The following is a 68,336-nucleotide window of genomic DNA, read 5'->3' as shown; positions in this document are numbered from 1 at the left end:
AAAAAAAAGTTTTGGCTAAGTTTCTAAGCCGCCTAGACACCCACCTAGACAGCTGGCTAACTAGCAATCGCCTACACCCCTTTTCGCCTTGGATTAGGAGTGCGTCTAGTACCGATTTCTATAATACTGTTTACACCTATACAATTAATATAATGGACGTATTATTATTTTAAAAAAAAATAATGCTCTATTATAAACAAGAAACAAAGCATTAATAAGTTTTTTTTTTTTTTTTTTTTTTTTTTTGTGTAAACCACAATAGGGTAGTTCAAGTGGTAAATGAGCTTTTTTTGTGGGGAAGAATTTTGGAATAATCCGGGTTCAATTTTCACAAGTCACGATACCCTTTGGGTCAGTTCTTATGCCTCTTAGAACAAATCAGGTAGACCTGGACCGTCCGTTAAATGAATAGAGAAAAACCCATATTGTAATTTGCACCAAAGCATTAATAAGTTGACAAGACTCTTTATAAGATTGCAAATGTCAATCAGGAGAAGAAGATCACAACCTCCGGAGGTTGTTGTACTTGCCAGGCGGGTGGAAGACTGGAAGGCAGGTACATGTTGCACAGCTGTTAGGCACCCACCCTCAATTTATTCTATTCATAATTTAAAAAAAAAAAAAAAAAACAAACAAACAAAAAAAAACTACCACAGCTTCTTGTATTGAGTGGCACTCCATTAGTAAATTTGGTGTCAAGTCTTGAAGGCTAGTGTCGAACCACGTTGTTGGCGCTCTTTGAATAAAGAAATTTCATCTTTTGTGACCAAATATATATATATATATATATATATATATATATATATATATATATATATATATATAGGGAAGGGATCATGTGCATTTGTGGCTTCCGGTGCGGATGTGCGTGAGGTTTATACTTAGTGTGCGTGAAATTTGTACTCAATGTGCCTGAGATTTGTACTTGATGTGCGTCATGTTAATATGAGTGAATTTTGTACTTAATGTGCCTAAGTATTGTGTTTAATGTGCGTGAGATTTGTGCTTCATATGCGTGAGTATTTCAAAATTACGAGCTCAGAAGGAAGTAAAATAGAAACTCACGCACATTAACGCCCAAGCTTCCTGTTACTTCTTCCTTCAATTTGGCCATGGATTCTGAATTATTAGCTACCTTCAGTGCAGTTGAATGTTTATATAGATGATGCACGCACAGTAAAATTTGCACAGCAGCTAAATGTAAATTCCTGTTGTATTATTCCCATAATTCTTAACCACCATAACTCGCCTTCGCATCATCATCGGGGGGCAATGGCTACTGGGATGGGGAAGAAGTTGACATCAATATTTTCTACTGCATTTTACACATTCACGCACATTAAGTACAAATCTCAGGCACATTAATCACAACACTCACGCACATTGAGTACAAATCTCACGCACATAAATCCACTGCACGGAAAGCATTCATCCGCACGGGAACCTTTCAAAATATATATATATATATATATATATATATATATATATATATATATATATATATATATATATATATATATATATATAGCTTACTTTCTAAATTGGATGTCAAATCTTTTATATGGTAAAGTCAATTTTCATTGTTTTTTTTAAATATCATTGACATTGATATTCTTCTTGATTAAGATATCATGAACTAGCTTGGTTGGTGTGAGTGGTCGTGCACTTTTGTCCTGTAAGAAAGTTCGGGAGTTCGAATTTCTTCTCGTATAGAAAAATCAAACTGGCCAGCACATGCCTCCTACTAGGGTCTGCTCAGATACCTTGTACACCAGGGTGCACAATGCATTGTGCGCCCTGGCCTAAAACGACCCGTTAACTTCTAAAAAAATCCATGTTTCATATGTACAGAATTATATAATAGAATACACATAATCTTACATAATACATATAAACTCTTCGTCGTTTTGGACCAGGGCCCCTGATGCACGATATAACAATTGAAATAACTCGTGGTCTAACAAATAATAATAATAATATGTTCTTATGTATTGGAGAAACAGCAAGAGAAAAACAAAAGAGCATGCAGAAAATTGGGCATCTCGTGCTGTCTATATATGTTGGGGTATGAAGCCAAACTGGCCTGGGAGAAAAACTGACTGCCAATAAAAAATAATTAATGGCGACTTACTGCCGACAATGGCTGCCGCTGCTTCTTCTCCTCTTACCTCTCATGGAGTCATCAGCTTCTCGTTTTTTGGAGGACTCTTCTCCCTCGCCGTTTCCGCCCAACTTTTTCTTCGGCACTTCTTCCTCTTCTTACCAGGTTTCATTTAATTTCTCTCCTTTTCTTTTTCTTGCCAAACAGAAGGCGAAATTCTCTCGCCCCCAAAGCCCTACACCCCGACCTGACAAGATAATGAAGGTGACTCAGTGATCCGTCAGGTTGGAGGACCTGTGTCTAGGCTCACAAGGAACCCATCACGTTGAGTGTAACTTCTACACTGATACTATCAGGACTCGATCAATAATGCTGGCCCAGTTGAGGCTCGTCCATGCCCAATTCCGATGGACAAATCTTCGATTTGCCTCTAGCCCTCTTTAATTTCTTAACTCGAGTCTTAAGTTTAGCGACTTTCATTATTGATGAACACCTGCACTAATAAGACCTGTATTTAATCTATCACATGAGAACCAACTGATCGAGCTGCCACTAGTGTAGTCCGGGCTCCTTTTCTTTTTCTTCTTTCATATTTATGAGTATTCATGGAATATATGTGTTGGTGCAGTATGAAGGGGGTTATTTAAGTGATGGTAAAAGTCTAAGCAACTGGGATGTTTTCAGCCATCAACCAGGTCATGCTAGCTTCCACTGCACCCATATATAAAAATGCTTAGCTTATTGTTTGATAAAAATAAATTCCATAAATAAAAAAAAAAAAATTGTTGCAGGAAATATCTTGGATGGAAGCAATGGAGATGTTGCGGCTGATCAATACCACTTGTATCAGGTACTCATATTATCCACATTAGTGGAGTAATAATCTCCTCCATTTTAATTTCACTCTATGTACTTAAGTAGAATGTTATGATTTGTCAAGAAAAATAGAAAATTATGGTCTGTATTATTTTTAAAGAAAAGTGACACTTTTAATTCTCCAATTATAAGGTATAATGAATTCAGTTCTATAAGTATTAACGCCTCTAATTTTCGTCTTCTAATTATTAACATAGTGGTGTTTTTCTCTCCATCTAAACCGATACGGTACCGTTTGTTATAGGAAAGACAAAACTTTATTTCTTTATACTTTATATATAACAGTCAACGTCACATTTCAACGGTAGAATGTCGGACTCGACTTCCAAGCCGCCACCCAATACTCGTATTTTCCTCCAATATAAATAGGCTACTAAGACAAAACACATCATTTTCACCAGAATATGTGCTTTTAACCCAAATAATTTAAATGCATAATTTTTTTCTCCTCTTCTCAAAATGTTGAATCCCCATCCCGACCCGACGAAGCATTTGGGATGATGTAAATTACGGTGACTCAATACTCAGCAGACAAGGCTAATAAATGACGATGTGCACAAGAAATCTGTCCACTTTAAAAAAAATCCCACATTGCTGATGTCGAGATTTAAACATTGGTCTCTTTTCCTAAATATTGCCTATGAACTATTAAGCTAAGCTCGTGCAAACTTAAATGCATAATTTCTCTTAATAGGGAGAGAAGGGGAATAGGTGAGGGAATCAGAAAGTTAAGATAAATTTATAAGTTTTTTTTTTTTTTAAGGATGAATTTATAAGTTTAGTCCTAAAAAAAAAAATTGAAATTGAAATTAATTGCCACTGAGTGAGTGACACTGACCATTCTTTTTATATGGAGACAAAAATGTCACTGTTTTAATAAATGATGTCCAAAATTAGAAGCACATACATCAGGACCAAAAACATGCATCATTTTTTATTGAGTTTTACTAATTTAAAGTTACTGGCTCTATTACATTGTAGTATCTGTTCATATACTTTCTCAACCTACTGAAACACAAAGAACCAATAACGCCTCCACTAAGGCTCGAACTCATAATCTTCCAAATGAAAGTCCAATCCGGGTACCATTAGACCACATAGTCCTGGTCCTCAAATTACTCTCTAATGTAGTGGGTGTTAATATGTTACGGAGTATTTTCTTTATCATGTGGATCCTTGTAAATGTGCTTTTCTTCATGTGTGCCTCTATAAAAATGTCTACATCAAAATTTAAAGAGTGAGAATAAAAATTGCCAGTAAAGAGTGAAAGTACATATAATATTTTTATTTTTTATTTCTTTTTCTTCTTATCTAATCTTTAATTTACGGTGGTACTGAAAACAGAAAGATGCAAATCTATTAGCGTCTCTGGGAGTTAATAGTCACAAGTTATCAATATCATGGTCTCGAGTTTTGCCAAGTAAGGACCCAGACACACACACATATATATTGTTTGGGAAGAATATATATATATATATATATATATATATATATATATATATATATATATATATATATATATATATATATATATATATATAGGGATGCACTCAGGTGCGAAAAAGTGCCCAGAAAGGAATATGCGAACGAATCAGCACGCGATACGTGTCCAAATCTAATAGCTTAAAAAAATACGGTGGTATTTTCGTAAATAATTGAACATCGAAGTGCAAGTAAAATCACTTACAAGTGCACCTACTTTCACTTATAAGTGCATATAATTTTGTCGTGTTAACATTCATGCACCTAGGTGCACCTACTTATAACTATAGGTGCAACTATTTATAACTATAGGTGCAACTACTTATAACTATAGGTGCACCTATTTTCACCTATAAGTGCATGTAATTTTGCCTTGTTAACATTCATTGATCTGAGTTCAGCGGGTAGTAATACCCTTGAAAATCACCCACAAACATTCATGCACCTAGGTGCAACTACTTATAACTATATGTGCAATTGCTTAGAACTATAGGTGCAACTCCTTATAACTATAGGTGCAACTTCTTATAACTATAGGTGCAACTCCTTATAACTATAGGTGCACTTAGTATTGATGCTCAGTGTAAATTTTTACTTTCACCTATAATACATTTTACATGCACTTGTAATACATTTTACTTGCACTTCGATGTTTAATTATTTACGAAAATGCCACCGCGCTTTTTTAAAAAAATCAGTGTTTCTCATCCATTAGATCTGGACACGTGAACGGACAGAATCCATTCCTATTTCGCGCCTGGGCGAAGCATTCGCACCTGAGTGCGATTATATATATATATATATATATATATATATATATATATATATATATATATATATATATATATTGCATATTTCCTCTTTGATTTAACTCCTTAAAAACATCAAAAAGCCATTATCATATGACCTAAATCCTAATCATTAGTTGTTACATATATGGTGCAGAAGGAAGACATGGAAACATTAATTGGGAGGGGATCAACTACTATACAAATCTCATTGATTCTCTCCTGCTCAAAGGTTTTGTCCTAAATACAATTCCTCACAGTTGATTAATTGTTTTTCAAGAATTAATAACCCCTACCTTAATTTAAATGCATGCAACGAATGTAACAGGAATCGAGCCATTCGTGACTATAAATCATTATGATCTCCCTCAAGAACTCCAGGACCGATATCAAGGTTGGCTCAGCCCTGAAATGCAGTAAGTTGTTGTTCTAGTTTCTTAGGAGATCAAACAGTGCTTTTAATCCATTGTCCTGTTTTTGACCACCCAAAAGCCGTTGAGTTTTCCGTTAAAAATGACATTTTTCAACCATTTAAAAAAAAAAAAAATTTATGGGCTCCTGTTTGGTAAAATAGTTAGTCTATCAGTCAATTTTGGCTTATTTGACCACTATTAATTGTTTGATTTGGTTAAAAATTCAATATAAGTGTTTGGTTAATTAGCTTTTTATAGCTCTAAAATGCTAAAATTTAAAAAGCTGCTCAAAGCAACTTTTTCAATTAGCTTTTTGAGAAAAGAAATTATGTCAAACAGCTATCAGCTAACTATTTACCAAACATCTTCCTACAATCAGTTAATGTTATCAACTAGTTATACCCTCTAATTAACCAAATCAGCTATCAGCTAACAGCCATTTACCAAACAGGGCCATTTCTATTTGTAAGTTTTACCACCAACACATTTAAAAATATCAAAAGTTTTTTTGGTTTAAACATGGAACGTGTTGTCCTAATTTCTGACCACGAAAAGTAAAGACCAATCGAGAAATTAAAGTCGATCAGTTTTAAGAAAAGTGTGTTGACGAGCGACGTGACACAATATTATTTCACTTTCAGGGAAGAGTATGCATACTTTGCAGATGTGTGCTTCAAGCATCTTGGTGATAAAGTGAAGTACTGGATTACCTTCAATGAGCCCAACATGTGGACCATTGCTGCTTATAGGTGGGGGTTGTGGCCACCAAATGGTTGTTCATCACAACCCCATGGCAACTGCAGTGAAGGAGAGCCTTTAATTGTAGCCCACAACATCATCTTAGCCCATGCTGCTGCTGTCAATATTTACAGAAAAAATTACCAGAAACAACAAGGAGGAGGAGGTCAAATAGGAATTTCACTGCTCTTTTACTGGTTTGAACCCATGACCAACTCCACTGCAGACAAAGCAGCAGCTGAGAGAGGTCATTCCTTCATGTCAAACTGGTAAATTAAACTTTCCTTAACAGATAATTATATATTGGCCCTCTTGGGTAAATGGTTATTAGCTGTTAGCTGATTAGGTTAAGTAGAGGGTATAATTAGTTGATAATATTAGCTGATTGTGGAAAAGTGATTGATAAATTAGTTGTTAGCTGATAGCTGTTTGGTATAATTTCTTTCTTCAAAAAACTATTTGAAAAAGTTGTTTTGAGTAGCTTTTTTTATTTTAGCATTTTAGAGTACAAAAAACTAATTAACCAAACACTTATATTGATTTTTAAACCAAGTCAAACAACTAATAGTGGTTAAATAAGCCAAAATTGACCTATAGGCTAACTATTTTACCAAACAGGTCATTGTCCCAATGGCATATGCTTAGCTTGCATAAGGGAAAATGACATTTTTGGTTGAGTTATATATATATACCCAAATATAGATTCGACCGTGCTGCTATGGTTATGTTTAGTTTTGCTCAAGTTGTTGACTTGATAAACAAAATGTTATTCGACTCCCAGCTAGCATTAATTAGTGGTTTAATTACCTGGCCTTATTGTATTCCTTTTCCAGCTACAATCGAGGTTTACTCGTTGCATACTTTCTAATAGTGATTGTAGGTGCATCTTACGAATTTTGGCAATATTGAAAACATACAGGTTCTTGGACCCAATCATATATGGATCATATCCCAAAGATATGAAAGATCTTTTGGGGTCAAATTTACCAGAGTTTTCAAATACTGACCTGGAAAAGTTGAAAGCTGGAGGGTTGGATTTTATTGGAATCAACCATTACACAACCTATTATGCCCAAGATTGCTTGTATTCTACATGTGACCCTTCTATGTCAGGGAACACCAGAGAAGAAGGTTTTGTTGGGCAAAGTCTATCCAAGAATGGCAACTTTATTGGGGAACTGGTAAATATACTTGTATTATATTGTTGATTCACCATATATCTCTATTACACACTTCTTGGCTTTTGCAGACAGGGTTGCCATATCTAGCTGTTTATCCACCTGGAATGGAGAGAGTAGTAACTTACGCGAAAGAAAAATTTCCAGACATACCACTTTATGTAACAGAAACCGGTAAAATGACCATTTCCTTATCCATCATGATTTTCAAATTTAGATCAAACCATGTTGAGATTAACAAGAACAAGAAAAATAATAATGGCAAAAAGGGTAAAGAAGGTAAGATTTACGTGGTTCGGCAATGTGCCTACATCCACGGGAGTGAAACAATACTCTTATTCATAGTGATGGTGATAGTGTTGACATTACCCTTTAAGGATACAACCAATATATTTATAGGCATCCAATCCCTATACAATAGGTCTACCCGTTTCACTCCTAGTATGAGACAAACACTTATTCCTAATCCATGTATGAGACAAACTCAACAATCTCCACCTTGGCGAATATGTTCTTTAGGAGAAAAGATAACTCAACAAATCTCCACCTTGACGAATATGCTCTTTAGGAGAAAAGACTTATCTCACCATCTCCACCTTCACATATATGCCCTTTAGGAGAAAAGACTATCTCCACCTTCGCAAATATGTCCTTTAGGAGAAAAAAACTTATCTCACATATACACATGGGTAGGAACAACCATGCTCATCCCAACTAGCCAGCCACATGCATACGCAGCATCAGACGTTACCCAGTGCATGTACACAAACCGCTTTGTTCCAAGCCATTCGCCCCTCAGCCGTCGACCTGTTATACCGCTGCGACTCATGCTAACTGCCCCGTTCAGCTGACTTCCTGCATCCGGCCCATACCAGGTCCATATCCCCTCCTGGTATCCACGCTGCCCCAACACAACAGCGCCCCTGCAAAGTCACACTAAACCCGTGTGCCTTGCCCAATGCTCCACTAACCAGCAATTATCACTGGCCAGCAACACGCACAACGCAGCATCAAATGTTTCCCAGTGCATGTTCATGAACTTCTTCGTCGTCCCGAGAAGTCCTCCCATACCAGCCGTGACTCATGCCAAGCCTCGGCCCATACCAGGTCCTTGTCTCATGACAAGCCCAACCCGTACCAGCCGTGACTCATCTCAAATTCGGCCTATACCGAGCCAATATTGACCCATATTGATACCAGGTCCACGACCCCTCCTGGTATTCGCGCTACCCAACACCACAACGCCCCTCACCACCTTCTCATCTAGCATCTAGAAACGCCCAACAAGTCCAAACAATGTTCGAACTTGTTACTAGTTACCGCTAGAACATCACCTTCACTATAATAAGAGTCATCAGCATGTACCACGTCTGTAGCTTCCTGCTTCTTCAACTCCCCCAAATCAGCCTCTTCCAGATTTGCTGGCTTTTCTACATTCAAGGTTTTCAGAAGGCCCTGATATGCCAACAAATCCTTTACCCTAGACCGCCATAACCCAAAATTCCCTATACCATCAAACTTTGATACCTCAAATTTTGTACTTGAACTAGCCATCTCAACTATGCTCTGATACCAATTTGTTGAGATTAACAAGAACAAGAAAAATAATAATGGCAGAAAGGGTAAAGAGGGCAAAATTTACGTGGTTCGGCAATGTGTCTACATCCACGGGAGTGAAACAATACTCTTATCATAGTGATGGTGATAGTGTTTGACACTACCCTTTAGGGATACAACCAATATATTTATAGGCATCCAATCCCTATACAATAGTTCTACCCGTTTCACTCCTAGTATGAGACAAACACTTATTCCTAATCCATATATGAGACAAACTCAACAAACCATGTATCAAACAATAATGAAAATTGCAACATGTTACAGGTTATTGTGACACAACCACTCCAAATTCTAGCATTGAAGAAGTGTTGCATGATACTAAGCGGGTCAAATTCTTAGCTGATTATCTACATGCTGTTGGAACTGCCATCAGGTATTACAAATCTTATTTGCCTTAATTATTTGTGATTATTCGTTTCATCATCACTATTAAAAGTAAATTAAATAATATACCCTCATTTCTACACTGTACTATAGTGGCAGTTTTAATCGTTCAACAAACATAAACTTAAGGCAATAGTGCTAAGTTTTAGATTTTTTTCGTCAATATTTTAGTACTTTAGATATTTTATTTTGGGTTGTTGAACAATGTGTAGTCCAAACATGTAAAGGGACCTGTCAAAAAGTAACTAACTGATATACATGTGTATATATATAGTCCAACTATTAGTTTAAAGTTTTAGTTAAGATGAAACACATTATTCAATTTAGGTAAAATAACTAAATTTGAAAATTTTAATGCTTACGTTATGTTTATGGTTGATCAAATTGCTAATATGATAAAGTTGAAGATATATTTTGTAATTTGTTACACCAACAGACTAAAATGACCAATTTGAAGAACGTAACCAAAAACTTTTTTCTTTTCCTGGTACATGTTCAGGAAAGGAGCAGATGTGAGAGGCTATTTTATTTGGTCTTTGTTTGATAACTTCGAGTGGACGAGTGGATACACAAAGAGGATGGGGCTTTACCAGTTTGATCGTGCCACACAAAAGAGAACTCCAAAATTATCTGCAAAATGGTATAAACAGTTCATTGCAAAGAATCAGAAAGTTGATAGTAAAATGCAGTCGAGAAATATGATGCTTCATCAGAATCAATGAAATATGTAGTTTATGTGTAAAACTCTACAAGTCCACAGATCGAACTGTGTAGTAATAAATAATTGAGTAGAGTATCAATGCCATAAGGGCAAATTTATTGCTAAATATTAGAATTGTAATGTTTTATATTTTATTTTACCAAATGAAAATTCAAGAACTAGTTTGAAAATATTACAATACAAGTAGAGTATTGAGAGAAAATAATGTGTTTAGGTTGATTTATTATCTTTCTTATGATTTGGCTAAGGTTAGGCACGCCTTCCTTGCGGTGTTTTATGTGAGAGGGTCTCACATCTTCGGCGAGACATTTACTAAGAAATATTTATTAATTGCTAAAAATATTGTACTTTGTCCTATGGTATTGGCCTAGTGGATAGAAGATATGTCTCGTTTAAGGTTGCAGGGTGGGGGCTTGATTTCTACCACGAACAATAGGGTCAGGATTTGGTTTAGGTTCATTGTGTGCGTAAGTCTACAATATGATATTAAGCTTGAAAACTATATTAACTCGATTTACTTCATTATAGCGGGTCCTTGGTGTTTAAGATTAGGGATGTCAATTTCTCTTGTCTCCCATGAGGATCCTCGATACCCCCCCCCCCCCCCCTCCCCCTTAACGGGGATGGGAATGGAGAAAAAAAATTGGGGAACAAAGGCGGGGATGGGAATGGAGAAAAAAAATTGGAGAACAGAGGCGGGGATGGAGAATGTATGTTTTCAATTCCCCGTCGGGGGACGGGGAAGGGAATGGGGATATCCCTCCCCACCCTGCCCCGTCCCCGATAATAATAATAATAATAATAATAATAATAATAATAATAATAATAATAATAATAATAATAATAATAATAATAATAATAATAATAATAATAATAATAATAATAATAATAATAATAATATTATTATTATTATTATTATTATTATTATTATTATTATTATTATTATTATTAAGGACTGAAAATGGTTGATTTAAAATGTAAGGACTAAAAGTGAAAGTACCACCAAAGTCGGAGGATGTCCACTGGTATTTACTCAGAATAATAATACTTTGTGTTTCTCAATTATACTTGTGATCACTTTTTGTCACTCAATTATTTGCGACAAAAAATGTAAGTTCCTTATACGTTAGGGACTATAGGTACTATTTTCGAGATAAAAAATATTATGTGTACCCTTATTTTTTATTCTCAACTTCTAGCATTCTCACATTCTTACCAGTTTTTTTCTCTTCCTTTCTTTTCTTCTTTCAATGGTGGTTCATGTTAATATTGGGAAAATCACAAACCAAATCATTTTTATGACTCTTTGGTGCAGTATGAAGGGGCTTATTTAAGCCATGGCAAAGGCCTAAGCAACTGGGATGTTTTCACCCATCAACCAGGTTAATTTCTTCAAAGAAATGTTAGCAATATCTCTCTCATAATTGATATCTTTTTAGTTGTGTTGCCTCTCGAATTGCAGATTAGACGTTTTGTCTCAAAATTTGCAGAAGTGATATCTCTGTCATAATTGATACTCTGTATCTGTATCTTCTTAATTGTGTTGCCTCTGGAACTGTAGATTAGACGTTTTGTCTCAAAGCTATAAACTATATAATGATGCATTATATATTTGTATTTGATAAACCAACAACCATTAATCATTTAGTTTGACCAAAATTCGATAAGCATAGTTAACTTTGCATGCTAAGATCACAATTCACAAAGGCGAGATTTACACAGTGTTCTAATGGCATATGCATAATAAATTAATAATGAAGTCACATCGATCTTATGAACTTTGCCAGTATTCAAAACAGGTTCTTAGACCCAATCATATATGGATCATATCCTAAAGTAATGAGAGATCTGTTGGGGTCACTTTTACCAGAGTTTTCAAGTACTGACCTGAAAAAGCTTGAAGCTGGAGGGTTGGATTTTATAGGAATCAACCATTACACTTCCTATTATGTCCAAGATTGCTTGTCTTCTACATGTGACACTTCTATGGGAGGAAACACCAGAGAAGAAGGCTTTTTTGGGCTAAGTCATTCCAAGAATGGCAACCAAATAGAGTTGTATTCTCTTGATCTATTCACCATCTCCATTATGCATTAATTACACTTATCATGTTTTTGGAACATGTTAATTGGCTTTTCCAGACAGGATTGGATTATCTAGTCGTTTATCCACTTGGGATGGAGAAAGTAGTAACTTACGTGAAAGAAAGATTTCCAAACATACCAATTTATGTAACAGATCGAAAACGGTAAGGATCGCTTCATTGATCTCTTTTGGTTTTTCAATTTAGCTCGAACCAGGTATCAAACGTTGATGGATATGAAAAATGTAACATTTTACAGGTTATTGTGACATAACTACCTCAAACTCTAGCATTAAAGAAGTGTTGTATGATACCAAGCGAGTAAAATTCTTGACCGATTATCTACATGCTCTTGGAACTGGAATTAGGTATGATAAATAAATAATCAAATTTATATGACATATGACAAAATTCTCTGCCCATATCATTTGAATGATATATGACAACAATGTTAATTTTTTTCCTTCATACATGGGCAGGAAAGGAGCAGATGTCAGAGACTATTTTATTTGGTCGTTGTATGATAACTTTGAGTGGAATATGGATTCACAAAGCGACTGGGGCTTTACCATTTTGATCGTGTCACGTTAAAGAGAACTCCAAAACTATTTGCAAAATGGTACAAACAATTCATTGCAAAAAATCATAGAGTTGGAAGCAAAGCGCAAACAAGAAATATCATACTTCACCAAAATCAATAAAATATATAGGTGTGTAAAACTCTATATGTACACAACTCGAACTTGTATTTGAGCTTTAGAAGTTTTACCTTCTATTGAACTAGTTTTCGAGATTTGCTATTCTCGGGTTCAATACCTCATTGGGCATGTCTAGAGTAGTTGTTATGGACATTATCTTCTCAAGGTTTGGTTAATGATTCTATTTCATGTCGACTTTACAGATACTACATAAGAATTCAAGCATATTATATTGATTAGGGCAATTGATGATATGGATGATGGTGATGATTTTATCTATAGTTTGAACTTTAATATTCAATAGCCAGATGATGAAAGATAACCTTCTTGATTTATTATTGCTTCATGTCTACAACACTTAGCATTGAATGCGTAATATAAATTCATAGTTTATGAACATTCTAGAGATAAATTTGGATAAGCAATATAAATCTATTACTCCGTATATTTTTTATCACACCAAAAATTGTATATTTGTAGTTTTGTACTGCTAAACTCTATTGTTTTAAATAAGAGAGTCAATACTACACTTATAGAAAAACGTAATTGTTACATGCATGTCTAGAAGTATTTATTTGATCTTACAATAATTGTTATCACGTGTTATACTATGTTTAAAGAGACATTCCAACAAACTCCTCTAGTGAAGAACTGTTCAATTCCTATGTGTTCTTGATCCAACAATCTAGAAGTCTTATATCTAGTGATGATGGCATTTTAAGTTCATGTTACGTGACAACTAACATTTGAAAATTGAGCAAGTTTAAATGTGTGAATTTCCAGAAATGATAGAAAAAAGATACATTTCTTGTTGGCTACAATTAATGTGGTACATGTGTTGAGTATGCAAATGTCACCATAAGACCATCTCAAATTAATAAGACGGCAAATTGACAATTTGGCGTAAGTTTTGACACGACAGAGTTTCAACGAAAATGGTATCGTGGTACATATTTTGTCGTTGATAACTATTATAGCGCCATATATGGCGTTACATTGTTCATCTACGCCATATTTGGTGTAGTTTTTTTCCCATTTGTCTTTGTTTTTATTTGCTAATTCCTTTTATATCATTTATAAATATCTTGATTAAAACAAAACTAATATTGAATATAAATTAATTAAAAAATAAATTACATAAAACATAATTTTAACAAAATCCCAAAATTATAATTATATTTTGTATTAAAATATTTAAATTATTTTACAAGGCTGTGTGTGTGTCTCTCTCTCTTTTTTTTTTCCTGCTAAAAGATTTGTAAATTATGTATAAAATATTGTACATTGTATTTTTTTTTCTTCAAACAAAACTATTTTCATTTGGGGCACCCCAACTAAGTTGATCATGTTGAGATTTAGTAACCACAAAGTCACAAGTTCAATTTCTAGCAAGAGTGATCTATTTATCTTCTTGATTAGAGTCGTCCAATAGTTTACCTTAATTGTGGCCATTTACTAGCAAGATCAACAGAGTTTACCATGTACACACCCTCAGATACTAAATGTGAATTTTCCATATCACTCAACATTATCCTTATCCCATTAAGTTGGACCGTTAACCATGATTTTAGCATTGGATAAAATATTATGTATTTTTTTCTACACATACAAAAACTAGTTTAAATAATAAGGTTGAATTGGTTTGAAAAAATTCTTTATATATAAATCACACATTTCAATATTTTTTACTTTACCATATATAATTATTGTATTTTACCAGGATTATATGGTTTAATGGTACTCGGGTTGAACTTTCATTTAGAAGGTTGTGAGTTCAAGCTTTAGTGGAGGCGTTATTGATTCTTTGTGTTTTAGTAGGTTGAGAAAGTTATCTCTTACTTTGTCAGCCACATACTAAAAAAACAACTCACAACGGTCCTTATTTTCATTTTACTCAATAAAATAAACGCCTACAGTATTGTTTTGACAATAAGGGTACGATTGATTTAACTTTTACACTAATCTTATAATCTTATAATTAAATAAATGTACACTTTACCAATGACTTTATGGTCTAGTAGCACGAAATGGTTTTTCCAACTAAAGGTCATGAGTTCGAACAAAATATTCTATCCGTGAATCGCATGATAATTTACTAGTATACTAAGGAGTTAATTCCACTAGAGGTCTCTTGTCTTTGGTGGCAATTTCAAATTTAATCAGAGACTATTGTTTTTGCCATTTAACATCATAGACTACTATTTTTTGGAAACTTTTAGTCATTCTCATAACTTTTCCTATTTTTAGTAAGGGCATTTTTGTCTTTTCATATTTTTCTTTTGTTATTTTCCTGGTTTCAACCGGTTTATTATAACTTTAGGTAACCTCCGATTGTTAGTAACCATATTTTTTAACCGATTTTTAGTAAAGTCCTAAATCAATTAAACCGGTTGAAATTAGAAAACTAACAAAAGAAAAATATAAAAAGATAAAAATTCACTTACTAAAAATAGAAAAAAGTTATTAGAAGAATTAAAAGTGTTCAAAAAATAATAATCTGGTATGTTAAATGACAAAAACAATAATTTTTTAATATTAAATTTAAAATTATCACAAAAAAACAAAAGAACTCTAGTGAAATTAACTCTCTATTAAAAGAAATTGACTTCGTTAGAGTTTGGGGAAACGTGGAAAAGTCGTATTCAAGTGAAAGCTCCGTGGTTCAAACGACGTCGTAAAGGTGGGGCAGAAGTCAAATACGACTTTTTTCTACCGACCGACCGGCGTCCATTCCAATCAGAAACCGTCCGGTCCGTTCCGTTCCTTCGGAGAAAACAATAACTGAAAAAATGGACTCAACGCAGTAGAGAGAGAGAGATTTTCTCTCTAATTCTCTAGATTTCTCTGTACTGTTATATATACATACACTAATATATGCGGACACATCGAATCGATCAGGCTCTTGGTCTCCGTAAAATCCGCGGATCCGGGTCGCATCCAGCAATATCCATTGATCCGATTGCGGCCACTTCAGTATCTCTAGTCTAGTCTAGTCTAGGGAGATAAGGTCGTAATTCCGCAATGTCATGGGGTTTGGGGTGGAAGCGTTCATCGGACGTCTTTCACCTGACCCTGAGCTACGGCGCCGACGATTTCCTGGATGACGCTTCGCCGACGTCATCGCGATCGTCCTCGGCGGCTTCGCCGTTCGCTGCATCGGCATCGCCCACGGCGGCGTTTCAGGATGGGCAGCAGTTAGGGTTTAGGATTGAGCTGGATTGGAATGCCGGCGATGATGAGGATCAGGTGGCGCTGAAGCTTCAGTCGCAGGTGATGGTGGCGCTGCCTTCGCCGCAGGATACTGTGGAGGTGGAATTGATGGCGAGGGGGGAGGAGGGTGACGGTGAGGTGGGGGTGGAGATGAGGGTGATGAAGCGGAGAGAGCCGTTGCAAGGGGTGGTAATGTGGAGGGCTGGCGGTTCCGGCCAGCAGGGTGATGGAATGGGCGTGCTCTTGAAGTTGATGAGATCGAATTTCTCTAATGGAGTCGGGACGGGTGCTGATGGGGAACCTCTATCGAGCTGTGCTGAGCATTGGAGGAGTGTCACTGTTGTTAGCCTCGCCGGCCTTGGACTAACAGTGAGTTCCTTTTACCTACATTTGAGCATTGTACTAGGATGCCTTTAGCCTTTTTTTTCCTGAATGTACTTCACACTTTATCTTATGAGGGAACTATTATACTCTTGCTGAGATTTTAAAGTAACTGGATATTGGATACTGACTACTGAGAAATTGGAATGCTATATTAGTTTCCGAAGTCTGGCAATGAGGAGAATTTCATGAGGCATACAGTAGAAACCTGATGCTACTGTATCATTACTATGTAGTACAAACTGTAAATATCCAATCAGTCTATTTCTTAACCTGAAGGATTTTGCCTCTGGATTTAGTTTGATTATATCAGACAGTCTTTTATACCATACTATACCATCTGCAGGGGTTGCCTGTAGCGATAAGCCAATTGCCTCTTCTTGAAAGGCTTTACCTTGACAACAACAAGCTTGCAACTCTGCCACCTGAGCTTGGTGAGCTGAAGAGTTTGAAGGTTCTAGCTGCTGACTGCAACATGTTGGTCTCTGTCCCTGGTAAGCTTGGAACTGCATTGGGTAGTAATAGATTTGGACACATGTAGCTGTGTGAACTACTTCATTGCAAGCACACGTACATCATGTTTGTATTAAGCACTGAAATAAAAGAAAAGACAAATATTTAGTTCTTCTATAAATCTATAAAATTATGTGAATGACCTGACCTATTCATTGTTTTTCCATTAATGCCATTTCTTGTTGTGCTTTGAAATTCTGAATAGTTGAGTTGAGACAGTGTGTTGGACTGGTTGAATTGTCACTTGAACACAACAAGTTGGTTAGGCCGCTTCTTGATTTCAGGTCTTTCTATCAACTTTTTTAATACCTTCAATTCAATTCTCTGATAGACTTTACATCAATTTGTTCTTGAGGTTTATTGTTTTTCTTTGGCTCAATGATAGGGCAATGACTGAGTTACGTGTTCTGAGGCTATTTGGTAATCCCCTAGAATTTCTTCCTGATATATTACCATTGCACAAATTACGCCACTTATCTCTTGCCAATATTAGGATTGTGGCAGATGACCATTTAAGATCAGTTAATGTGCAGATAGAGGTAAAGATCATTCTTTCTGAAGTCCGTTTATTCTTTTTATGTTCCCCCTCTTTTCCCTTCATCGCTTTGGCTTTATGAACCGGCAATATAATTTTTTTGAATTCATTGCAGATGGAAAATACTTCTTACTTTGTTGCTTCTCGACATAAACTCAGTGCCTTCTTCTCTCTCATATTCCGCTTTTCTTCTTGTCACCATCCTCTGCTAGCATCTGCCCTAGCAAAGATAATTCAAGATGATGGAAATCGTATAGTTGTTGGAAAAGATGAGAATGCTGTAAGGCAGCTCATAAGTATGATAACTAGTGAGAATCAGCATGTGGTATGGTAGCTTGAATTGTTGGAGTGCCTTTTGTTTTAGTTTTTTCAGATTTGAGGTATAATTGATTATCATTTTTTCAGGTAGAACAGGCTTGCTCTGCTCTTACATCTCTTGCCTCAGATGTCTCTGTTGCAATGCAGTTAATGAAATCTGATATCATGCAACCTATAGAAAGAGTACTTAGATCTTCTAGACCTGAGGAAGTTATATCTGTTTTGCAAGTATTAGCAAAGTTGGCTTTGGCCTCTGATACTGTTTCTCAAAAAATGCTGACCAAGGATGTATTGAAGTCATTGAAATTATTATGTGCTCACAAAAATCCTGAGGCAAGCCTTAATGATTGTTGTTTTTGCTGTTTCATTCAAATAGACATATAGATATATTCTCTTTTTGCAAACCCTACTTTTTTGCCTTTTTATCTGAAAAATTTGTTATTGTTGGTTAGGTACAAAGGTTAGCTTTATTTGCAGTTGGAAATTTAGCTTTCTGCTCAGAAAACCGGTGTGTTCTTGTTGCGCCAGAAAGCTTAAGGGAACTTCTTCTACGCCTGACTGCTTCATCCGAGCCACGCGTGAGCAAGGCTGCAGCTCGAGCTCTAGCAATTCTAGGTTGATTTTCTGGAGACAATAGCTTGTTATATTTGGAATCTTATTTTGGATCTTGTGGGACTTACTTTTTGCCACATTAGGGGAGAATGAGGTTCTACGGCGTGCTATTCGAGTCAGACAGGTGCCCAAGCAGGGGTTACGCATACTTTCAATGGATGGTGGTGGAATGAAAGGTCTGGCAACTGTAAGAATTCTTAAGGAAATTGAGAAAGGTACTGGGAAACGGATACATGAGCTCTTTGACCTTATTTGTGGCACATCAACTGGTGGCATGCTTGCAGTCGCTCTTGGAATCAAGCTGATGTCTTTGGAAAAATGTGAAGAAGTATACAAGGATCTTGGTGTGTTTTCTCTGAAACAAACTTAATTTTTGCCTCTTCAGTATTTTTGTTTGTTTTATCATGGAAATTCCATAACCATATCTCTCCTCCATACATCCCCTTTGTGATGCTCTTTGCAGGAAAGCTCGTATTTGCTGAACCTGTTCCGAAGGACAATGAAGCAGCATCTTGGAGAGAAAAGCTGGATCAACTCTACAAGAGCTCATCTCAGAGTTTCCGAGTCGTTGTACATGGATCTAAAGTATGTGATGGCATTTAGTGTAGTTATTTGCTTTCTTTTAGTTTAAGTGCAATTACAATTTTAATTGTCTCTACTTCTTTAGTATGTTTAATATTGAAATAAAAATAAATAAAATAAAAAATAAAAAAAAGTTATCAGGGTGCCTGATATTTTCATGCTAAAGAAATAGAATTCTTTGAATGTGCTTTTATGTATTTGATAATGTTTTGAAATTATATTTTTAAAAGAAAAATTCAAAATGATTTTGGAATTTGTTATTTCATGGTGAAGTTTTGCTAAGAAGTAAGAAATGCGAATTAAATTATTTTTGGATGAATCTTTCATTATGTCATGAAATTTGGATAACATGTTATCTTCTTCCAGCACAGTGCTGATCAGTTTGAGAGATTGTTGAGGGAGCTATGCACTGATGAGGATGGAGATCTTCTTATAGAGTCAGCAGTGAAAGGCATTCCTAAAGTTTTTGTAGTGTCAACTCTGGTCAGCGTGTCACCAGCTCAACCCTTCATATTCCGAAATTATCAGGTCTAATATGAATTAGCATATGACCTAATGATCCAAAAGTCAGTTATGGAGTATTTATGAAATTTCCTCATTTTGATTGCAGTACCCTCCTGGTACGCCAGAGCCGGCAATAGGGGGTGTGGGAGCAGCAACTACTGGAGCTCAAGTTGGATTGAAGCGTAATGCCTTTATTGGAAGCTGCAAGCATCATGTTTGGCAAGCCATACGTGCATCATCTGCTGCACCATATTATCTTGATGATTTCTCTGATGGTACCTTCTTATGTTTGCATAAAATTGAACACCTTCTCTTTCTCCTGAAGTTGGTTGTTTATTAAGGTTTTTGTTGAGCATCTTCTGCTATTTTACACTCTGTTTCTTCTTTGAATATTAATTTCTGCAGGTGTATATCGCTGGCAAGATGGTGCTATTGTAGCAAATAATCCTACTGTTTTTGCCATGCGAGAAGCACAACTATTATGGCCAGACTCAAGAGTTGACTGCTTAGTTTCAATTGGATGTGGTTCTGTTCCAACAAAGGTAATTGGTTACATACGAGACCCCGTTTAAGGTCTTAAATCTGCTTTCTATCTCTCCCTTTCTAGGGAATTTTTATGGAACTTCTGAGCATGTTTCTGGTCATGAGTTGTGAGCAATAAAAGAGATACGAGTACATATAAATTTGGGCATTTTGAACATAGTGGAGTGAATTTTTAGTGAGTCGGGGTAAATTTAGTTTCCAATTGGATAAGTCCTAAAAGTTTGCTGCAAAGCAGTACAGATTGTCCAGTTCTTTGTTTAATGCTTTTCCTTGTATTTTCACTTGGATTCTTAGACTTGTGTAACTACTCATGTGGTTTTATGGACCAGGCTAGGGCTTACTTGCTGTTATTGGTGGAACTTTGGTTGAACATAGTACTAGTTGTTGATATTGCCTTTCTACTTTAAATCTACATTTATTTGTTTGCATCTATCTTCCTGCTATGTTAGGTAAGGAAAGGTGGATGGCGATATCTGGATACTGGTCAAGTGTTGATTGAGAGTGCATGCTCTGTTGATCGGGTGGATGAAGCATTGAGTACATTGCTTCCTTTGCTTCCTGATGTGCATTATTTTCGTTTCAATCCAGGTAAAATTAATAGTTTTATTTTCATTGAACTTTATGTTAAAGGCAGTTTTGCTTTGGCAATTACCTCTTGAAAATTTGGCAGTTATTAAAGATACCAGGAGTTGGTGACTTTTGAGTATTTCACCATATTATGCCTAGCAGACTAAATATTCTTCTTCTGCAGTTGATGAACGTTGCGATATGGAGCTTGATGAGACAGATCCTGCGGTTTGGTTGAAATTGGAGGCTGCAACAGATGATTACATTCACAATACATCTGCTGTTTTTAAAAATCTCATTGAAAGATTGTTAGCAAGCCCACATGATGAGAAACTATTCGATAGTTCAAAGTCTCAACATCTCCACAAAGGAATGAATTCAAAAGGTGGTACTATGTGCTGGATCCTTTTCTAATACTCTGTATTAGCTTTCTAGATTTTATTGATAAGATAAATTTTTGAACTTACTGTCTCACCTCTGATATTTATGGTTTCAGATGAGAGTAGCCCCTCCTTAGGTTGGAGGCGGAGTGTCCTCCTTGTGGAGGCTTCCAATAGCCCAGATTCTGGAAGAGTATTTCACCATGCTCGCTCGCTTGAATCGTTTTGTACCAGGAATGGGATAAGGCTATCTAGTTTTAATGGTATACCAGGAATTGTAAAAGCCACTGGATCAAGTTTCCCAACACCCTTTGCATCACCTTTATTCACTGGGAGCTTCCCATCAAGCCCTCTCGTATACAGTCCTGATTTTGGGCATCATAGGGCTGGTAGAATTGATTTAGTGCCGCCTTTAAGCTTGGATGAACTTCAATATGCAAAAACAGGTGTATCGCCTCCCGAGTCACCTGCTAAACGCCCACACTTTTCTATGCCCATCCGATCTTTGTATGAAAAATTACAGAATTCACCCCAGGTTGGAGTTGTGCACTTGGCACTGCAAAATGACATGTCTGGCTCCATAATGAGGTTAGAGGTGCCATCAATGTTTACCTGTTTGAAGTTTCCACTGCATCTCTAATCTTTTGTATTTTTATGCTGTAGTTGGCAGAATGATGTATTTGTAGTCGCCGAACCAGGAGAGCTTGCAGAGAAATTTCTTAAGAGCGTCAAATTTAGCTTGTTGTCAATGCTGCGAGGTCGGAGGAGGAAGTATGCATCAGTCATCAACGGTATCTCAAATGTTGCGGATCTGGTTTCATTTAGACCATTCTTCCAAATTGGAGGCGTTGTTCACCGTTATATAGGGCGACAAACTCAAGTATGCTTTGCTGACACCCACCTTTTATTTTTCGGCAAGTCATTTGTTTTTAGCCGCTTGCAAGTTAATACTTCTCTGATGTTTTCTGAAGGTCATGGAAGATGACCAAGAAATCGGTGCATACATGTTTCGTAGAACAGTCCCTTCGATACACTTAACCCCAGACGACATTCGGTGGATGGTATGTTATCTGATACTATATTTGTTTTATTTTTATTCACCCAAACACATACATTATATATATGCATAGGTTACAGAGTACTTATTAGTCACAGTTGTATGCTACTGCATTTTGCGGGTGCATTCATACTCTAACCACAATCCATTCTTCCATGAATTGCTGAAACCGAAACCGAAAAGTTCATTCAAATTATGAAAAAATCACCGGTGTCTCAACTGTTTCTATGTGATGCCTTTTTCATTTCCAGGTTGGAGCTTGGAGGGACAGAATTATAATCTTCACGGGTATATACGGCCCTACACGAGCTTTAATCAAGGCATTTCTAGACTCAGGTGCTAAAGCCATTATATGCCCTTCCACCGAGCCTGATGAAACGCAGTTGTCAACCTTTCACGGTTCAGGTGAATTCAACGCATTAGAGAATGGAAAATTTGAGATCGGGGAAGAAGAGATAGAAGACGAAGAAGACACCGAACCTTCCAGTCCAGCTAGCGACTGGGAAGACAGCGATCCAGAGAGAAACAACGGAGGGGGGCGAGCAAATTGCTTATGGGATGACGACGAGGGCCAGTTGTCACAGTTCGTCTGTGAGCTGTATGATTCTTTGTTCCAGGGCGGTTCGAGGATAGACGATGCCCTGAAACAATCTCTTGCCACACTTCGCACCCTGAGGTATTCCTTCCATCTCCCCAGTGTAACATAGTTTCATCAGTTGAGTTGCCATTGTCCCATTGTCCCTGTAACAGAGGGGAGTGGGGCAGGGTCCGCGGGGATAGGGATGGGGAGTATACTCCCCGCCCCGTTGCTATTCCTAATTCTGTAGTCTAAATTAAGGCTTCTGTAGGGGGTTCCCCAGACCCCAGTTATACTACTGTGTAAAGAGCACCATATGCTTGTATTTTAAAAGAGTACAGAAAAGGGAACTTTGATTACTGGCATTTAAAAAAAAAAAAAAAAAAAAAAAAAAAAAAAAAAAAAAAAAAAAAGGAGAAGAAAACACTATAGAGTGTGAGATATGACGAGAAGAAATTTTTGGATTATAAGTTATAAACGAGTGGGGTAATTGTTTCAATTTTGAGTATATTATACAATAATAAGGGATAAATTGAATATGAGTTTTTTTTTTTTTTTTTTGTTATTATTATTGTTGTTGTTGTTTGTTATTATTATTATTATTTGTTTTTAATTGAGTTAAAACACACTATCTACTCAATATTCTCAACCTCAAAACATTTGGCTCATCATCAAGAAGAATTAAAGGGCATGTTTGGTTATTATTGGCGGATCCGCTAATTTTCATGGTCAAAAAATCAAAGCCTATGGTGTTGTTTGACAATCAACGGTTAGCGGATTGTGTTAACGGTTAGTAAATAGCGAATTGTGTTAACGGATTTGACTATCGATTTATAAAAATATGTTTGGTAAAATTAGTTGTTTAAGTTAACGATTAACATGTAAAATGACCTAAAAGGGTATACATACATACATATATATATATATATATATATATATATATATATATATATATATAATAATAAATAAAGAAGAAGGATGAGGGGTGCGGCTCCCTTTTGTTTTCTCACTTTTCTCACATCGGTGTGAAAAGTGGAGAAAGAATCTTGAGGTTCCTATAAATGGAACGTCAAGGCTTCATAAGTTTTAGTCGTGCCCATTCGAATTCGGCTGGGCATGACAATGAAGAGCCTTTAAACTCCTCATATCCGCTCATTTATGATGAGTCTTAGATGCTTTTTATTGTCATGCCATTCGGCTGTGCACGACTAAAACTAAAAAATAAATTAAAAAAATTAACTATTTATAGGAGCCTCAAGGCTCCTTCCTCACTTTTTCCATTGATGTGGAAAAACAAAGGGGATCCGCATGGTTCCCCTTCTTCTTCTCTTTTTTTTTTTTTTTTTTTTTAAAAAATTATTATTATTATATGTATACCTTTTAGGTTATTTTACATGATAATCACATATTTTTACAAATCGTTGATACAAACTCGTTAATACAATCTGCTATTTTCTAACCGCTAACATAATTCGCTAACCGTTGATTGCCAAACAAAACCTTTGTCAGAAGAGATATAGGTGGACATCAGTAGGGTGTTCATTCGGTTAATAATCAAATCAACTAATTTTTTAAATGTTTAAGTATTAATCTAATCGAAATTTATATTTTCGAATTAATCAATTAATCCAAATATTCTAGTCTAATTTTAAAACCCTTAAAATTTATAAATAAATTTTGTAAATTTATAATTTCACACCATAAAATATTCATTATAGCAAGACTAGATACCCAAAATGGTTTCTCAACTCACAAATTGGTCTGACTTTCAATTTCAACTAATTAAGTTCTTAACTTTGCAATTTTGACACGATTTGGTCCTCCATCTAGTTGACCGTTTGTTGACCGTGATCGACGATCTCCAGAAGAACCTTCAGCTCTCGTCGGAGCATGTGGAGGCCTCCAGGATGACGTTGCACCGGTTCGGAAACACGCCGTCTTCTTCGCTCTGGTTCGAACTCAACTACATTGAATCCAAAGGGAGTATGAAGAAAGGCGACCGGGATTTGGTAGATTGCTTTCGGCAGTGGATTCAAATGTAACAGTGCGATCTGGAAATGCAACCGGAACCTTAAAAAATCGACGATAGACCATGAAATTATATATATATTCTCAAAAATCACAGTCAACAAACGGTCAAATAGACAGAGGACCAAATTGTATTAAAATTACAAAGTTAAGGACTTAATTGGTTGAAATTGAAAGTCGAGAATCAATTTGTGAATTTATTTATTTGTTTGTTTTAAAAAAAAAAAAAAAAAAGTGAAGTGGCACGTCGGAAAAGAATCCAAACGTGTCATCTCCTTCCTCTCTCTCTCCCTAAACCCCTCGCAAAATCTCCCTCTCGATGCCGGATCAATGGCTATTTTCAGATCACTCAAAACGCTAATTTCCCGCACCAGAAACAGAAAGCCCGGCGATCCTTCCAGAACCTTCTTCACCACAACTTTCTCTTCCTCATTCGTGCCGCCTCTCTACACCGACCCCTCCGTCTATCGCCGCCGCCGCCATTTCCTCGCCCGCCCTAACTTCTTCTCTCCCGCCGCCTTCACCGGCGCCACCACCATCGTAGCCAACTCCTGCCCGCTCTTTCTCTCCTCTCCTCCCTGGAAGCTCTCCCAATCCGCTACTCCTCTCCACCTCCAGCCCAACCTCGTCCTCCTTCGAGTCAGAGCTCTCAATTTGAAGCTTCCGTACAAGCTAGGGCTTCAGGCGACCTCCTCTGCTCCGAGACTGCTCCTAAATGGGCCCCAGGAGAAGCAATTCGCTGAATCTCACCTCGTTGCTGAAATTAGAGATAGCTTTGTCAATTTGCCTAATTTCATTTCGTTCAGTCGATTGCTTTCCGGCCCATTACTCGCGTGGTATTGTGTTTTATCCCATATTTTCAGCTTAAATGCGAGGATATATGGGAGAATATATGTAAAAGTTTCTCATGACTTGATATCATCAATTACACTGCCAAGATATGAAAATTATTACTTCGATATGCTATATTGCTATCATTTGTCGAGTTTCTTATCGGCCTCTGCACTGGAGATTCTGAGTTGGATTTACTATCCGGAAGCAATTAATATACAGAATATGTGCACTTGTTTCTGGAATCTGATTGTTCCTTTATGAAAAGCATTATAATGTTTTGAATATATTGTACTCATTCAATCTATTGAAGTGCATAGTGCTGTTGGAATTTCCATTAAACATATAGTGAAGTAGGACATTTATGGAACTGCCACGCAGGAGAACTAACAACATGAACATTTCGTGCCATGCTTCAATTAGGCTATAGTTAGCTGTATTGAAATTTTCTTTAAAAAATGCTTTGCAGGATGATCACACAAGATATGTATCTTCCTGCATTTATTGGGCTAGCCATATCTGGTGCAAGTGATTGGGTATGGATTTTGTTTCTCTTTCTTTTCTTATTTAAAATTTATGTCCCTTCCTAAAGTTTTATTTCCCATTGCAGCTAGATGGGTACGTGGCCAGGAAGATGGGGATAAATTCTGTAGTTGGTTCCTACCTTGATCCGCTTGCTGACAAGGTAATAATGGAATTCCTTGCATCAGCTCTTTCTGCTCTATCAATTAACCTATACTGCTGTATGAAACTCCTATTTTTCTCTATTTTTATTTTATTCTAATGTTTCAGTGATGCAGCAGAGAAAGTTTCCGTCAGGTCATTTATTCGTTGTAAGGCTCAATTTGTTAACTAGCTCATGAAATCTCTTTATTACAGGTGCTAATTGGATGTGTTGCTCTAGCAATGGTAGAGAGGGATCTTTTGCACTGTGAGTGGATGTTTCAATTCCTTTCCCAGTATTTTCTTAATTCCTTTTCTGCTATGTCTTGTCGCCTTAGTGCTTTAAAGGCCGCATATATGAGTTCTTCTCAGTTCTCAAACCGTTCTGTATTGTCAGTGGAATTACTTAATCATCCCATGCATTATATGCTCCTCTTCCTTTTCTCCGTCATTAGAACCTATTTTCCTTTCTCTTTCTACTTCAGCATGATATGCAATTGCCTTTAGTGAAGGGTGGAAAGAATAAACTTCCCTAGCGAATCAAGATTTGTTCAATATTGCAAGATGCAAACTTTGAAATGGGTCTTTTGTTTTGCACTGTGAAGCTGGACTCATTGCACTTGTTGTACTACGCGATGTTGCCCTCGTTGGTGGTGCGGTTTACCAAAGAGCTAGCAGTTTGGGATGGAAGGTGAAACAGGATATGCCTCGAGTGTTGTCATCAGCCAATCTTAGTCTTGATTTTGATTTTTTTTGTTTTTTCCTAATTAAGATTTCTTTACCAGTGGACAAGTTGGATAGACTTCTTCAACCTGGATGGAATGCGTCCCCATAAAGTTGAGCCTCTCATGATTAGCAAGGTATTTCTCTATTTTCTTTAGCTGGATTATTTGGTTAGCCATCTGTGAGCAACAATAGGAGAATGAATAGTTATCTTTAAGCCTTTAACTTTGAGTTTTGGTGAAGTTGAGAAAGAAATTTGATTATTAGCGATCTCTAATCTGATTTGGTGTGCTTGACAGATAAACACTGTTTTCCAATTGGTCTTAGTTGCTGCAGCCCTACTTCAACCTGAATTTGGTAACGAGGAAACGCTATCATATATCAAATATTTAAGGTATCCAACGAAACACCCACCGTATTTTCTCTCTCAAATTTCGCATAAAATATAATGAAATTGATAGCATTACACCTTTTGGCTTGATGCAGTTGGTTAGTTATGTTAACGACAGTAGCTTCAACTGCTGCATATGGAGCACAACACCTCAGGACTGGATCTTTACCCATAAAGAAGAGTTAAAGGCACGTTTTGAGTTTTGACTAACTTAAAGTTTTTGTTTCTCATCTCTTTTCCCCTTTTCTAAAGGAAATAAGCCATGCCTGACTACTTTTTCATGTTAAATTTTACTGAAAACATGTCATCTGAGCTTTTGTTGTATATTTGCAGTTTTACATGTAACTGTGTAAGAAATGTTATAGGAGAACTTGAATTTAACGAAAGAGCGTTGACACGTTTTTTTGGTACTCCTTCTGTACTATTTTATTTGTCTTACTATTCATTGGTCAATCCAACTCTTTCTTCTTTACTTATTTCTATTAGCATTTTTTTTATAATTTTTAAATTTGATTTTTTTTGTGTTTAATAGTACTTTTAATGTAGTTTCTAAATATATAAATTTTGCATACTAATTTTAAACATAAAATTATAAAAATTAAATTGTAAATAACTTCAGTTAAGCCTCCGACACATAAAATGGGACGAAGAGAGTATATCTTAGAGACTTAGACAGTTAGAGATCGAGTTTTTAAGTTTTCTCAGTCAGTTGGTTGTTGTCCGGTATGAGCTCAAAGAGTGGCATAACACTTTCTCAAGTGTTTTAAGGTGTTTACATTTCTAAAGTTCGAGCCTGAAATCTTTGGTTAAGCTGTGAGTCTAAGGTGATTATATTTTTAGAGTTCGAACTTAAAATTTTTAGTTAAGTTGGAAGATACTCGTGTTGCATTGTCATTGACACTTTATGGGTGCATAGTTATAAAAATTGGCATGTGTTAAGTACGGAAATATAAAATAATTTTCCTATACCAAACGTCTTACATGTAATTCAATGATTTCATTAAAGCATGTGTTCACGTGTGCCTCCCAACTATTTATTTCGAACATTTTAAATCCCCTCATAGCTATTTATTTCCATTTGAAAAGAAGTTGACCTAAATTGGAAGGAGCACGTTTTAACGGTGACGGAGGAAACCATGTAAAGAGAAATTGATTAAAAGTACAAAGAGATAATTCCTTTATAAATACGGAGTAATTAATAGCAAACATAATTAAATAAACTTTTGAACAAAAGTTTTTACATTAACCCTTGAAGTTTAAAAAAAAAAAAATTGCATTTAATACTTTTTATGGGTTACCATTAGGTGACTTGTTGAATGGACTAAATTGAGATTCAAGTTAATGATTGATTGATCTTTTTTATTTGTTCGTTTTGAACAACAACATTAACTTTGACTGTTCTGACGCAAAATAAATAAATAAATAAATAAATAAATAAAAACATATACAAAAGACGCGTCAGTGCATATGCCTGGTTGGGCGCGAATGTGCACATTTGCAAAAGATGCGCTAGCGAGTGCGTGTATTGCACGCGCACAAAGTGAGAACTCTTCTGCCATCTCTCTTTTATTTGGGATCCACAAAAAACTTAACTTTGCAGGAGTACAAATCAATCAAAAAATTATTGCCCACATCAACAAACAACCATTTTTAAGTTTTTAATCTGACAAAAATTATCAAAAAATCATTAGTGTGGTTGCTCTTAGACCATCTGTACTCGTAAAATATTTGGACTGTGGCATTTTATTTTTGCTTTTTATTGTCTTTTTCTAAATGCCACATGGCTTCTTATGCAATTATGATAACATCATAATTACATTTCTTGCAATTGATTGTCACACTTGCATAAGAACATCCTCATTAGTATGAGATTTTTTTTCTTGTTTTTTCAGATACATGTAAGATGGAATGAAGAAAAAAAAAAATCCAAAAACTGACCCAAAAAAATAGAAAAGCATTATATCGCGTCCCCTGCTGGGCGCATCTGTCCCTCACACGCGACTTTGCCAAATATGCTTTGTTTTCTTCTCCCATCCAGTAGACCCCACAAAAGTGTTGATTTTGCATGAGAAAAAATCACCAAAAAAAAAAAAAAAAAAAAAAAAAAACGTCATCTCCCATTTTGTGTAAAAATAACATAGTTGGTTTTTCTACTTAAAAAACTGTGAAAAAACCATAAATGTAAATTCTCTAAGGCCAAATGGGCCCATTTCCTTGTTAAAATATATTAATTAATAGATAAAGAATTTTTTATTGATAAAATAATATACGTAGTAATTCTTTAGGTGATGTGAAAGTGAAACCGCTTGTGAAAAAAAGAGATAGAGAATTGCATGGGTGAAGAGTGAATAATTGTAAATTTAATGATATGACATTTTGAATGTGAGAGAAAATTACAAGGGTGTGGATAGCCTTAGAGCTATCCATTTGAATTTTCTTTATTTTTTTTTATTTTTTGATTTGGAAGAAAGGCAAGAGGTGTGAGAATCCTTCTTGTGATTTTGTTGTGTTTAGGGCACAAAAGTCTCCCTATACTTGCATTTTATGTGGGCAAATTATACTGTGCATCCGTGTACATCATGCATGGTGCACACGGATGTAAAAACGACGTCGTTTTACTTTTAAAAAAAAAATCATTTTTGATTGTCGTTAGTTACGTAAACATATGTTCATAATTTTATAATTTCACATTCTGAATGTATAGTTATGAAGTTATGGATGTGTAGTTATGCAATTTTAGATGTATAGTTATGAAGTTATGGATGTGTAGTTATGCATGTAATTCTGAATGTATAGTTATGAAGTTATAATTTCACATTCTGAATGTATAGTTATGAAATTATGGATGTGTAGTTATGCAATTCTGAATGTATAGTTATGAAATTATGGATGTGTAGTTATGCAATTCTGGATGTATAGTTATGAAGTTATGCATGCAATTCTGAATGTATAGTTATGAAGTTATGGATGTGTAGTTATGCATGCAATTCTGAATGTATAGTTATGAAATTATGGATGTGTAGTTATGCAATTCTGAACGTATAGTTATGAAGTTATGGATGTGTAGTTATACAATTCTGAATGTATAGTTATGCAGTTATGGATGTGTAGTTATGCAATTCTGAATGTATAGTTATGAAGTTAATGGATGTGTAGTTATGCAATTCTGAATGTATAGTTATGAAGTTATGGATGTGTAGTTATACAATTCTGAATGTATAATTATGAAGTTATGGATGTATAGTTCAAATTATGCACAACATAACGCCGTTAACGGCAATCGAAATTGATTTTTTTTTTTTAAGTTGAACGTCAAAACGACGCCGTTTTTGCAATCGTGTGCACCATGCATGGTGCACACGGTTGCACAGCATAACGACTCTTTTATGTGCTAATGGGGTGCGCTGAGTGTCCAAAACTAGACTTATAAAAATTATAATCTTGCTCTTAAAGTATCACCAATAGTGATTTTTGCTCACTTTTAAAAGATTTTTGTCCGTTGTTGGTGACTACCCTAGTCCTTTAGTTTTATTTTTTTGTTGTGGAATCAAATTGAATCTCAACAAACATTTTTTTTATTGGAATGCTCTTTTCTAATTATATAGAAATTTTAAAATCTTATAATTAAGAAAAATTAATTAAGAACAAGTTCCTTGTATATGGAAATCTAAGATCGTCTCCGTTCATGGCAATTTGGGATGAGGACGTCATCTTCCATGGTGTGATTGTTTGTTGTGAACAATCATGATTGTTTAGATTTAGATAAATAATTGTAAATGTTTATTGTGACAACAACATGTCTTTAAATAATCGTGGTTGTCCATTATGGATAGCCATGGTTATCCTTGGACAACAACATCATGGTTTTTTTTTTTTTTTTTTTCCTAAGTAAAAAGAAAATGTAAAAACAAAAACAAAATAGTATACGTGTTAACTTATGGCTTATGATGGTGATGTTTTATAGAAGTGAACAATTAGCATGCTTTGTTGCATGGTAATCAATAAAAAGAATGATTTTATTGAAATATTTAGTAAACAATGTAGGCAAACTTATAAAGTATGGAGAGACACATATATAATGAAATGATTTTTTTTTTTTAATTATACTTTTAGAGCAGAAGGGTCGAATAGTCACATCTATTTTCAATGACGATTCAATTCATATCTTGGATTAAAAAAAGATTTAATTGGATACATTTATTTTTAAAATTTTGTTTACTTAGTCTTTTCTCCAGGTAACTCTTCCACAATGTTGACATGAAATTTAAATAAAAATAATTTTGTTTACTTGTTAATTTATCACCATGTTGACCTTTAAACTCATTTAAACCTAGAGAGAAAAAAAAAAACAAATTCTCTCTCTTCAAACTCTTCGTATTGTTATGGTGTTATAGTGTCATTGCCTTTCTTCCCGCAGTCGCAAATAGTGAATGACCAACTTGAAACTCCCGGTGGTTAATAATTTTTCCGCTGTGAATGACTCCACTGATTTTGATGAAGCCAACGTTCATACGGTAATCAAGCAGCTCCTCCAAAAGTAACCAACAAGATAAAGAGTAGTGTAACCTTTCCGAAATATCTGGTAATCCGTTTGAGTGTAAAACTAAGTATTTGATTTACTAAAATCAGATATTAAAAAAAAGAGTTAAATTATTATTAACATCATTCATGTTAAGTTTGTCACATGGAGTCTTCAATGTAATTTACTTTTTTATGTGATTTTGTGAAAATTACTCTACCCATCCTTAGGTAAAAATAAATAAATAAATCCATATATGATAACTTTAGAAGAAAATGTTGACTGGGATTCTTTTATATATACTTCGTTTTACTAATTTTTACAAATTTGACAAGCGCAGGTAAGATAGACTGATAGAGAGTTGGGGAGAAGGTCAAAGTGCGATGGTCAGAGCGCTGCCGGATCTTATCGCCGGCGTTGTATCGCTGTCTCCGGCGAACTGGTGGGACGAGATCAATGAATCAGTTGAATGGCAAGATGGAATCTTCTATTCACTCTGCGGTGCCTTTGCACTCGTCTCCGCCGTTGCCCTTGTACGTATACACACCTCCGATATTCTGCTATATACTACTCCGTATGTATCTAAATTTATTTGGTTTGATGTGGAAACAACAATAATTTCCCCATGTTTGGAGCTTGAAGACCGTGAAGTATTAACTTCCTGGAGATGTTAGAGCTAGCCGTGGTCTGTTAGGAGTGTTTAAGAAGTTAGGGAATTGAAATAATGACAATCTACAAGTTATTTGAAGCCTGTATTTGAATATTGTTGGGTATTTGAGCTTTAGAGTTGAGTTGAATTGAAAAATCAGGTTATAAACTTATAATCATTACTGGTTATGGTGCTGAAAGCCTGAAATTATTAGGCTATTAGCTACTCTGGGATTGTTGGCAAAAAAAATTGGATTATTGGACCTTGTTGACCAATTTCCTATGTTCTTGCATTTGAATGCTGAAGTTCTAAGGGATGTAATGATGACTTGAGTTTCTCTTATCCTATTTTTAGAGGCTTTTTGTGAAAGGGAACAGTCAATGGTACTTTAACCTTGCTGCTAATTTGAGTAATTTCTTAAGATAACTTTGTAATGGCTTTCAAGTGGTTATGTTTTATATTTTTGTTAGTATTATATTGACATAGAGTAACATTTTTGTTTGGTAACATCATCTTATCACTTGCTATGGTGTCAGCACATGTTAATAATACCGTAATTGGGTTTGATAAGTTACCAATCAATCAAGAAATGTAATAGGGAGCAACTATTTCAATATCCTTTTTGCAAAACCAACAAAATGATAAGCCACCACTAAAAGCTTGAAAGTAGAGGTTTCTCCTCCTTAGTCATTAACACTAATCAGCACTACTTTAGAAATTTGATAATTATCTTTCCCTTCAATTCCTTAAATCCCTTTCATGCACTCTAATTTTGCTATCCCACTCATGGCAAACCAAATCTTAACAACCCCATAGTTACGCGAGTAGTCTAATGTTCTGTAGTTCTAGAATCTCAAATACATGCACCAATCATCTGGATATTCTTCTATTAAGCACATATTGCATTGCCTTCATGGTTGATCAAACAAATTTAAGCTATAGTATGAGAAATAGAACACGGACTTAATTAAACCATAATCCGTAATCTGAATGTAGTTGGGGACTTGGGGTAAGCTATATGGACTCTATTTCTCCATTCAGCTCTCTTTACAACTAATTCATTCCTAACCCATTGCACTAACATGTCTTTCTTAATACCTATTCAAGCAAGTTTTGATCTAAATTGTGGTCATGTACTCATGTTAGAACTGGGGTATTCATACTGGTCCCCTGTTATAACTCCTAACTGCAGATAGAAGTACGATTAGACTAGAGCTTTTCTCATTATAATAAGCTATTAATTCATGAAAAGAGACTGCCTTTGAATAGTCTATTAATGCATAAGTTATTGCAGTGTTTGACTTACAATCCCATTCATTGTGTTTAAGTTCTTGGTTTTAGTTTCCTATGAAATCTTACACAGTATTTACTTATGTATTTAGTCTTCCTGACTGAAGATTTGAGTTGACTGTGCAGATTCAATTGATAAGAATTGAACTGAGAGTGCCAGAGTTTGGCTGGACAACACAAAAGGTCTTTCATCTTATGAATTTCATTGTAAATGGAGGTAAAAAAAAAAGAGCAATAACTTTATCTGAGTCATCTGACACCTTTGTTTCTATAGCTTACTTCTATTGCGGTTCTCCTTTGTTTCAGTTCGTGCTATTGTCTTTGGATTTCACAAACAAGTGTTTCTTTTCCATCCCAAGGTATATCAATACCCCTACCCCCTAAAATAGTTAAAGTTTTAATGGCCATTGTTAGTAGGCTTCTATTTGTTACTAAGTGATTAGACATTTAGAATAATTCCGTTCCTGCAATAATCTTATTTCTTCATATTTGTAAATTATGAAAAACTGGCAAAGAAATATCCAGGTACTTTTTCTTAACTGTAAAAATAATAAAATAAATTAGTTTCTCAAATAAGATATCCTTTGCGGTAATTTTATACTCTTGAAGTATATGCCAACGTTTGCTTTTCTTCTTTTGTGATAAGGGAAAGAATCTTACATTGATGGGGTGATCTTTTCTGAAGACTGGTTCATTAGAATTGTTCAATGGCCTAAATGACAAAGCTTAGTTTGTTGCTGCCATTTCCTTCATAACTTTTTGCTGATGTTGGCTTCTGCTATTTCAATAGGTGCTTACTTTGGTAATGTTGGACCTCCCTGGGTTGCTTTTTTTCTCAACTTATACACTTCTTGCCCTATTCTGGGCAGAAATATATCGCCAGGCAAGTGAAGTCATTGATCTATGGAGTCTCTTGCAAATACACTTTCATTGTTTTTAGTATAGGTCAGTCATGCTAACTCTTCACCCTTACGAATGGGCAGGCTAGAAGTTTGCCAACTGATAAGCTCAGATTGTTTTATATTTCAATCAATGCTGGAATATACATCATACAGGGTGGTATATGGGTGTACCTTTGGATTAATGACAATAGTGCCATTGAGTTTATTGGAAAGATATTTATCGCGGGTAACTTTTATGTCCGTCTTCAGTTTTCCAACTCAATTAACTCAACGCTGGACACTTCATTTTCAAAAAAAGTGTAGGATATGGTGATTGTTACCTTTTCCAGCTTGGCCAGAATTCTTATTTTCTTTTTACTGTGTGCAGTTGTTTCATTCATAGCAGCGTTGGGTTTCTTACTTTATGGAGGAAGGTAAATGACCGTATCAGTTTCCATTGTCAGAATTGCTTTTGCTCAGTATCCTTAATTTATTGGCTTTGAATATAAGTCATTTGCTCATCTATAATTTGTTCTGTGTGTTCATTTTATGCTGACATCAGGCTGTTTTTCATGCTGAGACGCTTTCCTATTGAATCCAAAGGGAGAAGAAAGAAGCTTCACGAGGTTTGTGCATAGTTGCATTTGCCTTCTGGCTACTTTGTGAATTTTTTAATTTGAGGTTATTGTAAATGTATGTTTATGCAAATTAGAACGTTTTTAACCCGCAACCACTACCCGAGGTTGTACATTGGGTAAACCCTGCCTTCTGACCTTAGCCGACAACGGACCACAAGGAGGTAAATTAGCCTAGGTTGCCCATAGCTAACCGGCTCAAACCAAGAAGGCCAATAGGCCGCTCCCACTGGGAGTCGAACGTGGAACCTTGTGGTTAACAAGCCAACAACCTAACCAACTTGGTTCAGGTTGCCCCCAATTAGGACGTATTTCATTACTTTCAAACTTGAGACAGCTTGTTACTCATTTCTAGAGATTTAGGAATTACGATGAAATTAAGCATCCGGATAGGCTGAAGAAGAAAAGTTGAATGAGAAAGAGAGTTTAATCTGCAATACATCTTCACATATGCCATCTCCTTTCTTCTTCCTCCCCATTTTCCATCCCATGTTTACCTCGTCTTTTCTTTCTGGCTCTGTTTTATGGATCTTTGGGTTTTGGAACAAGGGGAACATTAGTACATTACACAACGTGATCTAGCTCGCTGAACTGAACTGTTTCACCTTGTGACTCGATTTATTTAAATTATTACAGGTTGGATCCGTGACAGCCATATGTTTCACCTGTTTCGTCATAAGATGTTTTGTGGTAATATTTCAATTTATCTTTTGCACTGCTATTCCTCTAGATATGTGGTTTAACTTACGGAATCCCAGCTTTAGACATGTCCTACTTCCGGTTCTCATGTCTCTGCAGGTTGTGCTGTCTGCTTTCGATTCTGATGCAACACTCGATGTATTGGACCATCCAGTTCTGAATCTGATATATTACGTGGTACGTGGTGGATTCATGTTCCATATTTTAATCTCGAATTGCTTTTGCCTCTTGTTTCTCACCATACTCGTTCCTTCATGACTACACACAGCTAGTGGAGATTCTTCCTTCGGCTCTCGTTCTCTACATCCTGCGTAAACTGCCCCCGAAACGAGTATCTGCACAGTACCACCCCATCTGTTAGCTGCATTTTTACGGTCCTCAGAGGGAAGTATTATTTGTTTTCCCATGGTTGTGGCGTTTGAAGTTAGATCAGGAACGAGAACCCCGGTGGGAGCTTGTTTTTCTCGAACATGTGAAGCTTAAGCTACTATTAACGCGTATTTTTCTCGTTTCTCTGTGGCGTGGAATATGAGCTGCGTGTGTGTGTGTTAGCATTTTGGAATTTCAGTTGTTCATCAAGATTCAAGCTAATGCCCGTAGAATCATTGCTGTAATGTTCATATAGGATGGTGTGGGCTTTCTTTTGCCTCTTGTAGTTGTACACTCTCAGTGTAACTTGATGAACTTGGCTGCCTGCTGAAAGACTGACTTTGCAATTGTTCATGTTTCTCCCAAGTGCAAAAACTCATTCTGTCATCATCTCATATATGTGCTAAAAAAGGTGTCGTGCCAAGTACGTTGTGACTTTTTTTTTTTTGAAAGTAAAGTACGTTGTGACTTGATGACATTACAGTTGTTTTTTATAATGAAAGTGTTGTAAATCAGGATATAAATGGCAAGACTATACAATAGGCCTGGGCCTCTCTAATCCGTCATGCAGCCGTCTGTGAAAAAGTCTTGTCATTCATGAAGTTAAGCAAGAGGTTGGAGTTATTATATTTACAAAAATGTCATTATATTTTTATTGAATGTTTTTAATTCTATACTTTCTCAATCTACTAAAAAAACACATAGAGTTAATAACGGTTCCACTGAGGCTCGAACTCACAATCTTCCAAATGGAAGTCCAACTTGGATACCATTGGACCATATAGTCCTGGTCATTACATTTTTATTTAAAATAGACTTGTATAGAAACAATGTCATCATTTTTATTAAAATTGATATGAGCTTATATACAAATAATGCCCTTTTAGTCAAAGAGACACATGTTTATTTTAAAACGATGGAGTAACCCGTCATTAATTTTTGGAGAGTTTTTTTTGTGGGGTCATAGCTAAGTTGGAAGGGAGAAAAATAGGAGGGAGAACTGGAGAAGTGATGAGGTCAGGAGAAGAAGAAGAAGAAAAAAAAAAAAAAAAATCCTTTGCTTGGTGCGGGTTTGGACCCCCGTTAATTTTGTTTTGTTTGTTTTTTTTTTTTTTTGTTTTTTTTGTTTTATTTTTGTTTTTGTTTTTTTAGACTTCTCTTTCTTTTCTCTTCTCCTTCCTATTTATCTCCCTTCCAGCTCAGTCATGACCCACAAAAAATCTTTGCTTGGTGCGAGTTTGGTTCACCAGGTGCCCCTGGTTAATTTTTTGTTTTTGTTTTATTATTATTTTTCCTTTAATTTCTACATACACTTTTTCTTCCATTCTCACTCTTACTTTGTCGGAAAATTTTGAGCAAAAAAACTCCACTATTGGGATTGTTCGTTTTGTTGGTTGTTGGTAATAATTAATATAAAAATTCAAATGTTTATACGCAATAAAGATATGTGAAAGTAATATAGAAATTTATATTGTATATATATATGTGTGTGTGTGTGTGTATATATATATATATATATATATATATATATATATATATATATATTTCAAAAAGTGTGGAATAAAATACAAATGAATAGCAATGAATTTATTCAAAAAGTGTGAGGAATTAATTTTTCATCAAAATAAAATTTTCATCAATCAAAATAAGTAAAATATGTAATTTTCAAGAAAAAAAATGCTTCTACAACCAGTTCAATCTAGATAAATATTTTCATGTAAACCATATATATCATATATTGATATACTTTTTCCACAATAAAATATTTTTTCACGTAAACTCAACTATATAATATAAATATATACACACACAAATTAATTTGGTTAAGTAACACTTTCAAACAGGAATTAATTAATTAAATTATATTGATTCGATCACTTATCCGATTTTTCACTCAATTTTGAACATCCTATGCCCTATCAACGGCTCTAATGATATAATTACATAGTTTTAGTGGGTCAACTGTTTAAATTACAAAGTATAAGGGTTAAAAAGAAAAGAGAAGAGGATCCGAGGACATTTTGAAATTATAGACTCACTTTACTATACTACAGTAAAAAAACCGCCAAAATCCGGATTCAAATTTGAACCGGATCTCCGCCGTTCATCATTCCCATTTTCGGACATCGATTCCCAAAAATCTCTCTCCGAAATCGCAGATTCACATGCGGAAATGGACGGAAAGAGGCAATCGCAAAATCTGTTCCCTCCGTCGCCGTCGCCGTCGTCTTCGGCATCTTCACTTCTGAGGGAAGCTTCGGCTTTCAAAACCCCAAGACCGCCATTACGGAGCTTCAACTTCCAGTCTTCTCCTCAGTTCTTCACGGCCTCGAAAGCCACCCCCGCGTCCTCCGCTCGCGGGCGCCGCGTGCTGAAGAGCTCAGCCGCGAAGAGTAAAGCGGCGCGGAAGCTGAAGGCCTTCGAGCTCGAACAGTCGAAGTCAGCTCGGAAGGCTTTGACCAGCAAGGAGAAGTCCGTGAAGTCGTTGGGGAAGTCGCTGGCCGTTTGGCTGAATTTCCTGTTTGAGAATCCTAGGTCTTGCGGCTGTGATGTGTCGAGGTTCACCGGAGGGTTTGAGCGTTCTGGTGATGGTGAGGTCGGGGTTGTGGTTAGTGGGAAGAGGGAGAGCAGCTCGGGATGTAGGGTTGGTGTTGGTGAACCGTGGAGGGATCCGAAGAGGCCGAGGAACGTGTCCTGGAGGGGTACGGGGAATGAAGAAACAGGAGCGTTTCCGGATTCGATGTTCTCGGGGTTGAAAGCTTCGTTGCTTGACGTTTGCAGCTTTGATGATTTGAAGGAAAGAATGAGGAATTACTTGAGCTCGAGAAGCTGTAAGGAGATATTCACTACCATGACTCAAGTAGCAAAGGTTTGCCATTTTTTTTATTTTAATTTTTTTTTCCTGTTAATTGCGTAAGGATGATATCCTAAGTTATAATTTAGCATCAATTAGTGAACTTCAATGACTAATTTTGCAATCGCCTATTGCTTTCCATGCACGTTCTGTGAGTCGTTGATTAATATGTGGTGAATGTCTGAGGCTCTGAGCTGAACTTAGAGTAGGTTAGTTACTTGTAGAAGAATGATTTCCGGGAAATTAACTGACATGGTAATCTGTCTCATTAGAGTGGTGCATTCCTGCTAAATTTTGTCTAAGACACATGAGTAAGTTCATATTGTTCATATAGTGAGTTAGAATTGCAATCAGTTGTGTTATTCTTGAGATTGAATATAAATCATTAGCTTTTTATGTCTGAATGTGCCAATGTTTCAGAATATTGATGAAGGGCGATTGAAAATGAGAGTGCATTGTCCCATGGTTACTGATGTTGGAATGAAGGAGAAAGCACTGAAAACTCTCATGTGTTATAATCCCATTTGGCTTCGGATTGGATTGTACATAATTTTAGGTGGTGACTCCTTGTTGCCAAATGGAGATGTCAATTCTGAGCAGGAAATTGCATTCTTGAAGATGGTGATCGAGAAACAGTTTTTCTCACATGTTGGTTTAGCAAAAACATATGCTTATAACAAGTTGGTTGAGGGTTTATTCAGGCCTGGTTACTATGAGAAGTTGGGGAATGTCATCTTAAAAAGATTTTTGTTGCTTGTTCTTGTACTTGATAGAGCTAAATGTCAAAGCAGTCTTCCTTGTAAATATGGTATTGATGGATTAGATGGGGGATCCCCTCTGCTATTCTCTTTGCAATCGCATGTTAAATCTAGCAATCAACTGATCAATGGTAATTTCTGAATTGGTCTTTATACTTTGTATTCTTCTTTTGCAGTTTGTTTCCAATAATATTTATTGATTTTTATTTCTGGAAAAAATTAGAGTTCTTATCTTCGGATGTGATGCATGGCGAGGGTAACCTTCTTGCACATCTAGTCATAATTGGATTTAAAGCAAATTATCAACAGGTAAGCCACTTCCGTATGCTGCTGAGTTGGTTGGTCTTATATTATGGGTTTTTAGTATTATATCAGTTTGGAAAATGTATTGGTTGAGACGTGGGAATTGTTTTCTGATCAGATTGGGGATATACTTTTCTAATGGTGCAGAATCCTTTGGTTGAGTATCAATTTAAGGTGGATGATATATTTGAAGATCTTCAAGATGGTGTACGACTTTGCAGAGCTGTTCAGCTCTTGCAGCATGATCCATCTATCTTAATGGTCAGCTTAATTTTGTACATTCTGTTCCCTTCGCTTTCGTTCTTGCTTTTAAAATTTCAGTTTTGTTGTCATTGATATGACCAACAATCATTATGGCTTTGGCAATTGAAACTTTTGTTGGTAGTGCATTGCTCATTCTTGATTTCTTGGTTTCTGATCAGAAAATGGTGGTTCCATCAGACACCCGCAAAAAGTGTTTGATTAACTGTGGTGCAGTGCTGCAATATGTGAAGCAGGCTGGTGTACCATTACTAGATGAAGATGGAACTACTATTATGGCAGAAGATGTTGTTAATGGAGATAAGGAGCTCATCCTTTCCCTGCTATGGAACATGTTTGTGCACTTGCAGGTGTTTTGTTTTGTTTTTTGTCTTAATGTTTTCATAATCTTTTAAATAATGAATTTATTACCACCTGGAATGGAATTTACTGTAGTTTTACCATATCTTTTACCAACTCTGTCATCTAATGTGCAGTTGCCACTTCTAATCAACAAGACACTCATGGCTGAGGAAATTTGTAAAATACAAGGAGTTCCATGGGTAGGTGTTAGTTGGATTTTTTTTTTCAAAGTAATAAATTTGCAATATTTGTTCATGTCAAATTGTTTCAGATTTTACAAGATGTTACTTATGTACATACATGCATGTATGTATATCATATTGATTCCCTGTTGCTTTGTAGAAATACTCAAAGGGTCACACTCACTTGGATATGCTTCTGGGATGGATCCAGGTAACATTGATAGCAAATCTAATCTGCAGTTATGCTTTTCTTAATCTATCAATCTTGTTATTTTCACAGCCTGTTTAGTGTGTGCTAGTTTTCTTTTCATTTTTAATATATTTACTTTAAAAATCATATTTTTGTATGCTACTTTCAAGATGTATGTCAAAGCTGTTAAGCACAAAAGAAATTCAACTTTTGCACAATGAGTATATTTCATTCTCTTCACTTTTCCGAATATTCAGAGCAAGTTTATCTCATGCTTTCTCCAAGGAAATTGGTTTGAGTCTTTGAGAAAGCATTAAGTTACTCCTTCATTATTCAAGGAAAAAAAAGCTTTTTAAAGTATTAATTACAAAAGTGAGCTGAGAAAATTTTGATGAAGAATAATTGGATAGTGATAGGGGTTCTCATGGCTGTTCATTGTCTGATCTCTAGTGTTAGAAATGGATTATGTGGTTTTTTATGGACCGGTTTCTTTACTACATGTTTCATTACTTCTTTGTATTAGTTCTTCTTTGATCCCATTTTGTCTATAAATACATTTTGTATTGAACCATACATGTGTGTTTCTCTTGCTATCAAATGGCAAATGCATACCCAAACTTGCTGCTACCATAAAATATCTGCATTGGAGTTGCAGCATGTAGCCTAATTCTTGATTTCTTTCAACCACACATGAACTAAGGTTGTAGAGAATAAGAAGTTGAATGTCTTGCATTGGTGCATATGCTTTCTTATTGATTCATGTACTTGTACATTCTAAACTTTACAAATCTGATTGTTTTAGGCAATTTGCGAGAGTTATGATCTTAAGGTTGAGACTTTTTCTTCGTTGGTTGATGGAAAAGCTATGTGGTGCTTGCTTGATTTTTACTTCAGGAAGGAACTTCACTGTTCTTGTTCATTTAAGGTTTTGCAGTCTCTTTCCTTTGTTATATTACTTTCTATTGCTATTGTGATGCATGTTATTCATCCTGCCTTATAATATTACAGGGATTTGATCAAACAGAAGAAGTTTCCATAGTATCTGCAATTGATTATACAGATGCAGTACACAATTTCATCTTATCCCAAAAGCTGCCATCCTTGTTGGGAAAGTTTCCAGAGGTAAGAATGTATTAGAACAATTTAGCTAGTATAAATCATGGCCTTATAAACCCATATGTTATCTCTTATTTTATCAATGTGGGGCTCTTAACAGTGACCATTATACTGCTTGTGTCTTCTTTGTTTCAGTTGCAATTGTAATTGGCACTTGGTTATCAGCATTATCCTTTTTTCCTAAGCTTGTGCATATAAGCATATATGATGCAGGTTTTACAAGTCAGTGACATACTGGAAAGTAATGGTGCTTGCAATGATCGCAGTGTGGTTATACTGTTGGTGTTCCTGTCATTTCAACTGCTTGTTAAAAGAAACACGGTAGTGTTCATAATACTTTCTTTATTAGATAATGTTTAGAATATGTTAGTCCAAATTTTAGAAAATCACTTCAATGTTATTTTCTTATTCACTTTTTGCCAGGACCATTTGAACTTTCATAAATTGTTGGGTTTTAATTGTCAAAGTCCTGAAAGGAGACGGTTAAGCAAAGATCAATGGTTTATGAATTCTGAAGCAGACCTGAAGCAAGAAGAAAGAATTCACTCTTCTGAAGGTTCATGTTTGTTTACATTTCTGGTCATTCATGTTAGCCATGACAATTTGTTTGCTTGGCATATTGTGCATGAGACTGAAAAAAACATTGTTTCCATGAACATTATATTTTATGGTTCTTTTTCACTTTTTGAGCAGAAAGCTTCAGATTTTCAAATAGCAATATCATTTTCCTACTTCTACCCTGTCAATATTCTCTCTAAATCAACATCTTTCATTTCTAATTTCTGAACTTCTTTTAACCTTGCCTTTGATAAAAGATGCTACAAGAAATTTCAAGGCAATAATGTCCTGGTGGCAAGAGATGGCTCAACGAAATAATAAATGCGGTCTGGAGCAAGTAAATCTGACACAAGAAGAGTTTTTGACTTGTAAAGGAGTTGGAGGCCCTGAAAGAGGTATGTCTCTTTTAATGTTTGTTGTTTATTTTGAAAATATATCCTTTCAACTTATTCTCAATCATGTGATTGGGAGTATTGTTGTATTGAAGCCATAAAATCCCTGTCCACTTGTTCGTTGATAGAATATGTAAAGTGAATCTAATGATATAAAGGAACAATAGAAGATGGACAAGTCTGAAGTATGCTTCTACTTCTAATGTCTAATTGCTTCAGAATATTGTGGACTTTCATTATTCTCTTATCATCTTGCATGATTTATATGTTTGAAATTAGTCACTTTTTCGTGGACTATTATCTGAAAGATATTTTTGTTATTGATTCAGAAAATGCTGCAAAAATAATTCAGTCTCATTTCAGACGGTCAGTTGAACAACGTAGATATATGAGGATCAAGTACACTGCCTCTTACTTGCAAGCTGTAATACGAGCTTGGTTGACGAGGAAGAAATCATTAATCGAGATGCCCAATCAAAGGGAAGCTCAGGGATCTTTGAATTGTATGTGCTATTGTATTTTATGTGTCTCTTATCTTGTAATTCATATTGATTGTTTCTCTAATAGTCTAATCTTATCAGTTGAGTCGGAGAATGGGAAGAATCATTTGGCAAATTTCGGCAAATATGCAGACCTTGAGGTTGATGGCCAAGATATTATGAAGTTGAAAAAATCTGTAGAAACCCAACATCTGGGTGGAAGTAAAGCAATTCAAGATTTGTCTACATCTCATCTTATCAATGCTGCCATTGTCACTCAGAAGTACATCCGCGGAAGGATAGCTCGGTCTATGTTTGCAAACATGGTTGCTCAGGTAGATAAATCTTTAGAATTGTCCAAAGAAAATGAGGCAAAGGATTGTCGAATGAAAGCAGCATTATCCATACAGCGTTCTTGGAAAGCATACAGAAACCGAAAGTTGTTTCTTCAGACTAGGCACTCTGCAGCAATTCAAATTCAAAGTCACTATCGTGGTTGGTTGATGAGGAAGGTGTTCATTAATCAGAAGCAAACAATAATACAAGTCCAGAGTATCTTCCGTTCCATGAGATGTATGAGGGATTTTAAGCGTTACAGATGTGAAGTTATGTCAGCGATAACTGTTCAGGCATATGTTCGTCAATGGATTGCTTGCAGAGATTTTAATAGGTGTAGATGTCTTATTATTAAGATTCAGGTAACTATTGACCCTATATCAGCTGCATATGCAGCATGGTAGACACAATTCTCTATCATCCTTGACTATTAGGATTTAGGAACAGCCAAAAAAAAGATTTCAGGTTTGCATTTTTCAGACTCTTTTATCTATTAAGAGGATTACAATATGGTGCATCATTTTCTTTTAAAAAATTTATTAATTCTAAGTAGCTACTCTCCAAGTGTAGTTAATCTTATTATAGATTTGTACTATAGTACATTATGAGAATGTCCTCATGTATACATGTATAATTGAAGCCATTTTCATACTGTAATTTGGTGGCAATACCTACAGATTATGCCTCACATGTTCGATTAGGTACATAGATGCTGATGCTATGAAAACCTACCTTCTCTAGGCAAGTTGTGTGCTTGAATGAAGTACATTGCTCAAAGAATTTGACTTTCAATGTTGTATATTATTCATCCAGAGTCATTGCCGTGGGTGGATAAGAAGGAAAGAATTTTCACTACAGAAGGCAGCGGCTGTCAGAATTCAAAGCGCAGTCCGTTGCATGATATATTGGAAGGCATTCCTTTCCCAAAAGCATGCTGCTACTGAAATGCAACGGCTTGTCAGAGGAGAGATCGCTAGAAAGAGGCTTCTAGGTAGTTTCTGGTTCTCTTGATATAGAAAGGCTTGCCTTCCCAGTTAAATTTTTAGCATTACTGTAACTAACATTTTTACTTGTTGCATTGCAGGTTCATCATGCTATTGCAGGACTTCAAATAGCAGTTCGAAAACCTCTGAGTTGAGAATATTTCTGCAATCAGTGGTAAAGATACAAAGGTGGTGGAGAGCTGTTTTGTTACATAGACAACAAAGTGAAAAATCAGCAGTTTTTATCCAATCACATTTTCGAGGATGGATTACCAGGAAGAGGGTTTCAAGGGAAAGACACGGGGAAAAATCAGCAGTTTTTATCCAATCACATTTTCGAGGTTGGATTGCAAGGAAGAGGTCAAGGGAAATACACATGGAAAAATCAGCAGTTGTTATCCAATCATATTTTCGAGGATGGATTGCCAGGAAGAGGGTTTCAAGGCAAAGACACAGGGAAAAATCAGCAGTTTTTATCCAAGCACATTTTCGAGGATGGATTGCAAGGGAGAGGTCAAGGGAAATACACATGGAAAAATCAGCAGTTGTTATCCAATCATATTTTCGAGGATGGATTGCCAGGAAGAGGGTTTCAAGGGAAAGACACAGGATTGTTGTGATCCAAGTTAGTATGCCTCTTTATTGATATTCATTCCCAGGATAATGTTAATCGTTTGCCAACTGATATAGTTTACTGAAACAGTTCCTTTATAATCATCTATAAATGCTCTTCAGATTGCTGCTACCATGAATAAGATGAAAAATTCTAAACTCTTTCCACCAACTTGAAAATTATGTCATAGTAAAATTTCTCCAACTTTTCATCTTGCACATGTGGATGTTCACATTTTCTTTCTTGTTTTTGAATGCAGTCATATATGAAAGCTTACCTCGCGAGGAAAGACCTAAAAGGGCAGCTTCTTGATTTGCGTTTGAGACTGCAAAAATCTGCAGCAAATGTTAATGATGGTATGCGTCTAATTAACAGACTTCTTGCTGCATTATCAGAACTTCTGAATACAAAAAGTGTAAGTGGCATCCTCCACACTTGTGCAACTTTAGGTGAGTTTATATACTGTCAAGTAAATTGCTACTATGCTATGCTGGTTTCTTTAAATGTCTGTAAAGTTGTAATTTTTTTCTGTTGGCATTGCCTAGACATGGCCACACATTACTCACAGAAGTGTTGTGAAGAACTTGTTGCCGCGGGAGCCATTGATATTCTGCTAAAGCTGATCCGCTCTGTCAGCCGTAGCATTCCTGATCAGGAAGTCCTGAAGCATGCACTTTCGATCCTTAGAAACCTCACTCGACATCCGCATTTGACTGAAGTCCTCAGCAAATCTAGTGGATCTGTAGAAATTATTTTGTGGGAGTTATTAAGGTTTGTTAAAGTAACTTCTAATGATGTTTTTTTAATTCCTAATTATCAAAGGTTAGAATGTTTATGGTGTCTGAATTTTGGTCAGAAACAAAGAGGAGGGGTATTTCATTGCTGCTGAGGTTTTGAAGAAACTGTTTCTGCACCACAAAGGCATTGAAGCTGCCCACAAGTTACCTGCTCTTGTAAAGAGACTACACAATCATGTGGAAGAGCTCTCAAGGAAGGCAAAAAATGATAAAAGGTCTGATTTTCAAGTTTCAAAAACCTTTTCTTTATGATTTTTATTTTCAAGTTTCAAAAATTTTGATATAAATTTATTTTGCAAAATAATAAAATAAAATTGGCCAACGTTTTGTCATATTTTGATGAACATGACATGTCATTTTTAATATCTCCTTTAACATGTTATTTTAGACACCACGAAATAAAACACCGATCAAGAAACAAATCTTTCTTTCTTTTTATTATTATTATTTTTACGATAAGTTAAGATGGTGGACATTAGAAGTTGGAAAAACATGTGCAGGACTACTCAAGGTGTTGCAATGAGAGAACAGGTTGAGAGAAGATTAAGAGAGGCTGTAGAGCTCTTAGAGTTGATCAAAACATCCAACCAAATGAATGTTTTCTTTTAGCTTAGAGATGGAGTGTATTTGTGTATTATAATCTAAGATCATTTCCGATGCTAATTTTGCAGTTTGTTGGGGTTGGGTTGTTGTCCCCCCTGTGCAGCTGTGATATACATATACAGCTACCCTACATTGTATTATTATATTCACCAGTCACGTGAATGTAGTTGAAAGGTTGAGATTTTTTCTGAAAACAAGGTTGAGATTTTCAATCTTTAATTTTTATTGATTGATTTTGGTTCGGATTATTGCCTTTTTTGGACCGACCAATCCATTGGGGCAAGTGGGCAAGTGCCTCACTTTGATATGACTTGACATATTGCTGCCGCCTTTCTAATAATTTTATCAACTTGTCTGTATAAAGTTATGAATTTTCGCATGTTGTTGATGTTTATTTGATGAGATTTTTTGTTGGTTTTTAGGAAGTGAAGTAGGAGAGAGAAAATAAAACAAAAAAAAAAAGGAGGGTAAAAGTTGATTTTTATGTGTATAAAAATTGTTTCTTTATATGAGAAGTTATGAGTTTGAGTTTTAAGATTTAATATAGGGAAAATGGCACTTTTTCCCCCTGAATTATATACTTATAGCACGTTTTCCCCCTTAATTATTTATGTGGCTCTTTTTCCCTCTAAAATGTTAAATGGACATATTTACCCTTAAAATAAAGATTTAAAATAAATATTTCATTTATTTTTCTTCCCCAACAAATTATTATTATAATTTGGTTCAAACCAAGCAGATATTATAGGCAACCAAACCAAAATATTCCAATTACAATTTAGAATCAAAGTACGATATTTAGAGTTTATTAAAATCGCAAATCGAAATGGCCGGTTCATGTTCCGAACTGAAAAAATAAAATACATTTATTGTTGAATTTAGACTATTTTAAAATAAAAAATAAAATAAAATTTAAAATAAAGACGGTTCAAAATCACGAACCGGATCCGGAACCACCGGTTCACGGTTCATGATCCAGTTTTTTTGGTTCATAAATTTAATAAATTGAAATCTAAATATTGGATTCTAGATCTGAATCATAACCGAAAACTTTTAATTCGATTGCTATAGTGTCCAGTTCAGTTCGAACCAAACCGTGGTCATTGCTACATATACACAATAATTTGTTGAAGAAGTAAAATAAATAAAATGTTTACTTTAAGGGTAGAAATGTCAATTTAATATATCAAGGGGAAAAACCACCACTTTTAAAATAATTGAGGGGGCTAATGTGCTTACATAAATAATTGAGGGGAAAAAAGTGCTATAAGTATATAACTTAGGGGGAAAAAGTGTCATTTTCCCTTTAATATATGCTCTTTTATTTGCCTTTTCTCTCTTCTCGTGGGCCCTATTAAAAACCATCACTTACAAGAAAAAAAAACTCAATTTAACCATAGATTTTTTTCATATGCAAAAATCTTCTAAAAATTACTATTGAAGATGCTCTAATTAACCATAAATTGTTGAGGTTAACTTGACATTAAAAAATATATACGATCGAGTTTAAATATTTATTTGATTTATTTAAATTTAAAATTCAATTGATTTTTTTTTTTATATTCATGTAGTACTCAAGATTAACTACTCATTCTGTCTAATTTTGTATTTAATCCAGTTAACGAGACTTGATTGAATTTATTTTTAATTTAATTTTTCATAATATTAAATTTAATATTATTAGTATACAAAATTTATATATTTAGAAATTACACTTAAAATATTAGTAAACACAAAAAATAAGTAAAAAAATTAAAAAATTAATTTGATAAATAAATAATAAATATATTCTTAATTTAACAAAGTCACCAAACAAAAGCTATACATTGCTCTTAGGAGGAGCTTTAAAAAAAAAAAAAATGAAAACCAAATACAAAATAATCATATGATTCTTTGCCATTCAATAAACCATAATAAATTTGATGAGTCAAGCAGCACTTGCACCAAAACTCACCCTATCCAAAATCTCTGTAGGGTTAATGAGGAGGACTCCCCTCCTCCTCACAAAGGATCTCGGAACTGTCACAGTCAACACTCCGTCCCGGTACCCGGCGGAGATCCCGTCCACGTCAACCATTCCCGGCAGCCGGAACTTTCTCATGAAGCTTCTCGTCGCCGGCATTGATTCATCGTCGTTCCCCCCCTCAGTTCTTATTATCAGATACCTTGAATCTTCAACCTCCACCCTTATTTTCTCTTTCTCCACTCCTGCGCCAATAAAACTCATAATATAATCCACCAATTAAGCCACCCTTTAATTTGCTAATACACTAAAGAACAGTGAAATTAAAACAAAACCAAAATGGGATTCAGGAGAATTATTATTGGCATATATATAAGTGATTACTATACCTGGAAGATCAGCAGAGTAGATGTGAGATTCTGGGGTCTCTCTCCAATGAACATGGTTTTCAGGGAGGAAATGATGGGGAGAGAGGAGATGATAGTTGAAGAAAGAATGCCATGAAGATGGATCATGGAAGCCTGCAGGGAACTCCATCTTCTTCTTCTTGGTGATGAAAGATGGTGGGAAGAGATTTTAGTAATGGTTGGTTGAAGAAACAGATACTTTGCTCCCTTTTATAAGCCATGGTTAAAGGCATGTGGCTGCTAGTGGTCCAAGTTGCCTTCAGAATATAAAATTATGATGATTGGCTACCCAAGAGTAAAGATATTTTGGTCGGGGAAGTACATGAGTAAAGATATTTTGTTCGGGAAGTACATGTCCATTTGAAGCTCAAGTTGAATATATATATATACATGAATATAGATATTTTGTTTGGGAAAGTACAATGTCCATTTGAAGCTCAAGTTGAATATACATATTGAGAGAGGGGTTCATAATCATATGCGAACTGACCTTACCATGCGTACCCGCGAATTATTGAAGAATTGCACCGTATCGAATACGATTGCACGGCAAAGATTCTTAGTATAAACTTGTTCTAAACTCATAAACATGATTCATTGAGTCCTACCTTTCTACTTCCACTTTTTACTTTATTTTTAAAAAAAGAAATCACATTTTTGATTGTTTGATTATCCTTCAGTTATTCCTTGGGTTATTGGAAAAAAAAAATTAAGAATTGCATGTGAAATTCTAAAGAAAAAAAAAATCCCAAGCAAAATGAACAGAAGATCAATCTAAAGAGACCAAATTGACAACATTTAAAACAATTGAGAAGTTGAACCAAATTGACAATATTTAAAAATTAATAATAATACACTAAATTACATATCGAGTAACAATTAAAGAACTAAATATTATCAAGTTGCTAAATATTGTTTATGGGATATTACAGTGCCCAGAATAGTTTTATCTGTGCAGTTAGTGCCCAAAAAAAAAAAATCTTGATGTATATAGAAAGGAATATAAATCAGAAACAGGGCATTCTGCTTTCATTCCAGAATTTGAATTCAGACCTCATGCAGTTCACAGATATTTGATTATACCCATTACCCACATTCTTCAATCTGGTTTTTTCAAGTTCAAGCAATTATCTGATGCTTGGTTGAACAACTCTTGAACCTGCTTCAGCTCCTTTTCTGGTACAAATATTATCCAAAATATCAGTCAGAATAAGTAAAAATCATTCCACCAACCACCTCAGAGTTTGTAATACTAGATGATATGCAGTAAAAGTATGTGAATACCAAACAGTAGGACAACAAACTGAATTACAAAAAAAACAAAAAAAACACAGGGCTTAATTATAATTATGTTGATAAACTACATCAAAATAGATCCATAATGCAAAAATATAATATATACATAAGGCCCTCTAGAATGCCAAGTAGGAGTCATCAGTCTGTACCTGCAGCTTCGAGCTGCTTTTGAAGTTCTTGGCCTATTGCATCATTCTCAGCCTGCAAAGCACATATCCATAAGCATTGCTTTTTACATAAAGTCAACAAATTTCTTATGGGATAACAAAGAAGCTAAAATCCCATTAGGTGCTAATAAATGCCTTACTTTAAAAGTAGAATGCCTAGAGAGTAATGGTGTTTAGTTGATGTGAAAAAGTCATAGAGGATGGTAAGAAATGAGGTAAAGGGAACCTTCCCCCATTACGTAAAAGTGGAGAAGGTCATTACCCCTCTGTCAAATTTTGGTTTCTGTCCTATATTAAGCAGGAATAAGGCAGTATAACTGATGCAGGACGAATTTGAAGAGACGCATGGTTTTGCAGATACATGCATGAAAATGTTTTCTACAATTCCAAGTATTGATTTCTGGCTCTTTTCCCTAACAAGCACCTTATGGTCATTAATTTAGATGCATTTATTCTCAAGCACTTTTGAACTACCAGAACCTATTTATAGGGTCTTTGTCCGTTGTTCATGGGGGAGATGATATGAAATATTCAATGTTTTGAGTTATTCTATTTCTTTGAGAATTAAATATTCAATGTTTTGAGTTATTCTATTTCTTTGAGAATTTTCTCTTGTCACATGTTGACATTCCCGTTCCCTTATCCGACATCAATAACTCCACTTATAATAAGTAAAGGAGTGAATAACAAAGTATACTCTACTTGAAGAACATAAATTTTTAATCTGCCTCCTCCCTCATAGAAAAATACAATATGAAGATTTCATTGACCACATACCTGAAGTTCTGCAATTCTTTTCAATTGAGCTTCTTCACCCCCTTCAGATAATGGAAGTGCAGCAACCAATATATCAAACTGCATGTAAAACAACTTATGACTATGATTAACTTCTTAGACAGTGATTATTTTGAGTCCTTTTCCAACTATGTAAAAACATGATCAAATCAGTTCTGCCTGGTAAAATCTCCCAATGCAGTTAATATAATGCATAGAGGTTAACCAAAATAAAAAATGCTTGCTTTGAAAGTAATAGAACACATTACTTAACTTCTTTTCCTTTTCCCCAATTACACTACGTAATGAACTAGTTCATTGAAACTAAGATCTACCCAATGCGTTACCTAAACCCTAAACCTCAGCTACTCATTACATAACTTTTCCTCTAATTTTCTCAAAAGAGGGAATATTTGTAAACCGGTAAACACCAAATCATCATTTAATCGAACATCCAAAACGGTTTTTTACCTGTTTAGCAGCTTTGACAAGTTCAGCACCCATGAGCTTGGATTGCTCCACGGCATTAACCGTTGCAGCCGCCGCCGCCGCAGCCGCAGCCTCTTCCGCAGGCTTAGCGGCGGCGGGAGGTTCCGGATAATTAGGCGATAATCGAACCGGAGAAGCGTCCCTCTGAAGCGTTCCAAAGGTATTGAAAGCAAGAGCTGCGGTTGTGTTCACTTGTTCTTGTAACTGCGATATTATGTCCATCTTCAGGATTTTGAACCTGTAACGAGAAACATAAAATGGAAGAAAGAGTCGCTTTTGTTCTGGATTGCTCCTGAATTTGATTTTCGGGTCCAAATTAGGGCTAGGGATTTGGGAATAAATTGGGATCGTGTACGTTGGAAACTGAAGAAGAGTAAAATATACAGAGTAAATGGTAAAGGTTTTTCTAATGAGCCTTTGCTGTGATTAGTATTAAGACTCTTTGTATTTAACTCACTCCCTATCCTAGTCTCATTATGACTCACTATCCTAGTCTTAATTTCTTTATATATATATATATATATATATATATATATATAGTCTGTACCATTGTTAAATATCACATTTTCAATACAATTAATTCAGTTCTCATCCTACTATCCCGTGCGTATGGAGTAAATCATGTTTTGTTAATAGTTCTCAAAGAGCAAATACCAATTTTGGTCCCACGAGTATTAGCAAAATGACAGTTTTGGTTCACGTGTTTAATTCATATCAATTTTCATCCACGACTATTGTTTTAGTACCAATTTTCATCAACGACTATTGTTTTAGTGTCAAAATTCATCACGCCGATAATTCATTCGTTTAAGACATTCTGAAATCTACAAATTTTAAGTGTATTTTTGTCATTTTCAACTTAAGATCCCAATTTGAGCATGAATAATGAGATTTAAACTCTAAGATCGATCCCAATTCGCAGTTCTCCTCCTCATCTTACCTTAATTTGAGTAGGAGATTGTGAATTGAGATCAATTTTAGCGCTTAAATCCCTTTATTCATGCTCAAATTGGGACCTTAATTTGAAAAGGACGAAAATACCCTCAATAATTTCATTTTTTGGCATATTTAAACGGAGGGGTGACCGGTGTGATGAATTTTGACACTAAAACAATAGTTGTGGATGAAAATTGATACTAAAACCATAGTCATGGATGAAAATTGGTAGAAATTAAACATGTGGATCAAAAGTGTCATTTTGCTAATACTTGTGGGATCAAAATTAGTATTTGCTCTTCTCAAAAGGAAGAGAAAGCGTTTGTAACAATCGAACTTGTGACTTTTAAGTACGAGACTCATGTTCTTGTGTAATAGTTCTCAAAAGGAAGAGAGAACGTTTGTAATCGAACTTGTGACTTTTAAGTACGAGAATTCTTGTAAAACGTTTGTGCTTAGTAGGTTGAGAAAGTAGTTATGAACTGATAGTGCATTGTAACGGAGTCAGTAGTGATAGTGCATTGTAACAGAGTCAGTAGTACTCAACAAAACGAGAATTCTACTCACTCACTCCTCAACCATCCATTTCAGGGTTGGTCCTCATATATTTGCTATAGGTTATTTTGTCTTTCACCATAAAAAAAATTATAAAACATATCTTTATATTTGCAAGATTGTGATTGTTTCGATTCTCTAATGAATTTTAAAATGATTAATTCCTTCATAATTAATCATTTTATGCAAATTTGAGCTACAAAGGTTTAAAGCACTCATAAAAATACTAAATCTTTAAATCTACATTACATTCTTATTTGCTGAAGAACCAAAATCACCACACAAACGGAAAGGGACAATGTGAAATGTAGTTCTAAACACTGAAATAAGAATGATTTGTCAGAGTGAGGAATCTGAAAAGTAAAGAAGACTTCATAGTTCATATTACTAAAGAGTTAACTGCCAACTAAATTTGAAGGCAGAGAAAAAACATCCTAATACATATTTAGTAGACTCGTAGGAAGTGATGGAAAAAGCATCAAAGATCAATTCATTTTGATACACCTATGTCGCACCGGATTTTGTTCTGCTAATCTTCATCTATGTTGAGTTTCCGGCATGTTGTTTGGATTGCCTGTGGACGGGACAAAGTCACCGAGGACAAACCCAAAGTCAGTTGTCCCGCTAACTGGGTTGTAGAACTGGGTATCGAATCTTCCCGGATTGTCAGATCCTCCGATACCAAGAGTTAGGATTTGGCCAGTGCTTTCCAGCGAAAACTGTGGTCCTCTCATAGCGTTCTCAGCAGGGTCGCTCATCGGCTTCCCCTCGGGGGAATGATGGGTGGCGTTGTTCTTTGGAGAAGCGGGCTTTTCCATCATGAAGTCCATGGCGTCGTTCATCAGTTCTTGGTGCACATTTTGAGCGTTTCCGACTGCAGGGTTGTGGTGGCACTCGAAATTCGGGGTGGCATGCTCGACTTCTAGAGGTTGGGGCGTTTGGGTAGTTCCCAGTTTCTCGAGTGTGGGGTCTTGGTGGTGAATAGGAACCGGGCTCTTTAGTTCATTGTTGGGATTGTTGGGATCGCTTGGCTTAAGCTCAGATTCTGCAGCTTCGGGTTCCTGGGAAATGAACTGAAGTTCTGCAACGACAGGAGTTTGGTGGAGCTCAACGGCTTCAGAATGAACGAACGGCCCGGACTCCATTGCAGAAGGCTTTTCTTGAATCGGTGGAGGAGGGGGGTGAGAGTTGATAGGCGTTTCGTGGTGGTCGTGATTCGGATGCCTGACCTCGCCACTATCGAACTGGCTTTTCTCCATTTCAGATTCGACGTCTTGGCTTTCTGAATCCACCGTTTGAGAAACCGTGGCAGTTGCAGGGTTCTGGGGAAGCCGAGAGTTCGACTGCTCCAAATTATAAGACATAAAACACTGCTGAGCCATGGATCCGAGAGCCTGGTTGTGGTGAGTTTGCGATAACTGGTTGCTAGTTCCTTCGCTGGGCAATATATCAGTTTTATCGCCTTCCGAACCGACTTTAGGCATTTCAGATTGAGTCGAAAGCTCAAATACCTGCATCACCTCATCGTGTTCAACCATCCCGAGATTCTGGGGTCGATGGCCTGGCTGCGACTGAATTTGAAGCCTCTGGTCGGGATTCTGATGCACCATGATTTTTCCTCCAAAGGGAAAACCCGAGGCACCCCGAGACATACTACTCATCTGTATGGAAAACGGACCGGATTGAGGAACCATTACCGAGGGGGGCGGTTGGTTCATCTGATTATTAAGAACAAACGTATCGCTAGAAGCTGGCTTAGCGGGCAAAACTTGCTGGGCATCCATGGCGGGCTGAGGTCCCAACTGAACCGGCTGCTTAACGAGCTTATCTGACTGGGGAATCATCCCATGATTCCCATCGTTCTGCCCTTGAAGGTTGGGGACCGGTACGGGGATATCTCTTCTCTGATACATCTTAGCCTGTGGCGCAACATCGTTCGATGCCGAAATGGGAGCGAACCGCCCCGGTTGAAAAACAACGCCACGAAGCAAAGTATTGGTATTGCCAACCCGCACAGTGAGAAAATAACCCGCATCAAAACAGCCGTCAATTACGCCCGACACCATTCTCCCGACCATGTTTTCAACCGTACCATCCATCTGACTCGCTTCCACAGCTTGGGTTTTCTTCACCATCTCGGGTGCAGAAGTTGCGGGCGTTAGAGAGCTCCCTCGTTTAGGAACACCGCCATCTTTGCGTGGACGCCCACGTCTCCTCTTTGCGGGTAGTATTACCGGGGCGGATGGATTCCCCGGCTTACTCTGCTCATTCATCATAAGTAACCAACTACAAAGACCAATCTCAATTCCAATGATATTAATTCCTCTGCAGAGGACAAACACAACCAAACGCTTAAGAAACAATACACCTATAGTTCGGAAAACAAATAACGATTTTTAGAATACACAAACAGGATAAACAAATAACATTATTTCCCCTTTTCTCCATGCCCTTTCTTACAGAAACTAAGCAAAGCTGTCCCCATTTTCTCCTCAACCCAACATTCAGCCAAGAAAATCAAATCACATTTGGATCATATCATTATATCTCAACCATGATGACCCGAAACTCTCAAGAAACTTGCAAAAATCCAATAAATCGTTTCAATCTCATTTCCCTACTAAAACATAATTCAAAAAATGCAATGTTCAGAATCTGAGTGCAACATTTAGAGGCAAACTTCTTCCCTACTGCTTCATCAAACACTCATGGCAATTCAACAACATAAGCAAAGACAATCACCACATATAAACTACAAACTCCTAGGAAAAACACATACAAGCGCATACAAACACAATACAATAAATACATTAGATTTCTCAGCTTAGGCCAGATCAATCCTAATCCTAATCCTAACCCACGTAACCTTGCCCAAGGTTCACAACAGGTATGATCGGTAAAGGTCTTCCAATGACCCTCAGGTTTTTAACGGGATTCGAACCCCAGATCACCCTGAAAGACTTTAGGGTGATCGGTCGGATCAACTAAACAAAAAAAGAACAAAAAGGAGGCATTACTATATTCAATACGCTCATCTTATCATCAGCCAAATTTAAAGGAAAAAATCATAAAATTACAGCTAAACAGGCAAAATCATCATCCGCAGTAACACAAGCCATCGCCGTTTCTACCCAATACTTAAATATAGTTTTTAAAAAACGCCAAAAAAGGAAATCAGTGTGTTATAATACACAAACCCAAAATGCAATTGCGCATATGAATGTAACACACATATTTCACACACAACAAATTGGATTCAAAATATGCGTTCTTGAAGCGTGTCTACAGCGGATCGACAACGTTAATTTCATGTGAGACGAGGAATCTGTGACCCAACACTGAATTATTCCAATGCATGATAGATATCTGCTGCATGGATACGGAAAAAGGATCAGAAATTCAGAAAGACTTACATGTGATTCTGGCAACGAAGAATAAATCAGAGATCTGTAGAATTTTTTTTTTTTTTCGATTTTTCGATAATTTTATTATTATTATTAATAAAAATTTAGTTATGAGACAAATATATGTTGTTTTGTTTTTTCTTGGTGGGGGAGAGGGATGGGCTGTGGGCTTCGCGGAGTCGTGGGGTGGGTATTAAATGGTGGGATTTGAAGGCATTAAGCGTGGTTATAGTGATTTTTTTGTTTCAAAACAATAAATTTGCATAATAAATAATATTTTTTAAAAATAAATATAATGCATTTTGTTTGTTTTTTTTTTTTTTTAAAAAACTTTTTGAATTAACTATGTTAATTACGGAGTATTTATATAATTTTTTTTTACATAACTGATAGGGTTATAAAACATCTCAATTAATTTAATAATTTAAGTCATAGATTTAAACGAGTTGCCTGTCATTTTCTTTACTAGCTAGGTCGCGAGTTGGTCCTCTAGTAAGTTAATTGACATTGGTTGACATACCTATTTGAGTATATTATTGCATTGTCAGATTAACCGACGACGGTAATTAATCAAAGAATGTCATGTTAACTCACTTGCAAAATGTTATTGTGATATAAACAATGAGAATATAGATTGTGTTGTATTCAATCATAATGTCTCAGAGTACAGAGAGCGAATATATAGATACTAGATAGAATCCTAGTCTAACACGAATAATATAGTCCTAGTCTAATATGGATAACATAGTCCTAGTCTAATATGGATAACATAGTCCTAGTCTAATATGGATAACATAGTCCTAATACTTCCCCTCAAGCACAATGTTGGCTAGCCAAAACATTGAGCTTGTCAAGGAGAGAATTAAAACGAATAGACGAAAGAGACTTGGTGAAGATATCTGCTAGTTGATCCTTGGTTGAAATAAAGTGCACCTCTAACTCCTTTTTGGCTACTTTATCGCGAACAAAATGATAATCAATCTCAATGTGCTTCGTGCGGGCATGAAACACTGGATTGACACATAAGTAAGTAGCTCCCAAATTATCACACCATAGTCGAGGAGGAGACGCAGGTGGATGCCAATCTCGTGTAGCAGAGAAACAAGCCATGTAACCTCAGCAGATACATCAGCCAGACCCTTGTATTCTGCTTCAGTTGAAGAACGTGCTACTGTTCGTTGCTTCCGACAAACCCAAGATATAAGATTACTCCCCAAGAACACAGCAAAACTACTAGTAGACTTGCGATCATTCGGATCGCCAGCCCAATCTGAGTCAGAATAGACGTGAATATCCATCGACGTAGACCGAGAAATACGCAAACCAAAATGCAGGGTGCCTTTGACATATCGTATGACTCTATTTAGAGAGACCTAGTCCGTAGTAGTGGGGGCATGCATATGTTGACACAAGAGATTAACAGCATAAGACAGATCAGGATGAGCTACCGTAAGATATTGGAGAGCACTAGCAAGACTTCTGTATTGTGTTGGATCGGCATATGGAGTGGCAACATCGTCGGCGGTTTTCGCGGTAGAGACAGACGTGACCACTAGCTTATAGTCCACCATGCCAGCACGTTTGAGAATATCCTTCATGTACCGTTGTCGAGATAAAAGCATACCACCAGATAATGGGACAGTTTTAATTCCCAAAAAGAAAGAAGGCACACCCATATCACGAACTTTAAACATTATCACGATAATAGATAAAAAGAGACACATCAGTCTTTGAAGGCGCAAAGCCCACAGAGACTATAAAATCATGTAGCCTTGTGAATTTAATATAAATGGGTCTTAACCCGTGTGTTTCGAATCATCTATCGTCTCATTCCATGTGTTTGCTTGTACTACTTTATTACTATATCTTACTCCCTCTGTCTCATTTTATCTATCATGCTTACTATTCATTGGTCAAACTAATTTTTTCTTCTTTGTTTATTTTCTTTAGTATTTTTAACTTATTTTTTAATTTGTTTTTTTTTAATAGTACTTTTAATGTAGTTTCTAAATATATAAATTTTGTATACAAATACTAAACATACTATTATGAAAAATTGAATTAAAATAAACTTCAGTCAAACATCGTTAACTGAACCAGACACATAAAATGGGACGGAAGTAGTACTAAAAATGTTCGACCTCACTAACTCACCCTCCCAATTTTATTGTACTCCGACCTTGCTCGCTATCTCGATTTTATTTGCATTATCAATAACAAAAATTCATTGGTGTGAAAATATGTAATAACCTCATAATTTTTTAATAAACTATCGGAATTTAATAATTAATACTAGTTTCATTAACTTCTAACTCAGTTACTATCGACCAAGAAAATATCAAGTAGTAGTGAGGGTAACTCTAACCAAATTAGTGAAGTGATATTAACTTAGTAACTAAAAGATTTAAAGTTCAACTACTAGTAGAAGAAACATATTAACATTTTTTATTGAACTGATCAGTTATGAATAATCTAAATTGTTTTTACCCCTATATCTATGTGATTCTTTACTGGCTAGAGTAGGATTAGAATGGGGTTTCCTCTCATAAATTGTAAATGTTGGTGGAAAAATGGTCAAATAGACACATGAACTTTCATCAAAAAGTCAATTAGGCTCTTAAACTTTCAAAAGTTGCAATTAAACCCATAAACATACTATCTTGGAGCATTGAAATTCAAAAATCTTAGTGATCTGCAATTGCAGATTACTAGGGTTCCGACGAACTTCCGACCAAATTTCGATGAAAAATCGGATCGCCGGTCGCGTTCACCTTCTCTGGCGAAAGAGTCTGGTTTCTCTTTCGCGGGAGAAAGTGAATGCGACCGATGATTCGATCGCCGGAGTTTGATCGGAAGTTCAATGGAACCCTAGTGACCTACAATTGCAGGTCACTAACCGGTTTATGAATTTCAATACTCCAAAATAGTATGTTTATGAGTTTAATTGCAACTTTAGAAAGTTTAAATGGCTCAATGTCTCATTTTGATAAAAGATTAGGGGTTTTTTTTTTATAATTTTAATGTTGGCGTGTCATGTGTGATTTTAGCCTTTCATTACTTATTTATATCCGTCGTCATTGATAAATGATAAGAACGTGAAATTCGTCCTCTAGGTGAGTCGCGAACTCCTATTTTAAGCAGGCTCAATTTTCAAATATCCAGAAATCAAGGGGGGAATACGCAAAGTCGGATAATATAGGGGGGGCACGTGGTCAGCATAAGACCGTCACAAAATATCCAAAACCATAAAAACAGAAATATTCAGTTCACATATAAGCATTAAACATTTCATCTTCGTCCTCCTACTTCCTCCTATTTCCACCGCGCTCTCGCTTGTTTCCCCACCACCGCAGCACGGCGGCGCCGCCACTAATCAGCCATGACGGCTCTCCTCACCAAAGGGATATCACTCTTCTCAGTCCAGCCGGTCTGCGAGCCACCCAAATCGCTAAAAGCCTCGCAGGTTCTACCGAAACCCTCGAATCTCAGAACCCAGAATCCGAGGAATTTCAAGGTCAGAGCTGAAGCCAAGGTCACGATTGACGCCCCAGGTAAACAACCCTCGCCTTCCACTTCTAACGAAGACGACCCGCTTCAGAAATTCCTCAAAAGGGACTATAAGTGGGGTTTCAATCAAGAGATAGACTCCTTTACGCTGCCAAAGGGGCTATCTGAGGAAACCATAAGGCTGATTTCTTCCAGGAAGAATGAGCCTGATTGGATGCTTGAGTTCAGATTGAAGTCATATGAAAGGTTTATGAATATGAAAGAGCCGAAATGGTCCGATAATCGGTACCCAGAGATTAATTTTCAGGATATCTGCTATTACTCTGAGCCCAAAAAGAAACCAACTTTGAATAGTTTAGATGAGGCTGACCCTGAGCTGATTAAGTACTTTGAGAAGCTAGGTGTGCCTTTGAATGAAAGGAATAGGTTAGCTAATGTTGCAGTGGATGCTGTTCTTGATAGTGTTTCCATTGCAACTACACATAGGAAGACCCTGGAGAAATCTGGGGTAATTTTCTGTTCAATATCTGAGGCCATTAGGGAGTACCCAGATTTGGTTAGGAAGTATTTGGGGAGAGTTGTGCCCTCAGAAGATAACTTTTATGGGGCCTTGAATTCGGCTGTGTTTAGCGATGGATCGTTTGTGTATGTGCCCAAAAACACGAGGTGCCCTATGCAAATCTCGACGTATTTTAGGATAAACGCCATGGAAACTGGCCAGTTCGAGAGGACTTTGATTGTTGCAGATGATTCGAGCTTCGTGGAGTATTTAGAAGGGTGTACTGCGCCTTCGTATGATACGAATCAGTTACACGCGGCTGTGGTGGAGCTGTATTGTCACGAGGGCGCCGAGATTAAGTACTCCACCGTGCAAAATTGGTACGCTGGAGACGAGGAGGGTAGAGGAGGGATATTTAATTTCGTTACGAAGAGGGGACTTTGCGCTGGTTCTCGGTCGAAGATATCGTGGACGCAAGTGGAGACGGGGTCGGCTATTACCTGGAAGTACCCGAGTGTTGTTCTGGAGGGTGATGAATCGGTTGGCGAGTTTTATTCCGTTGCATTGACTAATAATTATCAGCAAGCTGATACGGGGACTAAGATGATACACAAGGGTAAGAATACGAGAAGCAGGATAATTTCTAAGGGTATTTCAGCGGGGCACTCTAGAAATTGTTACAGAGGACTTGTTCAAGTCATGTCCAGTGCAGATAATGCTCGGAACTCCTCGCAATGTGACTCTATGCTCATTGGAAATAATGCCGCGGCTAACACTTACCCGTATATTCAGGTAAGTTCCCTATGAAATGAAATTGTTCGTTTTTATTTAGTTTTGTATATTCAGGTAAGTTCCCTATGAAATGAAATTGTTCGTTTTTATTTAGTTTTGTTAATTCGTGTTTCAAATGAGTAAATGCCTCGCTTTTCCTGTGTCCATTTCGCTACTCCGTTACAATGTAGTATCTGTTCATAACTACTTTCTCAACCTACTGAAGCACAAAGAGTCAATAACGCCTCCACTATATCTGTTCATAACTACTTTCTCAACCTACTGAAGCACAAAGAGTCAATAACGCCCCCACTGGGGATCGAACCCATGACCTCCCAATTGGGAAAGCCACTTCGTGCCACTAGACCACGAGGTCTTGTAATTGTATGCTATGTTCTGAGTTAGTGGAATGCTTTCCTTTTATGCACCTTAGCTTGAACCTTGTGATGCTCTGTGGCTCCTAATCGGGCTTATGAGTGCCCTTTGTATGCATATATGGTATATCCTAGTTTCCTCCATAACCTCTGGTTTTTTCCAGATCTAAGAAAAACTTTTTGGTGATGGTAGGCCGTCCATAATATCTGTGGTGATAAGTAATAACTTGATAGAATCATCGGAACTGTCAATTTTTATTCCTAGAAATATGTTCCAAAAGGAACCCTAAGCTCCAATTTAGGAAGACTGCTCGGGAGAATCTGGATAAAATGAGAACTATGCTTCTCGTTAGAAGTGTGGACTAATCTGAGTCATCCATCTAGGATGATCAATGGCTAGAGAATAAGGGAAAAAAAGGTGGGGTCAATTCCATAAGTATACAAACTTAACCCTGCTATTTTTTTTCTTTTTTCTTTTTCCTTATTTTCCAACCGTTAGATCTACTATATCAATGGCTAGCATTTCTTCATACTTCTCACAAGAAGCCTTGTTCTCATGGAAGCCAGACCCTATATAATTTTCGGCCTCGATAATCTTTTGAAACACCTATAGAACCCAGGATCCAATCAGTGGACTTATTTGAAGATTATATCCTTTTTAGTAAAATAGTTAGCTTATCAGCCAATTTTGGCTTATTTGACCACTATTCATTGTTTGACTTGGTTAAAAAAATCAATATAAGTGTTTGGTTAATTAGCTTTTTGTAACTCCAAAATGCTAAAATTCAAAAAGCTGCTCAAAGCAACTTTTTCAATTAGCTTTTTGAGAAAAGAAATTATACCAAACAACTATCAACTAACGTCTAATTTACCAAACACCTTTCTACAATCAGCTAATGTTATCAACTAGTTATACCATCTAATTAACCCAATCGGCTAACAGCTATTTAGTTATACCATCTAATTAACCCAATCGGCTAACAGCTATTTACCAAACAGGGCCAAATGTACTGCAAGACTTGCAGTTAAAATTTCCCTAGATTGTCCTTGCGTTTGAAAACTGCTGATCGCTGCTCTTATGTTGCTAATTTGCTAAAAACTGCTGTTGTATGATTATACTGGGTAGAACATTTCTAGATCTTAATGGTTAAATAGTACAACATATTATTTTGGTTGTGTAAAAATATAAATGAGCTATACTCGAAGTTGGAAAAGAAAAAATTCTGAAATCTGTTGATTCTTGCGATGGGGTAAAAAAAATGATGAAATATACACCTGCCTGTATAATTGAATGAGCATATACCGCCTCTATGGTATTTGATGTCTAGTTGAATACTCTTCTTAATGTGAATTGTCTATTAATTTGTGGGTAAAACAAACCTGGAAACTGTCCTTTCCTATGATCTGTCCTAACAGTCATGAAATTGTATTCTGTATACTTGGTTGAGCATATTTTGCTCGTATACCATATTCTGTCGAAGTGATTGAGCATTATCTACTTATTAATTTGAGTTGTCCCGATACTTTGCTTGTAGAAATACATCCACATATAGTGATAAAAATCATAAACTCGAAACTTACCTATAAGTGATTGAGCATTTTCTGCTTCCACGTTATTTACTGTCTAAGTGAATGATCGATCATTCAATCTTCCGCTTCTATATTTGCTTGTGCCATGATTTCAACAGACCAAGAATCCCTCTGCCCGGATTGAACACGAAGCCACCACATCAAAAATCGGCGAAGATCAATTATTCTACTTCCAGCAGAGGGGAATCGACTACGAAAAGGCCATGGCAGCAATGATATCCGGGTTTTGCAGGGACGTCTTCAATGAACTTCCCGACGAATTTGGCGCTGAAGTGAACCAGTTGATGAGCTTGAAACTTGAAGGATCCGTCGGGTAGGCTCACCGGTGTTTTTCAGTCAATAAAAAAACGATTTACCCAACTTTAAACTTTTTGGAAGCTGTAGCCATTACCCAGGGATCTAAGATCTGTAAATTTGTCAAATTTCATATACTGGCAAGGAAAAAGGGGTGAATTGTACACAATGTAAATGTGAAAAACATTACTTCCTGGTGAGTTATGAATCCCTTGTAATATTGTGTACCCTTACAACTATGGCTATATAAGATGATATGGGCTCCTTTTCATATGAATGTATTGAATTTGTGCTTGGGACAATTGTTATATTGTGGACTGGGTTCACCATGCACACGGTGTACCCTATCCAAATTATATACTTGCAGTTAACATATTGGCCCAGTTTGGTAATATAGTTAGCTAATCAGTTAATTTTAACTTATTTGATCACTATTAGTTGTTTATCTAAATAATTAATATAAGTGTTTGATTAATTAGTTTTTTGTAATAGCTTATTGTTCCAAAACGCTAAAATTCAAAGCTACTCAATTTCAATAGCTTTTTGAGAAAGTCATTTTGCATGTAATCAGCAAACTTCTATTTACCAAACACCTCATTATGTACTTTCAGTTATAGTTAACATATTGGCCCTGTTTGGTAAAAAAATTGGCCTATAGGCTAATTTTGGCTTATTGGTCACTATTAATTGTTTGATTTAGTTAAAATATCAATATAAATGTTTGGTTAATAACCTTTTTGCAACTCCAAAAAGCTAAAATTCAAAAAGCTACTCCAAGCAACTTTTTCAATTAGCTTTTTGAGAAAAGAAATTATACCAAATAGCTATCAGCTAACAACCAATTTATCAACCACTTTTCTACAGGCAGCTAATGTTATCAACTATTTATACCCTCTATAATTAACAGAATCAGCTAACAGCAAACAGCTATCAGCTAACAGTCATTTTATCAAACAGGGCCATTATAATATAAGCAAGTAGTTAATATATTATGTACATTAAGTTAATTTGGGTACACAATATATTAATTTATGTATATAATTTGAATGTTGCTTTGGATTAGGTTCATAATGTAAGGTGAATCCTAGTCCATAATATAATTTGTGTGTTTGGGAAGCTTGGGCCTTTGCCTTCATGAAAACCTAGAATGAACACTTGAATGTCCAGGGAGCTGCACTTGTGCATGGTAGACTCCAAAATAATCATATATTGGAGCCATTTGAAGCCTAGATTGTATAACTAATCATATATTATGGTTCGGAACGAAAACTTGCTTTTGTCTTGCGCGACTCAACCTAAACCTACTGAAACACAAAGAGTCGATATTGTGTATCTGAGGCTCGAACTCACAGTCTCCCACATAGGAGAGTAACTTGGTGTTATTAGACCACAAAGTCATTGGCATAAACAAAATAGTCTACTTACCAAGTAAATTATATTATTTGAATCTTCAAGTACCTAACTACTGTCAAATCTATTTTTTTATTTATTTATGATATTTAGTGAATTAAACCATTAAATTACATTATATTAAAAACCAAAACTAGTATTATTAAAGTACAATTATTAATTATTTTAACTTTAATAATTTCCTCGCCGGTGCAAGTAGTCTACCTTAGTTTATGATCACATATACACATCTTAAATTCAATAGGTTAAGATTCTTAATACAAATAGGACTATGATGTTTAAATGTATTAATATGATAAACACATTTTGGAGTTTGATTATTGTATATACAATTATACATTTGGCTTTTGACTTTTGGGCTGAAAGATAAGTCAGTGCCGCTTCATTATTATATTCAAATACAAGACAAAACAATTGTATATTCGCTGACTCACGTTGTGTCTGCTTCATCCAGCTTCAAGAAACTAGTGGGCTCTGTAACTTTGACTGAAACTCAAATAAATTGTGTTTTTTTTTTTTTTTTTTTTTTTTTTTTACTTCATCTGTCAGTAAATTTTGTATATTTCATTGATTTACGATAAAGATGGTTACCGCAATGGTTTAGAGCGTATCCTATTTTAGATGGTTTTGAACTTTTGCGGGTTGAGTTGTTTACGTGGAAGAGAGAGAAATTTTGAGGTCTTCCGATTAAGACTTAGTTTGTATCTGCACAGTGGGTCGAGTAAATATCCAAAATGGTCCATCCACTATAGCTAAATTCATAAATTGGTCCTCAACTTTTAATTTCACCCAATTAAGTCCTTAACTTTGCAATTTTGACACGATTTGGTCCTCTATCTAATTGACCGTTTGTTGACCGTGATCGACGATCTCCAGAAGAACCTTCAGCTCTCGTCGGAGCACATGGAGGCCTCCAGGTTGACGTTGCACCGATTCGAAAACACGTCGTCTTCTTCGCTCTGGTACGAATTCAACTACATTGAATCCAAAGGGAGGATGAAGAAGGTAACCGGGTTTGGTAGATTGCTTTCGACAGTGGATTCAAATGTAACAGTGCGGTCTAGAAATGCAACCGAAACTTTAAAAAATCGATGATGGACCATGAAATTACATATATATCCTCAAAAATCACAGTCAACAAACGGTCAAATAGACAGAGGACCAAATTGTGTTAAAATTACAAAGTTAAGGACTTAATTGGGTGAAATTGAAAGTTGAGGACCAATTTGTGAATTTAACTATAGTCGAGGGACCATTTTGGGTATTTACTCCAGTGGGTCTCACCAAAGTTGAAAAGTTGTCGTGTTTGTCGCGTGAAGCTAATTGAAGGGGGCGTAATTTTCTTTGTTTTTTTTTTTTTCTTTTTTGAATTTTTTGTTTTCCTTTTATCCCTTTTATCTCTCACATGTTTTCTTTTCTAATCACACATGTAAAAATTTCTCAAAATCTGTGCGACTATACCTATTGAGGATGCTCTGATCTTATGAGAAGTCCATTATATTTTGTAATTCTAACCGACAAAAAGTTAGAGTTAAGTTATCATAGTTGACCGATTCAAACCTAAAATACTAATAAATAGCTTCCACAAGAAGTTAAACTTAGAACCTTGTGGTCACCAAACTATCTGACTAGCTCGACTGGAGTTGCCTCCATATTTTTAAATTTTATCTGGTAATTATCAAACCAATCGCCAGAAGAATTTTGTATATTCCTAATTAAACTAGCTGTTTTTCAGAAACATGGGACCAATAGTGGCACATAATATATTACTAGTAAGTTGTTGTGTCCGGCAAATAATTTCATTAAAAATCATTAAACCAGCTCTAAGTCCTACCTAAACATAATATATATATGTAGTATATTCACATATGGTTTGGCAAAATTCTTCAAACACCACATATATATTGAGATGACATCATTGCACCAGTTAATTGATGAACATGAAAAAACATCATTGTTTATTCATGTACGTTGAGGTTTATATTTACTATAGTTTGACTTAGTTGTTTACCTTAAATTTAATGCAATAATAATGATGGGAGCAGGCCAAATGTGAATTGAAAGGCTGAAAGTAAGGTGGTAGAGATTAATTAGGAGCTGAGGCTCTTGAAGGGTGTTTGGTTCCACTTTTAGTAAGTTATAACTTACTATTAAAATATACACTCAACCAACATCACAATATATACAAACTGCAAATTATTCTTTCCAGACCCCCTACACCCCGGTCCGACAGAGTATCTGAGAGGATGTAAATCATGGTAATTCAACTGAACATGAACCACAGAGGCTAGACTTTTGCTTACTGCGCACAAGGAACAAACTGCAAATTATTGCGTGGACCGTGCGTGGTCTTATGTGGACCACAATCCGAAACGACGTCATTGAATATTATGAGTTAGAATAATGTTTTTATGTGTTAAAATAATGTACATTATGTGTAAGAATAATGTACATTATATGTTAGAATAATGAAATTTCTGAGGTAAGATAATGTACTTTATGAGTTAGAATAATATACATTATGCTTTAAAATAATGTACATTATAAGTTATAAAAATGTATGTTGCAGTGGGTCACGTTAAATTTTTTTTTTT

General features: G+C 35.9%; 10 protein-coding genes across 14 annotated transcripts; 6 read left to right on the top strand and 4 right to left on the bottom strand.

The window, feature by feature from the left end:
* Positions 1 to 1,962: 1,962 nt before the first annotated feature.
* LOC109171383 (beta-glucosidase 46-like) lies at positions 1,963 to 10,522 on the top strand. Its single transcript, XM_019320467.1, has 11 exons — positions 1,963 to 2,266; positions 2,730 to 2,796; positions 2,893 to 2,951; positions 4,322 to 4,397; positions 5,405 to 5,479; positions 5,576 to 5,663; positions 6,302 to 6,667; positions 7,318 to 7,579; positions 7,648 to 7,750; positions 9,461 to 9,569; positions 10,080 to 10,522. The coding sequence occupies exons 1-11, from the start codon at positions 2,120 to 2,122 to the stop codon at positions 10,300 to 10,302; spliced, it is 1,575 nt and encodes a 524-aa protein (XP_019176012.1). The 5' UTR covers positions 1,963 to 2,119; the 3' UTR covers positions 10,303 to 10,522.
* Positions 10,523 to 15,810: 5,288 nt separating this feature from the next.
* LOC109170041 (phospholipase A I) lies at positions 15,811 to 23,228 on the top strand. 2 transcript variants are annotated; one of them, XM_019318986.1, is made up of 19 exons: positions 15,811 to 16,328; positions 16,359 to 16,661; positions 17,020 to 17,167; positions 17,392 to 17,470; positions 17,572 to 17,725; positions 17,837 to 18,046; positions 18,127 to 18,372; positions 18,492 to 18,654; positions 18,735 to 18,995; positions 19,115 to 19,236; positions 19,600 to 19,761; positions 19,844 to 20,012; positions 20,143 to 20,279; positions 20,730 to 20,868; positions 21,032 to 21,232; positions 21,344 to 21,815; positions 21,891 to 22,107; positions 22,199 to 22,288; positions 22,536 to 23,228. In XM_019318986.1, exons 1-19 carry the CDS (start codon positions 16,104 to 16,106, stop codon positions 22,989 to 22,991), a joined length of 3,954 nt encoding a protein of 1,317 aa, XP_019174531.1. In that variant the 5' UTR covers positions 15,811 to 16,103; the 3' UTR covers positions 22,992 to 23,228. The 2 variants fall into 2 exon arrangements, with proteins under 2 accessions (XP_019174531.1, XP_019174523.1); XM_019318978.1 differs by having other exon boundaries at positions 15,811 to 16,661.
* A 1,898-nt stretch (positions 23,229 to 25,126) lies between these two features.
* LOC109170033 (cardiolipin synthase (CMP-forming), mitochondrial) lies at positions 25,127 to 27,883 on the top strand. Its single transcript, XM_019318965.1, has 8 exons — positions 25,127 to 25,725; positions 26,190 to 26,256; positions 26,331 to 26,405; positions 26,600 to 26,651; positions 26,989 to 27,074; positions 27,169 to 27,243; positions 27,406 to 27,500; positions 27,593 to 27,883. Exons 1-8 carry the CDS (start codon positions 25,220 to 25,222, stop codon positions 27,681 to 27,683), a joined length of 1,047 nt encoding a protein of 348 aa, XP_019174510.1. The 5' UTR covers positions 25,127 to 25,219; the 3' UTR covers positions 27,684 to 27,883.
* Positions 27,884 to 32,326: 4,443 nt separating this feature from the next.
* Positions 32,327 to 36,926, top strand: LOC109170021 (tobamovirus multiplication protein 1-like). 2 transcript variants are annotated; one of them, XM_019318953.1, is made up of 10 exons: positions 32,327 to 32,549; positions 34,082 to 34,172; positions 34,262 to 34,314; positions 34,746 to 34,838; positions 34,939 to 35,083; positions 35,225 to 35,270; positions 35,399 to 35,462; positions 36,108 to 36,161; positions 36,270 to 36,347; positions 36,439 to 36,926. In XM_019318953.1, the coding sequence occupies exons 1-10, from the start codon at positions 32,400 to 32,402 to the stop codon at positions 36,529 to 36,531; spliced, it is 867 nt and encodes a 288-aa protein (XP_019174498.1). In that variant the 5' UTR covers positions 32,327 to 32,399; the 3' UTR covers positions 36,532 to 36,926. The 2 variants fall into 2 exon arrangements, with proteins under 2 accessions (XP_019174498.1, XP_019174489.1); XM_019318944.1 differs by having other exon boundaries at positions 36,108 to 36,347.
* A 1,664-nt stretch (positions 36,927 to 38,590) lies between these two features.
* Positions 38,591 to 47,494, top strand: LOC109171396 (abnormal spindle-like microcephaly-associated protein homolog). 3 transcript variants are annotated; one of them, XM_019320485.1, is made up of 21 exons: positions 38,591 to 39,408; positions 39,814 to 40,282; positions 40,375 to 40,460; positions 40,602 to 40,715; positions 40,877 to 41,065; positions 41,192 to 41,257; positions 41,400 to 41,450; positions 42,232 to 42,354; positions 42,438 to 42,551; positions 42,759 to 42,866; positions 42,969 to 43,101; positions 43,361 to 43,498; positions 43,825 to 43,998; positions 44,077 to 44,672; positions 45,124 to 45,301; positions 45,395 to 45,737; positions 45,891 to 45,918; positions 46,166 to 46,355; positions 46,452 to 46,677; positions 46,763 to 46,918; positions 47,204 to 47,494. In XM_019320485.1, the coding sequence occupies exons 1-21, from the start codon at positions 38,713 to 38,715 to the stop codon at positions 47,310 to 47,312; spliced, it is 4,287 nt and encodes a 1,428-aa protein (XP_019176030.1). In that variant the 5' UTR covers positions 38,591 to 38,712; the 3' UTR covers positions 47,313 to 47,494. The 3 variants fall into 3 exon arrangements, with proteins under 3 accessions (XP_019176030.1, XP_019176029.1, XP_019176028.1); XM_019320484.1 differs by having other exon boundaries at positions 38,592 to 39,408; positions 45,395 to 45,556; positions 45,710 to 45,918; XM_019320483.1 differs by having other exon boundaries at positions 38,593 to 39,408; positions 45,395 to 45,918.
* Positions 47,495 to 49,079: 1,585 nt separating this feature from the next.
* Positions 49,080 to 49,881, bottom strand: LOC109165117 (15.4 kDa class V heat shock protein). The gene is made up of 2 exons (XM_019313751.1): positions 49,659 to 49,881; positions 49,080 to 49,514 (listed from the first exon to the last, which is right to left on the bottom strand). Exons 1-2 carry the CDS (start codon positions 49,804 to 49,806, stop codon positions 49,234 to 49,236), a joined length of 429 nt encoding a protein of 142 aa, XP_019169296.1. The 5' UTR covers positions 49,807 to 49,881; the 3' UTR covers positions 49,080 to 49,233.
* Positions 49,882 to 50,549: 668 nt separating this feature from the next.
* On the bottom strand, positions 50,550 to 52,823 carry LOC109164849 (mediator of RNA polymerase II transcription subunit 21). The gene is made up of 4 exons (XM_019313398.1): positions 52,385 to 52,823; positions 51,917 to 51,994; positions 51,122 to 51,173; positions 50,550 to 50,852 (listed from the first exon to the last, which is right to left on the bottom strand). The coding sequence occupies exons 1-4, from the start codon at positions 52,622 to 52,624 to the stop codon at positions 50,776 to 50,778; spliced, it is 447 nt and encodes a 148-aa protein (XP_019168943.1). The 5' UTR covers positions 52,625 to 52,823; the 3' UTR covers positions 50,550 to 50,775.
* Positions 52,824 to 54,243: 1,420 nt separating this feature from the next.
* Positions 54,244 to 57,381, bottom strand: LOC109165175. Its single transcript, XM_019313828.1, has 2 exons — positions 57,307 to 57,381; positions 54,244 to 56,218 (listed from the first exon to the last, which is right to left on the bottom strand). The coding sequence occupies exon 2, from the start codon at positions 56,167 to 56,169 to the stop codon at positions 54,430 to 54,432; it is 1,740 nt and encodes a 579-aa protein (XP_019169373.1). The 5' UTR covers positions 56,170 to 56,218; positions 57,307 to 57,381; the 3' UTR covers positions 54,244 to 54,429.
* Positions 57,382 to 58,670: 1,289 nt separating this feature from the next.
* LOC109166030 (uncharacterized mitochondrial protein AtMg00810-like) lies at positions 58,671 to 58,991 on the bottom strand. Its single transcript, XM_019314916.1, has one exon. It carries the CDS (start codon positions 58,989 to 58,991, stop codon positions 58,671 to 58,673), a length of 321 nt encoding a protein of 106 aa, XP_019170461.1.
* Positions 58,992 to 60,676: 1,685 nt separating this feature from the next.
* On the top strand, positions 60,677 to 64,609 carry LOC109170012 (UPF0051 protein ABCI8, chloroplastic). The gene is made up of 2 exons (XM_019318933.1): positions 60,677 to 62,095; positions 64,137 to 64,609. Exons 1-2 carry the CDS (start codon positions 60,677 to 60,679, stop codon positions 64,353 to 64,355), a joined length of 1,638 nt encoding a protein of 545 aa, XP_019174478.1. The 3' UTR covers positions 64,356 to 64,609.
* The last annotated feature ends 3,727 nt before the right edge of the window (positions 64,610 to 68,336 follow it).

The sequence above is a fragment of the Ipomoea nil genome, unplaced genomic scaffold (genome assembly GCF_001879475.1).
Source record: "Ipomoea nil cultivar Tokyo-kokei standard unplaced genomic scaffold, Asagao_1.1 scaffold0317, whole genome shotgun sequence".
Classification (NCBI taxonomy): domain Eukaryota; kingdom Viridiplantae; phylum Streptophyta; class Magnoliopsida; order Solanales; family Convolvulaceae; genus Ipomoea; species Ipomoea nil.
Note: the sequence above shows the minus strand (reverse complement) of the source record. Positions and strands in the feature narration are given on the sequence as shown.

Bases quoted from the DNA above. Each gene is read 5' to 3' on its own strand.
- LOC109171383 (XM_019320467.1), top strand. From the start codon at position 2,120: ATGGCGACTTACTGCCGACAATGGCTGCCGCTGCTTCTTCTCCTCTTA. The intron at 6,668-7,317 runs GTAAATTAAACT...GAAAACATACAG, and splicing joins CATTCCTTCATGTCAAACTG to GTTCTTGGACCCAATCATAT. The intron at 9,570-10,079 runs GTATTACAAATC...GTACATGTTCAG, and splicing joins GCTGTTGGAACTGCCATCAG to GAAAGGAGCAGATGTGAGAG.
- LOC109170041 (XM_019318978.1), top strand. From the start codon at position 16,104: ATGTCATGGGGTTTGGGGTGGAAGCGTTCATCGGACGTCTTTCACCTG. The intron at 19,237-19,599 runs GTATGTGATGGC...ATCTTCTTCCAG, and splicing joins TCGTTGTACATGGATCTAAA to CACAGTGCTGATCAGTTTGA. The intron at 21,816-21,890 runs GTTAGAGGTGCC...TTTATGCTGTAG, and splicing joins ATGTCTGGCTCCATAATGAG to TTGGCAGAATGATGTATTTG.
- LOC109170033 (XM_019318965.1), top strand. From the start codon at position 25,220: ATGGCTATTTTCAGATCACTCAAAACGCTAATTTCCCGCACCAGAAAC. The intron at 26,652-26,988 runs GTGAGTGGATGT...TGCACTGTGAAG, and splicing joins AGAGAGGGATCTTTTGCACT to CTGGACTCATTGCACTTGTT. The intron at 27,244-27,405 runs GTATTTCTCTAT...TGTGCTTGACAG, and splicing joins AGCCTCTCATGATTAGCAAG to ATAAACACTGTTTTCCAATT.
- LOC109170021 (XM_019318944.1), top strand. From the start codon at position 32,400: ATGGTCAGAGCGCTGCCGGATCTTATCGCCGGCGTTGTATCGCTGTCT. The intron at 35,084-35,224 runs GTAACTTTTATG...TACTGTGTGCAG, and splicing joins TGGAAAGATATTTATCGCGG to TTGTTTCATTCATAGCAGCG. The intron at 35,271-35,398 runs GTAAATGACCGT...TGCTGACATCAG, and splicing joins TTCTTACTTTATGGAGGAAG to GCTGTTTTTCATGCTGAGAC.
- LOC109171396 (XM_019320483.1), top strand. From the start codon at position 38,713: ATGGACGGAAAGAGGCAATCGCAAAATCTGTTCCCTCCGTCGCCGTCG. The intron at 41,451-42,231 runs GTAACATTGATA...TGATTGTTTTAG, and splicing joins TGCTTCTGGGATGGATCCAG to GCAATTTGCGAGAGTTATGA. The intron at 43,499-43,824 runs GTATGTCTCTTT...TTATTGATTCAG, and splicing joins AGTTGGAGGCCCTGAAAGAG to AAAATGCTGCAAAAATAATT.
- LOC109165117 (XM_019313751.1), bottom strand. From the start codon at position 49,806: ATGGAGTTCCCTGCAGGCTTCCATGATCCATCTTCATGGCATTCTTTC. The intron at 49,515-49,658 runs GTATAGTAATCA...TTATTGGCGCAG, and splicing joins CTACTCTGCTGATCTTCCAG to GAGTGGAGAAAGAGAAAATA.
- LOC109164849 (XM_019313398.1), bottom strand. From the start codon at position 52,624: ATGGACATAATATCGCAGTTACAAGAACAAGTGAACACAACCGCAGCT. The intron at 51,995-52,384 runs GTAAAAAACCGT...TTTTACATGCAG, and splicing joins TTGTCAAAGCTGCTAAACAG to TTTGATATATTGGTTGCTGC. The intron at 50,853-51,121 runs GTACAGACTGAT...TATTTGTACCAG, and splicing joins AAAGCAGCTCGAAGCTGCAG to AAAAGGAGCTGAAGCAGGTT.
- LOC109165175 (XM_019313828.1), bottom strand. From the start codon at position 56,169: ATGATGAATGAGCAGAGTAAGCCGGGGAATCCATCCGCCCCGGTAATA.
- LOC109166030 (XM_019314916.1), bottom strand. From the start codon at position 58,991: ATGTTTAAAGTTCGTGATATGGGTGTGCCTTCTTTCTTTTTGGGAATT.
- LOC109170012 (XM_019318933.1), top strand. From the start codon at position 60,677: ATGACGGCTCTCCTCACCAAAGGGATATCACTCTTCTCAGTCCAGCCG. The intron at 62,096-64,136 runs GTAAGTTCCCTA...TGATTTCAACAG, and splicing joins ACACTTACCCGTATATTCAG to ACCAAGAATCCCTCTGCCCG.